Source organism: Grampus griseus (genome assembly GCF_964374135.1).
Source record: "Grampus griseus genome assembly, chromosome: X".
Taxonomy (NCBI): Eukaryota; Metazoa; Chordata; class Mammalia; order Artiodactyla; family Delphinidae; genus Grampus; species Grampus griseus.
The window spans coordinates 89,403,388-89,475,476 of NC_138999.1; the positions used below are offsets into that span (position 1 = coordinate 89,403,388).

At 39.5% G+C, this 72,089-nt stretch overlaps 1 protein-coding gene and 1 pseudogene across 2 annotated transcripts; both read right to left on the bottom strand.

The window, feature by feature from the left end:
* Positions 1-14,053: 14,053 nt before the first annotated feature.
* Positions 14,054-14,659, bottom strand: RAB9B (RAB9B, member RAS oncogene family; the record flags this gene model as incomplete). The annotated part of the gene is made up of 1 exon (XM_082681499.1): positions 14,054-14,659. The coding sequence occupies one exon, from the start codon at positions 14,657-14,659 to the stop codon at positions 14,054-14,056; it is 606 nt and encodes a 201-aa protein (XP_082537625.1).
* Positions 14,660-49,589: 34,930 nt separating this feature from the next.
* On the bottom strand, positions 49,590-50,509 carry LOC309839193 (TATA-box-binding protein-like; annotated as a pseudogene). Its single transcript has one exon. The product of its transcript is annotated as a TATA-box-binding protein-like (transcript).
* Between the last annotated feature and the right edge of the window lie 21,580 nt (positions 50,510-72,089).

The window sequence follows — 72,089 nt, forward strand, 5'->3', positions numbered from 1 at the left end:
TGTGTGCCTTTCTAGAAATGTGTCCATCATATCTAAATTATTGACTTAGAGTTGGTCATAGTTTCCCCTATAATCTTTTAAAACTTTCTATAAGACTATGTTTGGTTCCTGATTTTAATAAATTGAGCCTTTGCTCTTTTATTCTTGGTCAGTGTACCTAAATTTGGTCAGCTTTTTCAATCTTTTCAAAGAACCGACTTTTGATTTCATTGATTTTGTTGTTTTTCTACTCTCAATTTCATTTATTTACACTCTAATCTTTGTTATTTCCTTTCTTTTGGTTGTTTTGTTTTTCATTTACTCTTTCTAGTTTCTTAAGGTGAAAGTTAAGCTACTGATTTGAGAGCTTGCTTCTTTTAATATAGGTGTTTACAGCTATGAATTTCCCTCTAAGCACTGCTTTTACTGCATTCCCTAATTTCAGGCATGCCATACTTTCATTTTCACTCATCTTGAAGTATTTTCTAGTTTTCCTGTGATTTCTCCTTTTATCTATTGGTTATTTAGGTGAGTAGTATTTAATTTCCACATCTCTGTGAATTTCCCAAATTTCCTTCTGTTGTTGATTTCTAATGTCATTCTGCTGTGGTCAGAGAAACATTCTTTGCATAATTCCAATCCTTTTAAATTTATTGAGACTTTTGCGTGATTGCATAACATATGATCTATCCTGAAAAATATTCCTTGTGCACTGGAGAAGAATATGTATTCTGCTGTTTTGGATCAAGTTTTCTTTTCTCTCTCTCTCTTTTTTTTTTTTTTTTTTTTTTGCGGTACGCGGGCCTCTCACTGTTGTGGCCTCTCCCATTGCGGAGCACAGGCTCCAGACGCGCAGACTCAGCGGCCATGGCTCACGGGCCCAGCCGCTCCGCGGCATGTGGGATCTTCCCGGACCGGGGCACGAACCCGTGTCCCCTGCATCGGCAGGCGGACTCTCAATCACTGCGCCACCAGGGAAGCCCTAAAATGACACATTTTAAGAGAGAAATTAACAAATTAGAGTTTTCTCTGAGGTCAGTGTTCAGAATCATCCTAGACTCTGCCTTCGTGAACCACACCTAGTACTGTCCGTTCTACCTTTTTCCTTTTGTTGCAACTGAAACCTGAATAAATGCAGTAGCCTCCTCTCTGTTCTTCCTGCCTCTATTCTAGCCCCCAATCCCATCTGCCCTCCTCACTGGAGTCAGAGGACTCGTTAAACAAGATATTCTGATCTCCAGTAACTTCTCTGTTTAAAACTAATGAAAGCTGACACTGTTAGTGACTTCTGTACAGCCTTCGTTCTCCTCCCTCTCCTCTCCCATGCGGCTGTCACCCCTCCCCCATCCCTCCCAGAATAAGATGCAGTCCGTTTCTGTCTCTCCCACTGTCAAAGGACTGAAAGAATAACATTCCCTGAGTTCCCTTTGCTGAATTATTCATCTTTGCTGCCTGAGCATGACAAAACTTCTCATTAAAAGCCCTGGGTGGGGGTGACCCACCAGGCCCCAGGCCACACAGCTAGCCAGAGAGAAAGCCAAGGGGAGGAAGAGACGCAGTGGCCGGCGTGGAAGGTTCCCCCAAAGGGCCTGTGAGACAGAGTCCTTGAGATCTGGGAACTCGGGAGGGTGATGGGGCACAGGCAGGCTCTTCACTGTAGGGTGACCAGCGTGGTGGTCTGGGGTGTCAACCTTCTCAAAAGCTTTGGACAAACACAGAAGGCCTGACCCACCATGCTTCTCAGCCCTAGAACGTCCGAGTGCTGAGCAGTCAAGGAAATACTGTCACGGAATTGAAGAGAACTCGGTCTCTGCCGTTAGCACTCTGCTTGGCTGGGTAAAGTAGGACAAGTTGTCCATCCCTATTGTACCTAGAGGGACAGAGCCATGTGGGGTAGAGAGCCGGAGTGGGGAGAGGAGACCTAATTTCTGGTTCCAGCTCTGCCATTAGCCAGCTGTGTGACCCTGGGCACACCGCTTGGCTTCTCTGTGCCTGAGTTTTCACTTGTACAAGGGAGGCAATACAGATGGTGTGGCGATTCAGGGCGTGGGCTCTGGAGCCAGGCTGCCCGGGGTTCACATCTCAGCTCTGTCTCTTCCGAGGTACGTGACAGTAACAAACCTGCTTAGTCCGACAAAGCCTCAGTCTTCTCATCTGTAAAACAGGGACAACAATAGTGCCCACCTCAAAAGATTGCTGCAAACTGTACAGCAGTCAGCACACAGCCTTGAGAGACTCTCAGTAGACGGTAGCTATGTGCATCTCATCAGATCCTCGTTCTCCAGAGTTTGATCTATTCAAGTCACTGGGACCTGGCTTTTCATTCCAGAAGGAGCACGACATTCTGATGATGAGAACATGTGGTTTGCAAGTTGCCTGGGCCAGCCCTTCAGGATATGTCCCTATGGGTGCACACCCCATGTGATGTCCTGCAAACGCTCGTGTGGGCCTCCTCATTTTCGAGGCATCCTGGGGAACACTGCCATGGAGACCAGTGCTCGTGGGCTTACAGGACGTTTGCCCACAACTCTGAATAGGACAGAGCAAGGGCTGTGGGGGAGGAAACATAATTTCCCTCTAACCTTCTGGGTTCTTGGCTGAGACCACCCCCACCCTGTAATAAAAGACAGATTAACAGGAGAAAAAGGGGCTGCTTCCCTTGGCCTCTTACCCCAGACCTGGCTGCCTTGGCTTCTGTTTGCTTTCCATTTGGGGAGTGACGGAGGATTCTGCCAAGAGCCAGGAACCTTCAGAGAAGGGCCCTGGGCCCTGTCACCTTCAAGCCCATTGATGGTGTTGTAGGCAACCTCGCCAACAGAGCAGCCAGGACTGACTCCGCAGAAGATTGCCACTCAGCACTGTCGTCCCAGCTGGGGCTGCCAGCAGTGCCTCCCCAACCACCCACCCACCCACCCACCCATCCATCCATCCACTGATGCATGCATTCATCCCCAAATATTTACCTGCCACGTATCCTGTGCCTGGCCCTGCACTAGGTGCTGTGGGAGCTCAGCAATGAGAACAACACAGGCCTGGACCTCAGGGAGCTTACAGTCTAGTTGGTGGGGAACTTATGAGGAGCCACACACATGGACGTGTGATTACAAATCATGAGAAACACAAAGAAATAAATAGAGAGGTGTTGTGAACACGTGTAAGATGGAGTAGGAAGCCAGGAAAGAAGTCCAAGGAGGTGATGCTTAGGCCTGACCCCGAGGGAGAGAAGGCACCAGCCAGGCAATGAGTGAGGGGAGAGGGTGCAGGAGGGCCAGGTGTGTCCCTGCTCCGGGTCAGGGTGTTTCCTAGCATTCTGCCTTTGTGGGTCAGACTCTGGGGTCTGGATGCCTGCTGGCTTTCACTTGACAAACAAACTGTGACTGCTGCCACCGAGGCTTTTCAACACCTAGCCCTCAGACCGTGGGCATGAGAGTCTGAGAGAAAACTTGATAACAGGTAGATCTCTGGGCTGCACAGCCCCCCAGAGACTTGGATTTAGCAGGTCAGGGCGGGCTCAGGAATTTTTATTTTTAACAAGGCCTTCAGGTGGTTCTCTTGTAGGTGGTCTGCTGCTCTGTGGGATATTCTTGGAGTAACTGGCATGTCTATTGTTATGGTCACTGGTCACCTGTGTCTGTGCTGCTCACCCCCACTCTCATCACATCACTGGAGGAATCATTCTATAACACAAACCTGAGTTTCCTACCTCTTTTCTTAAAACATCTTCTTTTATTGCCTATTACTTTCAAAATACATCCATATTCTTTAGTAGGGATTAAATGGTTCTTTGTGTTTTTGTGTCTGCCTCAACTTCTGCTCCTGCTTATTCCCATTTACCCTCTTCGTCTCCAATAGTTCCTGGTGCAGGGTAGACACTGGACAAAAATTTATTTATTACTATGAAAATGAGGCATTTAAAACATATCATATTTTACTTAGGGACCTGGGGATATTTCAAGTCATAAAAATAGAGCTGTTTTCAAATATTTGGAGGTCTGTGTCATGTAAAACACTTGTTTTGAATAGCCCTAGGACCAGTCAGTGGAAGTCATAAGAGGTCTCCATATAAGGAAGTGTGTGCCATTTTTGCAAAGATGTAATCACCTGCATTTGTGAAATGGTTACGTTTCTTGTCTCCTGTAGTAACTCAGCATTGATTCTATGACCACTTGGCAGGCATGTGGTGAAACTGGGAAGAAATAACCTACCATTCTTGAGCTAGGATTCTGTGGAATAAAGGTGAAAGGGAGAAGGAAAGAAAATGAACTCTCCATTTCAGGTAAGTAGAGTATTATGGTTTATGTTACCATACACACCATACCCATATACATCATATATGGAATACCTGTTTTCCATACTACAGAATAGACCAAACCATAATATTCCTTATTGTTTATTTGATGATCCAATAAGTAATTTAGCCTCTTACACTGTCTATGGGTCATCATTACAAACATTAATTCTCATTATAATATTGAAGTATGGAAATACCAGGTAACAAAAATCTCTGCCAGAATGTCAGATAAATCAGCTTTTATTACTGTAACTAAAGAAGTATTCTAGAAAAAAAACAAGTGCATCATGCAGAGATAATTCTTCAGCTCAATTTATTATGTTACGAGTTTTTTTAATTAAAACAAAGAGCCATGACAAACTACAGAATAACACTACAGGGGCTTCCCTAGTGGTGCAGTGGTTAAGGATCCACCTGCCAATGCAGGAGTCAGGGGTTCGAGCCCTGGTCCGGGAAGATCCCACATGCTGCAGAGCAACTAAGCCCACGAGCCACAACTACTGAGCCTGCACTCTAGAGCCCATGAGCCACAATTACTGAAGCCCGCGTGCCTAGAGTCTGTGCTCCGCAACAAGAGAAGCCCTAGCACTACAACGAAGAGTAGCACTTGCTCACCACAACTAAAGAAAGCCTGCACACGGCAACGAAGACCCAACTCAACCAAAAATAAAATAAGTAAATTTATATATAAAAAAAGAATAATACTACAGATCAGAAAACTCATTTGGCTGAGATATAGCTAATAACAAAAGCTAACACCTGGTAGGTACATAATTAACAGCAATTTTCAGAATTGATTGCCGGTACCTTTTTTTCTTATTGTACCTACATAAAATAAAGGAGGGAAAATGTGGGACTGAAGAACAGGACTTTTTTGAACCTCTCTGTCAGGTATCTCTTTCCTTGCTCTGTATATTAGGGACACTTAGATTTTAGTCATTTGGGTAATTTTTTTTTCATTTGGGTAATTTTTAGTCAGAGTTTTAAAGACTTGGGATGCTAACAAAACCCGACAGCTCTGATTTCAACACCAATTTTCAGTAGCTTTTGTTTGTTCAATAAGGCAAATGCTGTGGGGAGGCACACCTTCTTGGTAGTTCCTAGGGTTATTTACTTGGGAGGCATAGTAAGGACATGACTGACTCTGAAGGAAATTTCTCCCAGACCAGAGCTGCTTGCTACTGTTGGCTTCTTACACTATGTGAAGACTAAATCCTGCTCTGCTTAGAAACTTGCCCACCTTTCCCTTCTTTGCCCCTCTAATTTCATTCCCTCCTTATCCCTATCTCTTCTGCATCTTTCAAACTACATCAGATGACTAAATTAGGGATCTATTGTACAACATGGTGACTAGACTTAACAATACTATGTCGTATACTTGAAAGTTGCTAAGAGGTTAGAGTTTCATGTTCTCGACATAACAACAACAACAACAACAAAATGGTAATTATATGATGTGAAGAATGTGTTCACTAACTTTATTGTTAGCAAAACTTTCACAATATATATGTGTATCATCATCATGTATACCTTAAACTTACACAATGTTATATGTCAGTTATGTCTCAATAATGCTGGGGAAAAAATGAAAAACTATCCTGGCCCCAGACAGTGAGCTGTACAGAAAATAGCACTGGAGTGAGAAGTAGGAGATAAGAGTTCTAAGGCTTGATCTGTCACTGGCTAGTGGTGTGGCCTTCAGGAATTTGCTTAATTTCTCTATTCCTCAGTTTTATTGTCTATAAAAAGGGGACTGGATCGTATTACCTTAGAGTCAGTTCCAAAATTTGACCTAAAGTAGCACACACATTACCATGCTTTCCACACCTCACCAGACTCTTTTTCCATCTTTCAAACTTCCTCTAAGAAACTTTTTTGTCTTAAAGAGGGTCTTTGCATCTATTAAATACTGCAATTCTTTGCCAATCATGTCACAAGTACCTATGTTGTAAAGTTTTTTAAAAATCATTTTTAACCTCTGAACACATTTAAAATTCAGTATAAATAATGCAGTAATAGTGATGAGAAGAGAAAAAAATCTACTCTAGAATCTGTTTTTATTCTTAATGTGAAATAAATATATTAATACTAGATGGGAAGTAGCTGATTAATATCTTGAAGGAAAGAAAGAATTTATTTGTCATCTACTCTGTGCCAAGAACATTGCTATGCCCTTGTGAATATTATTTCTGGTAATCCTCACAACAACCTGTTACAGAAGACATTTTCTCACTACACAAGCTGAAGAAACTGAAGATCAGCAAGGTTACCCAATTAACCTAAGGTAACACATCTATTTAGTGGCAGGACTGGGATTTGAACCCAGAAGATTAAAATGTATGTGATTACAACAGTGGGAATATACTAAATGATACTGAATTGTACACTTTAAAATGGTTAATGTTATGTAATTCTTACTTCAAAAGGCAAAATAAATATTAAAAATCAGAAAAAAATGTATGTGTTTATAGTGTGTGTCAATTTAACTAAATCACAGTATGGTCAACTGGAAAATGCTTAGGACTCAGCTCTTTGACGGGCCAGCTCTGCGACCATGAGCAAGTCATTTCACCCCTCCAGATTCCAGTTTTCCCGTCTATAAAATAAGGGAGAGGTAGACTAGCTGGATGATTTCTAGGCTCTTCTTCAGCTCTTAACAGTCTGCAGTCATGTGTTTAGTCTACCACCGAACACTAACTGGTCTTCATTGCCCCCTTGTGGGTGAAAGCTGAACTGTTACTATCTCTGTATTCGTGTAAGATTTCAGAATAATCTTCATTAAAATAACACCAATAAACCCAAATCAAACCAGCCATTTGACGTCATGCAGATAAAGAAGAGTGAATGAATATTTTGCTTTCTATCATTTTTTTTATCATGGTGGCACAAGCTTAGACTCATAACCTTTCTAAACAAAAATAACTACAGTCTCAAATGTGGTCAGGAAAAAAGGACAGATCAAGTAGGCATTTCTCTCTCCCCCACCATCCTGGTTTTCTATTTTATTAGAACACAACCCTTTCAATAGTCTGTCAGTGGTTTTAAAAATATCATAAAATTAAATGGGAAGAGATATGGGAGAGGACTGCAGAAAACCAGCAATACAGATAAGATGAAAGGTTAATGCCCAGAATATTTATATAAAAAAAGAGTTTCTAGAAATCAATAAGAAACAAAAATGAATGTTCCTCACCCCAAATGGGCTCAGGACTAGAATGGGCTATTTACTCAAGAAAAAATAAAAATAGTCAATAAATAAATACATGAACAACTATTTACTATCAAAGAACGAAAGAAATGCAAATCAAAACATGAGATTATTTTTCATTCATCAAGTTAGGCAAATGTGGTTTGTGATGATAATATTCCATGAGAGATTGAGTGTTTAGAGAAATAGGCCTTCTCTTATTCGGCTCTCATTGATGTAACTTGGGACAACTTTCTTCTAGAGGGCAATCTGCTAATATATATTAAAAGCCATAAAAATATTCATACTCTTTGGCCCAGAAATTTTACTTATAGGAAATAAACAGAGATGTGAATTAAGATAAATATTAGGGACGTGCAGTGCTGCTTTATTTTATAAAAAGGAGACTGTTGTTGGAAAACTACCTAAATGTCTAGCAATAAGTGTTTGATTACATATATATATTTTTTTAATTAATTAATTAATTTATTTTCGGCTGTGTTGGGTCATCATTGCTGTGCGCGGGCTTTCTCCAGTTGCGGTGAGTGGGGGCTACTCTTCATTTTGGTGTGGGGGCTTCTCATGGCTGTGGCTTCTCTTGTTACAGAGCACAGGCTCTAGGTGTGTGGGCTCAGTAGTTGTGGCTTGCAGGCTCTAGAGCACAGGCCCAGTAGTTGTGGCTCACTAGCTTAGCTGCAGCATGTGGGATCTTCCCGGACTAGGGATCGAACCTGTGTCCCCTGCATTGGCAGGCAAATTCTTAACCACTGTACCACCAGGGAAGTCCCTGATTACATATATTATGGTAAATCCTTCAATAGACTATTTTGCAAGCATTAAATATAATCCGTAGAAGAATATATAATGACTTAGAGAAAAGTGTCATGTATGTTAAGTGAAAAAGATTACAGTAAGTATGTGCAATATGACATCAATTTTCTTTATTACATAAATATATTAAAACACACACATAACCACACTAAAAAGTAATATTTAAAAAATCTGGTTACCTCAGGATAATAGGATTACAGAAAACTTTTATTTTCTTTGTCTTGTTTTTCTGTTTCTTTTGTTCTTTCTGTTTTTTTTTACCATAGGTGTGAATAACTTTTGTAATCAGAAAAAAATAAAGACAAAGTTTTAAAGTGTTTACTGGTGACACTGTTTTCCTGTTGGGAAGAAATGGAAAAAGAGACAATTCAAAGGTTATACCAACACTTGTTCATTAGACTCTATATTGAACAATATATTACAGGACACACCCTTGGCTGTTTCTACAGCAGCCAAGAACAATGAAAGAGAAAAGAGAAGAGATGAGCCTGTCTCTTGCTTCCTCACGAATGCACCACAGGAAGGCATGATTTGTATTTTAACTCTAATCAATACAGCTAGCATTTCTTTCATCAAGGCAACGTTTCTGAATTCCTTTTCATCAATCAATTAAGTAGAAGAAGCGCAGCTTGGCATGTCTGGCTAAAATTCAGGAGTGCTATGGTAAGACTCATTACACATTTACCCATAATTCATAAAGCATGAAAGGAATTCACAGATTGCTCAAAAATACACTTACTTGTACTCACAGAACCCACCATTTAAAAATGCACTTAAATATGGCTGAACCAAAATTCTCTGTGTTGCCTTGGAGAAGACAAAGTGATTTATGAAGACACACAGATCACTGCAACAGTTCCTATATGACTAAAGGTGATAATTCCTTTATATCTTGAGCCTCGAAGATGCTTATTCTAGCTGGGAAAGCACTAAATAAACCTTCACCCCCTTTAAAAAAAAAAGCCCACACCAATCCTCACACAAACATCACCACCTCCATCAGCAAAATAAAAGCCAGATCTTTGCTTACCAGTTTTTGCAAACATACCAATAAGGGGACATTTAATAATTTAATAACTTTACTTTCATTCTTTATGCCTAGTTTCTATCATTATCCTTTCCTTCTCCTAAAGAGAAAAGAGTAAAGAATGGGGGCTTTATTGGTGATTTTAACTTGAGGAAATTAAAAAGACAGCAAAAAAAAAGGTAACTCTGAATGGTGATGGATATATTAATTAGCTTGATTGTGGTGATTATTTCACAGTGTACACATGTATCAAATCATCAAGTTGAACACCTTAAATAAATACAATTTTTATTTGTCAATTATACTTCAATAAAGCTGGGGGGAAAAAGAGACCAGTTTGGAAAAAAACATACACATATATGAATATTTTATCAAAAAATGTATCAGTTTATCTGCCCTAAAATCAAGTGTAAGAAAAGCACTCTGCGGTAATGAATCCTACATCTCCATAGCAAGGGGGTAAAAAAGTGAAATGATTATCTGGATCACTGAGGTAAAAAAATATATATATTGCACTTAGAACTACTACAGGTAATTCAAATGAAAGTAGAGATGCCACTCCCAGACTGAAATTACTCAGATTGGTGCTTCACTCTTCCAGTGTGTTTCAAAAATTTAATTATAGAATTGAGGAGAAACCATCTATTCCACACCTTCCACTTCCGGGAAGAACCATAGCCAAACTATTTCCAAAATATGAGAATCTATACTATTTCTTTTCCTTCCTTCCTTTCTTTCTCTCTTTCTTTCCTTCTTTCTTTCTTTCTCTTTCTTTCTTCTTCTTTCTTTTCTCTCTCTCTCATTCTTAGGATTTGCTCTCTTTACAGCTTTCATATATAACATACATCAGAGTTAATTATATTTATCATGCTATACATTACATCCCTATGACTTATTTATCTTATAACTGGAAGTTTGAACTTTTTGACTGTCTTCATTCAATCCCGCCCCCGCCTCCCACTATACTATTTCTTGAGACATAAAGAGAAAGAGATTTCCTACTGGGCTATGAATCAGGTAGAAAACCTGCAAAGACAGAAAGTTAGTTTTCTGCTTTTAAAGTATCAGTTTTGGCTGAGCAAATCCTTTTTAAGAGCTTATAAACCTATGACCTTTTTGCTTAAAAGTTACATCATTATAGCCTAATCAAAAGGATTTCAGGTGCTGTAGTTGAGGTTGATCTGATAACTTGTTAAATGATTATCCTTAGCAATGGAAACAGTACATGTGGTAAAAAAAATCTGTTTTTTACCCGCTGTGATTTCGACTGCCCGAAGTTCCAATAGGCAAAAATAGAGGGAGGGGAGAAGAGGGCTAAATCTGTGACAGATGGAATCACTGTAATGTAATCATGTGCTGTGGAGAGACTTGTGTCTGTAATTTAAAAGTCACCACTATGTACTGTATATTCAAGCCGTTCGATGCTAATCCAAGTCTCTTTAAAGTCCAATATGTGAAAAGCAACAGAAAAGAATATTTAACAAAATTATCCTTTGCTTTCTGATTTGTTTTGCTCATGTTTTCCTAAGATCTGGACAGTATTCCAGTCAAGAAAATAAAGGGAATATGTATATTCTGTTTATATTTTGTGATGGTCTAATTTTAAATTACAATGAAGAAATAAAGTGGAGAGTCAAGATCCAAGTTCTAGTCCCAATACTCTTCATGTATTTAAAAAATGGCATAAAATAAAGGGAACTTCCCCACCTTAATCTTTTGAGTTTGTTTCCCAATCAGTAGAACGGTATCTGTCTGATCAGTAGGTAGTGGCTGCTTGGAGTACCATGTGAAAAAATGATCCAGAACCACATGTAGGGCAGCCTGAAAGAGTGACTTGATTGATAAATACTCTCTGTCACACCCACCAGTTGCTCAAAAAGGGAAAGGGAGAAAAGAAGCACAAACATTGTATACTGGTTATTCAAAATGCACTTTTTATTCACTTTAACACAGATGATATTTTTACAGTTGAAACAAAATATCTGATACACAATTTTGAGTTTTTAGCAGCACCTGCAACAAGAGGATTGTGGAATACCTCAGGGTAAAGTAGAGATGGCTGAGGCAGGCACAAATTAACCTGAAATTCATCAATCCACTGAAGACATATGGAATCTGAGGCCCCCTGAATGTTAGCCCAACACATGTAAATAAATTAAATAGATATTCTGTATGATGTTTTAATGGACCATTGAAAAACAATATAGTTCCAATTAGAAATATCTTGTTCCAAAAAAATCTAGTGTTCATTAAAAAAAAAACACCTACTGAAAATATTGCACTGCACATTCTAGAGTACACAATTTCTAAGCCTATATGCACAGTTTCTTGTACTCACAGATTTCAGCCTTTGGTGGTTTTTTTTTATCTTACCCAAACTATATGTCCACAACCCACTGAGTATTACTCACCAAAATGCCACTATTTTTTGTCACTTAAGTGCTTTCATTAAGATATTGTGTAGTGATATGGCAGGAAAAAAAATTGGTATGGCTAAGAGGAAAGGGGCTTCAAATGACCTAACACTTGTCTTGTATGGACAGGAGGCCTATGAATGGGATACCTAAGTAATTTCTTTACTTAAATGATCACATGCCATTCTAATAGTGACAAGTACTTTTGTGAGTGGATGGAGGTCTTTATGAAGGCCTGAGATCTACAAATAGAAACTATTATAAGCAGAGTGCAAGTAGAAAGAGAAGGCCCCAGGTCTCATGCACTTAAAAACAATTAGCATTTAATAGTTCCGACATACATATTTTCACCCTAACATGATTGTAGCAAAATGATCATAGAACTTGGAAACCAGTGTGGCTGGCTATAGGCATAGGCAGGATAGAGACCAATACTTAAGAGCTATGGGGTCCCAGTTCTGGCTTTGACTTCTGGCATCAAAATTAGTTGGACAATGGGGTCTGGACTATATTTAAATTGGAAATATTGAGCATTACTGGGTTAAAATATCATCTTCCACTTATCAATGTGGCCAAAAAGTCCCAGAGCTCTTAAAGCACATAAGGTCCCACATGTAAGGCTGATTCCATATGTGGCTACAATGGAGAGTTCTAGGCTATATTCCTGTGAAAGCTCCTGTCCCCTTCCCAACCTAGGTCTCTTTTGGGGTCATTTCTAACTGTCTCTCACTACCTTGGGTCACTGTTTTTATCATAGATGTTGTAAAAGTATAGATTAAAATCTATGCAGGACAAATATATCAACTGACAAGAACTAGCTGCATATTAATAATATAGTATATAGCTGGCAGTCATGGTAATCAAAATTTGACAAACTGTTTTTGTATTTTAATATGGTATCTTCAGGATGTTTATACTGGGCACATAATGATTACTCAGAGCTCAAGAACTTTTCCTGCCATAGTGCAAAAGCAAAAGAAAGAGCTATGTAGTTGCTGTTAAATGCTGATCCCAGAGTAGTTTGAGAAATTTTAAAGTCCCTTTCCATAGTCTTAGCTGTTGCCTTAAGATATATCTAACTAAAGCATGGCACTGAAACGTAGTTTGTAGCTCGCAGATTCCTAGAACTCAGAGCTGGAAGGGACCTTAAACCAAACATCTAGCCAGTACAGAAATTATTTTTATGATATTTTAACAGATGGTCATCCAGCATCTTGAATATTTTCCCTAGAAGGGGGTTCACTATTAAGGCAGTCCATTCTATTGTTGGACAACTCTCTTAAATTCATTCTAATGCTGGGTTAGAGTATGTTCTCTTGTTACTTTCAACGTCCTAGTTTGGCCAGCTCAACATACAGTGCATACAAGAAATCAGTTCCTTCTTCTACAATAAATATTCGAGTTATGGAACCTTAGGAGAAAAGCCCAGTATCCTCCAACCTGTTCTGAAGGCTTCTCTGAGAGCACAGTATGGTGGACCAAAGGACCATCAAAATTATGAGCAGAGTGCACTGCATCCAAAGCCATATACTAAGCAGCATTGCTAAATTGATAAGAGGTTGTCAGAGAAGCAACATCCCTGTGCAGCAAAAGTAGACTTATGAAGTGAAAGCAGACCAACCTTTTATTTGCAAGGGTGGTTGGCATATTTAAACATAATCCATTCACTAGGACCCTGTTACTTCAAACACAAGGAGTATAATAAATCTCCATTGTCATTAGTGTATCTCTTATTGAGATGGTATTTTTTGAAAAGCTCAGATGGGAGCAAACCATACATAAGGATTTAAACAAGGCAGTGTACGTCATTATACTTTTGCATTCCTAATCATTACAACCTCTTTATAATTCAAGATAAGGACATCCTAGTTTGCATAATAATCATTAATGTAATACGACTCAGAGTCTTATTTTTTTCCCCTTTGGCAGACATGTCAGAAACTGCTTGGCAAGAGTTGATGGTGACATTTGTTAGTTGATTAATGGAATGCTTTAAGGGATAGCTGTAGCTCTTTAACTCCTTCATGCGGCTGGGTTCTAAGTTTAAACTGTGATTTGAAAAACATCTAAATCTTTCAGAACTAAAGCTTTCTGAAATGTCCTGAAACACACAAGAAGGAAATAGCAGAAATCACGCAAAATACACTTGGCTTGATAAAGCTTTTTTTTTTAATTGCTCTACAACTTCAATTTGAAAGGCTCTGATTGACAATCATAACCTTATCTCTTACCCTTTTGTATGTGTGTGCAGTCTTAGAGGGGCACAGTTACTCTTACACTACTGACTGACCAGTTGGGGCACACTTTTAAAAGGCTTCCCACTTTTAACAGCATGAAGATCCTGCTTTGGAACCACTGTTCAAGTCAATAGTGTGACCTAACATGCAATGCTCCAGCTGTTCCTCTACAGCTAACACCTGCCTGACAGCTTCTTCAAAGGCTACTGTCACATTAGTATCATCTTTGGCACTTGTTTCTAGATAAGGGTAATCTCCATTCTCCATGCACCAGGCCTGTGCCTCCTCAGTAGTCACTTGTCTATCCTCTTTGTCTACTTTGTTACCCAGAACTACAAAGGGGAAGTGCTCAGGGTCTTTCACATCTGCGTAGTAGATGAATTCTTTCTGCCAATTACCAAGGTTCTCAAAGCTCTGCCGGTCATCCACGCTGAAAGTCAAGAGGCAGCAGTCTGCTCCCCTGTAGAAGGGTGTCCTAAGGCTCTTGAAGCGTTCCTGCCCTGCAGTGTCCCAGATCTGGAGAGTTACAAAACGTCCATCTACCTCCAGATCTCGATTTAAGAACTCTACCCCTATGGTGTGAAAAGCCTGGGAGTCAAATTTATTGGTTACATAACGGTTCATGAGCGAGCTTTTCCCAACTCCACCATCACCCAAGAGAATGACCTTTAAGAGCAGGGATTTCCCACTCATTGTTGTAGCACCAGATGGAGAAGAGTTTATAACCAAGAGAACCTGAAAATAAAAGAAAAAGTAGAAGGGAAAACAGTTAAACCTGAAACTGAAATCAACTTCATAGTAAATTTCTCTGAATTACAAGGCCTTATTACTTAACTTCTCTTAATTCATGCTCATTAAATGATATAGTACAGCAGAAGGAATAAAACTCTTTTTCCATAAGGGAGAAAATATGTCTTGTTTTTCTGAAGTATCTTGCCTGTGCCAGGAAAATGGCTGAATGCCATGCATAAATGGACTAGCAGATGGTGCTGTAATCTGGTTCAGTTCTGACCCTATTCTAGGGGAGAAAGCCTAGAACAGGAATGCTACTCAAATGTGTAACGTATTAGCTTCTGGTTTGGACAGTTCCAAACAAGAGGCAAAGAGTATGAAATTGATTAGAGGGGTTTGAAGTCTGTTCCTGATGGAGCCAAGAACCGTTGAGGAGAGAAAGCTGTGTAAGCTGGAATCTTGATTCTGTTAGTAGAAGTTTGGTTAGGGTTACATTGGACCCCAGAACTTGGAAAAGAGAAAAAGATCAGGTTTCTTCAGGCATTTGCCCCATTATACTTGAATTGATATGGATACCCTCACAAGTAAAAGATCTTCCATAATCTTTCCTTCATGGACAATGGCACTCAAGTTGATGACTGTTGATTGGTATCATTATAACAGCTATCATTGAAGAAGAAAATCTTGAATAGCTTATTAATTTCTGGATTTAGGTTCTAATTCCATAATAACACCAATGAAAACATACTGTAAACTCTAAAGAGCTAATAATTATACAGTATCCTTCTTGTTACCTCCACATTCTATACATGAAATACCTAGAATACATCTTAAAATAAAAAGATCAAATGTTTACTGAACAACTACCTTGTACTAGATTTTGTTAGGTTCTTTCAAACGAGGTCCATTGTGGGAAATCAACAATGATCAAATAAAAACATATAACATATATACCTACCTAGTTGAGAATAAAATGTAAACCTACCCAGTTGGGTCTTTGTCACAATCTTAGTCTTTTTCTTGTTGTTGCTATATTCTTTCTTTTTAGGGTTCTAAAAAACAGATTGGGAAATATTATTTATAAAAATTTATTTAAAATAAAGTTAAGGCTATCTATATATAAATATACTCAAGTCAGGAAAAAAAAACCAGACCAACCTCAACTTACCTACAGAGGATGCTTTTCACAAATATACTTGCGAGTTCAAATACTACAAATACCTAACATGGACAAAATAATTTTATTGCATGGACTTTAACTTGTCCTAACTTGAGTGTACTTTATATGATTTTTTAAAGTTTTATAGTCTCTCTATTGAGCTTTCCATTCAAAGTAAAAGTAAATCAAAGAAAGTAGATGATATTCACAATAGATGATATTCAGGAAAGAGAAAGCACAGAGGAGTCAAAGATATGTTGAAATTCTAAGTCAGAGATGAAACTCCTTACCTTTCTACCTACCAATGTTCCCATCTCTAAGAAAGTTATTAATGCACTCAGCCTTGAGGGTGTCTCTGCAACTGATTCCACAAGATCAGAGAAGAAAAAATATGTTTGGGGACTCCTTGTTTACAATATATAATCTTGGCTAATTATTTTACTCATTAATTTCAGTCATCTGTCTAGAACACAGGTTTTAGCATTTAACTGGATTTATTAAATTCAAACACGACTTCATTTATAATTATAGTTAATTATGGCAAGTGTCTTATTTCAGCAGCATCAAGAGTACTGGTCTAAAAAGAAAAAAACAGTTCCTAGATTTGCTGAGTGTTCTTTCTTACTGAGGAATAAAGAAGCTTTTAAGAAATCTCTGCTGCTTAACAATCTCATGTTATTTTTTTCAAATGTAGAAAAAGCATATAATAAGGGATTCATTAGAGATCTAAATCAGTAATTATGAATTTAAATAATGTCTTCTAAACTGATAGGTTTTATCCTCCTTCTTGGTCTATATCTATTCTAAAAAAATTCTCAAGTTTCCTACAATTCCTGATTTTTGTCCTGTTTTTTCTTCTGCTCTCAAATTGCTGTCTTTGGAACTAGCTCAAGTACCAAACATTTCTTTAAATGGAGATGAACCAAGTGTTAGCACACTTCTTTTTTATATTGGTCTGTAGGATAATTTTACAGAGCAGAACTCTTGAACTCTCACTTGAAGGAAGTACAAACTTGGGCACAATATTGACAGTATTACGTGCCCATGCCAAGTGAACTTCCTTAAGTTCCTAGCAAACAGGTGTCCATATTATTAAATGGCTAACTCTACTTTCCCAGCTGCTGCGGATAAATGCAAATGAAGGGTCAAGAACTGAGTAAATATGGAAACCAAATACTCGGCTCCAGGAATAATGAAGTATTAATAACTATCTGAGATATTGCTGCTGTTGCTCGTGCATCCCCTATTTGGTCATGTGCACACATAACTTCTGGGTGCATAGGGTCTATACCAGGGAAGAACAATGCAGTTCAGTGTCAAGTGCACTGGGCTGGCAGCAATCAGGACAGTCTTCATCACTGCTTTCCCATTCATTGATTTTATGAACTTGGACAGGTCCCTTAATCTTGCTGTGTTTATTCCTATATAAAAATAGAGCTGGTAATGCCTGCCCTACTTAACTCATAGGATTTGGGAGGAAACAACTTATGAAGTTTGCAAAGATTTGTAAGCACTTATTGAAATTTTTAGTTTGGGATTTTTGTTCCTCTCGCTCTCCATCTCCTTTCATTCACTGGTGGGGGCCTTGTGACTCAATATTAACCTTTCTCAGAAAGCACCTGCCAGTGGGAGGATAACAATTCTTCCTTTTCTCTTTCTTCCATATCTGAGAATGCCTTGTTCCCCAACAGTTTTGAGCATTTGCATATACTACAGAATCTCAGCATTGGAGGGACCTTAAGGGTCTTCTTGTCCAATCCTGCAATTGATGCTTGAGAAAACAGTTGAGTGCCTATTGTGTGCTGTGTCCTTACTAAGGTGACCCTACACTTTCCTCTGCTGTCTCCAACTCCCATTTATTTGCTGGAGGTAAAAATGAATACAGTTAGGCTTGTCTCCTTGCTTTCAGTCACTAAATCCTGATGATTTTTCTTTGCAATATCCTTTTCCAGTCTTCTGCTACCATCCTCATTTTGGTCCACATCTCCTTGTATCTAATCTACTGTGAAAGCTTCCTGGCTCTTCTCTCCCTGCCTCTAGTTTCTCCCTACCTAATCTACTTTGCAAAGCTTCATCGCTTGAGCACCCACTGAATGTAGACCTTGTTGGAAATCATACATGTTTAAGGCAAGGTCTTACCCTCAAGGAGTTTATAAATTCACATATAAGCTTCAGATCTCATAGTTTACAGTTGAAATAGTATCATTATACTGTCTTATTTTGTTAACAAAATATTTTTTTCCTGCACAACCAAATTCTAAATTCCTGGATCATAAGGCGCTTGTTTGTATGTGTCTTTGAAGCCCCTTCATGCAGCACCAGAGTCCTCCATATGGATAATCAATAAATATTTGTTTATTAATTAGGTAAGTACCCAGAACTAATGCCTCTGAATTGATGCACAGGTACAACAGATCCACAGTTCTGTAAGATATCCAAATATTATTATTTACAAGGTGACTAAAGAGCAGAAGTTATGGACTTATTTGGATCACTTTCTAGATGGGACTTAACAGGAATTCCACCTGTTGAAAGCCAGTGGAAATGCTCCAGTTTCCCTTCATCTCCTTTCACATTTAAAAAATAAATATATAAACTTTTCCACTCCCACCAAAAACAAGAGCAGAATAATTATCTCCACATTATGTTTACAGTGGCTGCTGGCATCCCCATCAGCATCATCATCATCATCCTCATTTGAGTGTGATATCCTTTAGTACATACTTAAATTAAAAAGAACTAGCACAGTACAAAAGCAAACCAGACAATTTTTTTGTCCCCCAAAATATGCCAAATTTAAATCAAAACCTAAAAGAAGATAGCATTAAGTAGGCAAAGGAATTCTTTGATAAACCTAAGTACATTTAATAGGAAAGTCAACTCCCTTATGCATCCTTTAAGGATCCCATATCAGGTTATGATTTGGACTAAAATGTTTATTCTAATTTTGATCCTATTCAGAGAAAGATCTGGCTTTAAATGATTCAAATATCCCAGAGATGCCATTCCCCTTTCCTACCCCACTCCCCAAAACAGAGTAACAATCATTCTCTAAGGATAGTTTATTCACTTTTTTCCCCAATTAGGGTCTACGTCTTGGACAGTAAGATGAATTAGAAACTGATATAACTGATACTCCCTAGCTTTCTTTGTTCTTCAACACACTTGAAACTTTCTGAATTTGCTGTGTCTGCACCCACACAGGCTTATTAAAATTACTGTATTTAGTTGGGGATGCTTGGGGGTGGGGATGGAGGTGAGGGAGGAGGCAGTACAATGATAAGAAGGAGGTTGAACCTTCGAAAATAGTACACTTTAGTGTGATAATGAAGAGAAAGAAAAGCAAACTGGCAACACCAGTTCGGATGCCATGGGTAGAATGATGCTCAAATCCATAGTGCAGATTGTTTGGGAGCAAGTTTTGAGAGGGATGTGTACTGCAGGGCTAAGGGTGGGGGAAGAGAAACAGGGGAGGGCTAGGCAGTGGGTGAGAGTGGCCCTGGTGGCAATCTGCACAGGCGAGGAGCCATAGTTAGAGCTGTGGGGAAAGCCCATCTTATGGTAACACATCGGTTGAGGCTCTTCAACTCGCTGTTGATTCCTGGAACAATATTTGGAAATACTGCACTGGAGAACTGAGTGGGGCTTTCTTTAATCTACGTAAAAACAATACAAATAAGAAACGATTGGATTTTGAGACCCTCTACCTTAAATGGTGTAGATTGTTTCCAATACAACCTGATGCGTGGGGCTGGGGATGGGGGACGGTTCCATAGCAGGGAAGCCCTCTGACGCACTGGATTCATTTTGTAGAGCTAACAAGTTATCAGCTACATCCATACTCTGAGTGCAAATGCCACAGCTGTCATGCCACAGCTGTCATGCATATTCCTACATTTATGCCCATATTTATATCCTACATGCAACTAGAAGGGTCCAATGTGGAATTTCACCTCCAACCTTTCACTCCTCACAACGACAGCTCTGGGGCTATGAGCCCGAAGGCACACTAGATAGCAATTTGGCACTGTCCACAGGCCACTCCCTGAGTAGACCTCCTGGAGACGAATAGGTAAGGTTTGAGTGACATTAAGTGAGCAGGGTACAGGGAAAAGAAGCTTCCTTAGGAGGCTGGGAATGCTGGCATCTCCATGATAGGGGTACTGTTAGCATCGGGGACCCAGAAAGTGATATGTCACGCATAGTTCCAACTACCTCGGACCCAGGTTGTCTCACCTCGCCCCCAGCTCTGAGAACCAGCGGTTGTGGCGCATGCGCACTGAGCCACACCCGCTCCCCACAGAGCCCTGCGCCTCTCTGCCGGGCTTTGGCAGCTGCTCTTGATTACTCAGCAACGCCCCCCTCCACCGTCACCTACCCACCCCCCAACTCCGACCCCGCGGCGCCTAGGCCCCTTTCCCAAGGTGCAACTGCCCCCGGGGGCTCACCCAGACCTCCTTCTCTTCCTCTGCCCCCGGGCCTCCCACCTTCTGACCTCCCGCGTCCTCCGGCCGCTAAGCCACTCTCGCTGCCCCCGCACCGGCACCTTACCCAACACAATGGGAGAGAGGCGGGAGAGGGCCGCGGGGGCCAGGCCGCTCAGCTCTGCGTGCCGGCAGTCCGGCTCTTCGGCGACACCGTCACTGCTCCTGCCGCCTCCTCGTCCTCAACGAGGCGGCAAGTGCAGCTTGGACCTAGGTGGCCTAACAGCTGCCGCTCGCGCCCGCTGCTGCCGCCGCACAGCGTCTCGCGCCCGCGCCCGCGCCCGCCCGGGGAGGGGGCGGGGCCCGCACCGCCTCCTCGCGCCCCTTTTTCAGCGCCAGGGACCCGGGGTAGACGCCTCCCGCCCTCGCGCTTCGAGAGCGCTCCCTGGCTCACTCACACTTCTTTCATGATCAGTGTCCAACCCTGGTCTCCTTTGTCCTCCTCCTCTCCCCTCGCAGATCAGTAGGCACAGCGACAATGGACCGTCAAATATTGCTCTCCCACTTAGCTCCTCTGTAGCCACAGCCCCATTTCTGGCAATTACTCTTCGACCTACCTCATTTATCCTACCTCCAAACCCTCTGCTTTTGCCAAGAGGATAGCACATACACACTCTTGTTTAAAATAACTCAGGGAAACACATGATCACGACACATTACTAGGCCCTCTAGCTGGCTATTGCTCATGAAATTCTCGCAGCAATCCAAAAGGAAAGGTTCACATCTGTAGCTCAGGCATAGAAGACACACTGACGTTTACCCTTACAGGTTACCGTTCTAGAGGGCCATCCTAAGAGCATTATCTGAGGTTCCCAGAAATGTTGCTGGGGTAGAATGCAATGTTCCAATTGTGCCTAGCCACCCAACCAGTCATTTCTTTTTGTCTCCTGTGCCCCTCTGGTTCCTCCAACTAATTCCTGATTTTTTCCCCTGAAATCAAAGGAGGGTGGAGCTCCTGGGGTCATCTAGCCTGCACTCCATCTCTGTCAGGCAGATTCATCTTTGAAGCTTCCCTGCTGTCTGATAACCCGTCCCTAAAGTGGCACTACGCCTCACTCTCCACGTGCCCCCTCATGGCCCTCACGCACCCTCCCTCTACCTAGGCCACGCTCTTTCTGCCTCTTCCCAAGTCAACCACTCAGTCAATTCCATAAACCCTAGCTTAAATGTCACTTTCTCAGGGTAACCTCAACCCCAGAATAGAGTAAGTGCCCCAATTTATTCTCTTGCAGCCTCCTATATAGCCTGCTGTATTTTTCTTTGTAATACTTAGCAGTTTATGATGAGATATTTATTTTAACAATTTTTAATTAAAAAAATTTAATTGAAGTATAGTTGATATACAATATTGTATAAGTTACAGGTGTACAACATAGTGATTCACAATTTTAAAGGTTATACTCCATTTATAGTTATTATAAAATATTGGTTAAATTTCCTGTGTTGTAAAATATATCCTTGTAGCTTATTTTATACATAATAGTTTGTACCTCTTAATCCCTTACCCCCATCTTGCTGCTTCCTTCTTCCCTCTCCCCACTGGTAACCACTAGTTTGTTCTCTTTGTGAGCCTGCTTTTTTTTTTTTTATTATATTCACTGGTTGGTTTTATTTTTTAGATTCCACATATAAGTGATATCATACGGTATTTGTCTTTTTCTGTCTGACTTATTTCACTTAGCATAATACCCTCCAAGTCCATCTATGTTGTTCCGAATGGCAAAATTTCACTCTTTTTTATGGCTGAGTAGTATTCATATATATATATATATATATATATATATATATATATATATATATATATATATATACACACACCACATCTTGTTTGTGCATTCATCTGTTGATGGACACTTACACTTAGGTTGCTTCCATATCTTGGCAATTGTAAATAATGTTGCTATGAACATTGGGGTGTGTGCATCTTTTTGAATTAGTGTTTTCCGTTCTTTTTGGATATGTGCCCAGGAGTGGAATTGCTGGGTCATATGATAGTCCTATTTTTAGTTTTTTGAGAAACCTCCATACTGTTTTTCACAGTGGTTGCACCAATTTACATTCTCACCAACAATGGACGAGGGTTCCCTTTTCTCCACATCCTCTCCAATATTCGTCATTTGTGTTCATTTTGATGATAGCCATTCTGACAGGTGTGAGGTGATATTTTGTTGTGATTTTAATTTGCATTTCTCTGATGATTAGTGATGTTGAGCATCATTTCATGTGCCTGTTGGCTACCTGATTGTGTTTGGAAAAATATCTATTCAGGTCTTCTGCCCATTTTTGGATTGGGTTGTTTGATTTTTTGATGTTGAATTGTATGAGCTGTTTATATATTTTGGATATTAACCCCTTATTGGTCATATCATTTGCAAATATTTTCTCCCATTCTGTAGCTTGTCTTTATGATGAGATATTTAAATGTATGATTATTTGCTTGATAACTGCCTTCCTCCACTATACTATAATGCACTATAAAGTCAAGGACTGTGACTGTTTAGATTCACCACCATATCTGCAGAGCCTAGGACAATGCTTGTTACATAGGACATGCTCAGAAAATATTTGTTGGATATAAATGTGCTCCTACTTAAACCAGTCCTGCCCGCTACACAAACACACTAAAACACTCTTCTGTTGGAGAAGAAATGCACATAATCCATTAAAGAAATTTTTTACTCACACATTCTTATCTGTGATAAAAGAAAACTTTTGAGCATGGACCCCATATATGTATTTATAGATTTTATACATGTCCTACTGTGCATATCTATTTTATATATACATTATAATACATATACATTGAAAATACTCCAACATAGAAATTTTAAAAGAATGACAAAAAACCAAACATGTTGATGTTCCAATGTTTTCTTTCTGCACTGTATTGAACTGTTTTGTGAACTGCTCAAAATAACAGTCCTTCAAATTAGAGTCTCATCTTTATGTGAATTTAGATTTTTTTGTCCTTTTCTCATAGATGCTATTTTCCAACAGTTTAGTCATCTCTGAGAATCTCCCCAAACCTATTTGCAAGTTTTAAGGGCCTTTTAATTTCTAGGCTTAGATACCCAGTTCTGTAGTCAGAAGCTCATAACTGCTGAAGGTATTATATATTTGCAGAATGTTGGAATCCTTAGGGATTAATTAATTAATCCTTAGGATTAAGCAAAATCCTATGTTAGCCCAAAGACTCCTAAACAAATCCTATATTAAAAGAGTCTCTAGAGGCTACTTGAAAAGCAACTACCATCCGCATAGAATAGAAGCAACATGACTACCACTAGTTAGGAGGGAACAGCACAAGGTGGATAGCTCAAAGTTTCAAAATACCAGCTGTAGGTTTTGTGGCTCTTGGACTGGACTATTCTAAATGATCCATCATTGAGATCTGTCAAACCATGCCCTCCATCAATAATGCTTCCATGCATAATGAAATAATATAATCCTATCCTTGTAACACAGTTACACACACACACACACACACACACACACACACACACCCCTCCACACACACCCACACACCACTTTTCTACCAAAGCTAGAATCATACTGTAGTCAGTAGGTTGGAGACTAAACCAAAATTGTCTCTAGGTACTGGAGAAAAGGTTACCTTTGGAGAGTGACACACACATGCAAAAATAAGCATTCAGTGTATGAAATCTATTATGTCCAAAAGCCCCCAATCCTAATTCGGTTTTAAATACATTGATCTGGGCTTAAAGAAGACATAATTTGAATGTGATTAATATAAAAGAAAAGCCTGATTTCATGTTCATAAGATGCTTATGAAAAAAAGAGTTCCATGAAGGGTTCAAATAAATTCATAAACACTGTATACTATTTCCTTTCCTGGAGAATCACAATGCATATTAGAACATTAAAGACTCTTGGAATCTTGCAGTGAAGAAAGCACTTTTTAAAAAACAAACTTCTGTGACCACAAATTCCTTTTGTTTATTGAAAATCTGTCAACAGGACTAGTATACCTCAGAACCCAATTTGGCAACTGCTGTCTTAACTGTACAAAGTTGTAATGTGATAAAAGAACATTGGCTTGCCTTAAACGTGGATGGTAGTATATGTCATCTTGCTTGGCCACTCAGATTAATTTATAGTGGTTTCCTGGAGACTTGTGCTGTGAAAATTCTAAGGCACATCTAGCTCAGTAGAAAAGAGTGATTAGTTAGTGGTGGCTACCATGGATGAGGCAATGTGTTTGGCATCCTTGGCCTAGAGTATTTACATGGCAACTATACATGCCATATATCCAGATAATTCTGATTTTGAGTATTTTCTTCTGTTGTCCCCACATTTACAATAATACTTATGGGACCATCTGATATTTTATTCAGAAAATATAGTAGCACAGATTTGTAAAAAGGAAATCGGGCAGTAAGAATTTGTCAATATTTACCTATCATTGTCCAAAAGCCAGTCATTTGTTCTGGTGGCACAATAATTTTTTATCACTTGATATGTGAATAATCTTGTGGAATAGGGATGCTTTGCAAGATTTTCCATAGCCTGAAGGAAAGATCTCTGAAGATAATCCAATTATTGAAAATATCAGTATGAACTCAGTTTTATTATTTTAAAAATGCATGTATTTTCAAGCTCTGTTCACTGAAAACAGTTCAAAACAGTGAAAATCCAAGTACCAAAGAGCACCTCTAGTACCCAGACTGAGATTCTAAATATCATTTCCCAGTAAAAGGAATCAAAGTTTCTTAGAGAAATGGCTGATTCTAGGTCTGTGGCAAGATATGTCCAAGATGAATCTGGAATATCTTGTCACACCAGATAGCAAAGAAACTATGGAGCCCCAAGATAATAGAAAATATATGTATTGGTCTCTACCCCCAGTTTCTGGCACAGAGCCCCTGAAATGCTTGTAAATTCCGGAGTGATAAGAATGCTATATTTTGTTCTAATATTTGGTCTTTGACCCCAGTTCATGACAAGGCTCCTAAATCCCTAAGAATTTCCTGAGTGATTGGAGTATCTTTTGTTCTAAGGAGGCAACTCTGGGTGGGTTCTTGCATGGCTCCTGGATGGGGGTTGATCTCCAGAAAGACCAAGCCTTAACTAGAAACTTGGAATTTCATCCCCATCCTCCACTTCTCTAGAGAGAGGAGAGGGGCTGGAAATAGAGTTAATAACTGATCATGCCTATGTGAGGAAGCCTCCATAAAAATACCCCAAATTATGGGGTTTGGAGATCTTCCAGGTTGGTGAACACATCCACATACTGGGAGAGTGATGCACCCCAGCTCCACAGGCACAGAAGCTCCTCCACCGGGAGCCTCCCAGACCTCGCCCTATGTAGCTCTTCATCTGACTGTTTACTGTATCCTTTATCATATCCTCAAATAAACTGGTAAACTTAAATGTCTCCCTGAGATCTGTGAGCCACTCTAGCAAATAATAAAATTCAATGGGGAGGAGGTCATGGGAACCTCTGTTTTATAGCTGATTTGTCAGAAACACAGATAACAGCTTGGACTTATGATTGGCTTTTTCCCTATACAGATACACTACTAGGGCTGTGTCAAAAGGACTTAGGAGCCAAACTGAAGAGAGTCTCACTAGCCAAACATGAAGCAATCTGAACATCAGAAAACACAATAACTACAATGGATTGAAATATATCAAATATGTTTCAATACATGAATTCATGATGACACTTAAAAATGTAATTTGTCAACTTGGAGAAAGTTATGAAACTAGCTCATTATTTTAAAACTGGTAAATAAAATAATGAACTGAACATTTAACCTGCCTTTCTTATATACATTCTTTCTCTGTGTAACCAAATAATTCATGAGGAGAATGTTTCGGTAGAAGATTTCCACCTAATAAATTCAGAAGGAATGATAGAATTTTACAACGGCTAATGAATTAATGGATATAGGCAATGATCATCAAAGTCTGCTAACATTACAAGAGTAATAACCAAATATCATCTGACTCTTAATGGAAAAACAAAGCAGTGCCTATGAAGTATTTTGCTAAAAAAGTAAAATTTGAATCCGATCAAACCTCTAGATATAACTATGAATTTTTAGGAAAAAGGACAAAGATGTTAAATAACATCACAATAATGTAAGCAAGAACATGTAAGACTTGAGTTTAGAGTTGGGAGGTTGGGAAGGGGAACTCCACAGAAAACAGCATGGTTTTTTCAATAAATAAATTGGAAGGAGAATCTGAAAATTTTATTTATAATGATATCAAAACCAAAATATTTAGTAGTAATTATAAAAAGAAGTGCAAAACCTATACTCTTAAAACAACAAAATGTTGAAAGAAATTAAAAAGATCTAAATAAATGGAAAGACATTCCATGTTTGTGGATCAGAAGACTTAATATTATTAAGATGGCAATACTCTCCAAATTGATCTACAGATTCAGTGCAGTCCCTACCAGAATTCCAGCTAGTGTCTTTGTAGATATTTATAAGCTGTTCCTAAAATCCATATGGAAATTTTGTAAGTTTACAATTTATCCATTGTAAGTGGATAAATTGGCACATGGCCACCATGAGTTTGAATAGCATGTATCAGTCTCCTTTCAAGTTTCTGGAACCTGAAAAATTAAAGATAGTATCCTACATCTTGTCCATTGACTGAAGCCTTTCTACTCTTTGAAGTTCCCCTTTAATAGAAAACCCACTTCCCCCTGGTACCTTCAGAATTCAATATATAGACTCTTGGTTTTGGCAGGGCTTTTAGAGTGACTGATTGAATCCACTGATTTCCAAACTTAGCTGCACATTAAAATCACATAGAGGATTTATCAAAACTATAGATTTCAAGTCCCTGACTTTGAAATCTCTGTGGTGGGGCCCACAAATGTATGTTTATAACAAGTTCCCTAGGGGATTGTGATAAGCTGGCCCATGTACAAGTATTTAGGAACCCTGAACTTTTTCTAGCCTCTCACCTACTACAGGAATTCCTTTGACAACTCTCTGACTTGTGGTCATTCAGCCTCTGAATACTGACTTCACAAGCAGCCCATTCCATTATTTAGACAGTTTACTTTGCTAGAAAGTTCTTTCTTGTGAAATGATGAAATCTGCAACCTCTAACTCTCCTTATTTTGGTGCTAGTTCTGACCTCAGAGATGGCAGATAGGTTTTGTAGAAGTCTCTCTTAATTGAAAGAAAAATAAAATCAGAAATACAAGTTCCTCCTTTGATGATGGTAGTAGCTTCTAAAAATAGATTACTTGTCAGCAAAAGAAAAAAATCAAAGTGAATACAATGTTCAGTATCTCTGGGCTGTATCATTACAGATCTGTATCATTACAGATCTGTTGTCTTATAGTTATTGCAAATGCTGCAAAACATTGTTCAGATGAATGTGTAAGTCATAACATGATGGTTTGTGTAAAAGTTAATGTTTTGAAAATTGTGTTGGCTAATGTAAAACATCCAAAGTAAGGTTACCCACTTTTCTTTCTTTTAAAATATTTATTTATTTATTTTACTTTTGGTTGTGTTGGGTCTTAGTTGCGGCATGCAGGATCTTCGTTGCAGCAGGCGGGATCCTCATTGTGGTGCGCTGGCTCCAGAGCGCGTGGGCTCTGTAGTTGCTGCACACAGGCTCTCTAGTTGTGGTCCACATGCTCAGTAGTTGCAGTGCCTGGGCTTGGTTGCTCTGCGGCATGTGGGATCTTAGTTCCCCGACTAGGGACTGAACCCACGTCCCCTGCATTAGAAGGCAGATTCTTAACCACTGGACCACCAGGGAAGTCACTCACTTTTCTTAAAGAAAGTAGTGTGATAGTGGCCCCACCCCTTGCATGCCACTCAACAATGACGCCTTTCTTCTATGGGGTCTCGCACTTTTTCCACAAACTTTCCTGGTTGTGGAGCTCCTTACTCCCGTCCCTTCACGCTGTCTTTTCACAGCCAACAGGTGTTCCCTCCCTCTGTCCACGTTCCAAACCCCACTTTCCAGCACCCAAACCCCCTCCGCAGCGGGCGACTCATGACTCAGGCTGGAATGCACAGAGTTGCAGTGTAGACCATGTGTGCAGTTCTTACTTTGTCCTGCCGTCCACAGACCTTCTGCTGCATTCTCCTTTGATTCCCCCAAAGGTTCTTTTCTGTCTCAGCTGTTTTCCCAACCATGAAGGAGTTTTTCTGAGTCCAGAGACCTCCCCTCAATTTCAGCTTCCCGCCAGGGTTGCTGGTCCCTTTTTTTATTCCTCTTTCCTTTTTTCCTTCTTTCTTTCATCCTACCCAGTTGTGAGGGGATTTTTCTTGTCCTTTTAGGTGTCTGAAGTCTTCCACTAATGCTCAACAGGTGCTCTATGAGAATTGTTCCTAAATGTCCATCAACAGAGGAATGGATAGAGAAGATGTGGTACATATATACAATGGAATTTTACTCAGCCATAAAAAGAAACGAAATTGGGTCATTTGTAGAGACGTGGATAGACCTAGAGAGTGTCATACAGAGTGAAGTAAGTCAGAAAGAGAAAAACAAATATCGTATATTAACGCATATATGTGGAATCTAGAAAAATGGTACAGATGATCTTATTTGCAAAACAGAAATAGAGACAGATGTAGAGAACAAATGTATAGATACCTAGGGGGAAAGGGGGGGTGGGAGGAACTGGGAGATTGGGATTGACATATATGCACTACTATGTATAAAATAGGTAACTAATGAGAACATACTGTATAGCACAGGGAACTCTACTTAATGCACTGTGGTGACTTAAATGGGAAGGAAATCCCAAAAAGAGGGGATATATGTGTATGTATAGCTGATTCATCTTGCTGTACAGTAGAAACTAACACAACATTGTAAAGCAACTATACTCCAATAAAAAATTAATTTAAAAAAAGAAAGAAAGCATTGTGTTTTAAGCCTTTGAAAGATCAGTTTATATTGATTGTAATGGTAAAGTTAAGGTAAAGTTTAATCTTCCTATTGCCTTAGAAATAAAAATAGTTTTCTTAAATTTTATATATAGCATAAAATCTGTTTGCTTAGTTAATATCTGACAGTTTCACCTCATTTGCCAATTTAGATAAATTGAAACTTACTGCTTATGTCACAATGTGAAAATGTGTTGTGATATCTGCTGTGGGGACAGGACTGGGATGGTGGCAATCTGCACACCACGTGCTAGCCAGTGCAATCCCTATTCAATGTAACAAACCTCTAAATATCTGGATTACTTTCATACACCCTTTAAGTCTCCTCTTTCCCAGGTTAATTATGTGCAAGTCGTTTAATCAGTCTTCATGTGGACCTGACTTACATCCTTCATTCTTCTCTTCTTCACTAAATACCCACAACTTTGTCACTGTTCCTCTAGAAATATGGTGGCTAGACATGAAGTCAGTACAAATATGCATTGACCACATTTATAATATTAAAAATCATTTCAGAAAATGATTACCTCTTTTACCCTATCAATGTTTATTATGTTTCATTTCTGGACATTTCACCCATTTGTCAGGGTCACAGAAAATTCTTACTATGTATTTTAAGATGCTAGACTCATCTAATTTGGTTTTATTTGCAAATTTTGTGAGCATGTTCTTGATTCCATAATTCAGGTAATTAATTCATCCATCTATTCAGCAAATATACTTGCTGACTTTGTGTCTGGCCTTGCTTTAGAATGTAGGAGTTTGGTGGTGAGAAACAACAGTCACAGCACCTGGTCTTGTGAATTACAATCTAGTAGCTGAAAATCTAAATGTTAAGTCATGCTGAAGGACAATTTGGCAGTTTCTTACAAAACTAAACATACACTTACCATATGATCCAGCAGTTAACAGCCCTTGGTATTTACCCAAAGGAGTGGAAAACATGTCCACACAAAAACCTGCACACAGATTTTTTTTTAACATCTTTATTGGAGTATAATTGCTTTACAATGGTGTGTTAGTTTCTGCTGTATAAAAAAGTGAATCAGCTATACATATACATCTATCTCCATATCCCCTCCCTCTTGCGTCTCCCTCCCACACTCAGTATCCCACCCCTCTAGGTGTTCACAAAGCACCGAGCTGATCTCCCTGTGCAGTGCAGTTGCTTCCCACTAGCTATCTATTTTAAATTTGGTAGTGTATATATGTCCATGTTACTCTCTCACTTCATCTCAGCTTACCCTTCACCCTCCCTACGTCCTCAAGACCATTCTCCACGTCTGTGTCTTAATTCCTGTCCTGCCCCTAGGTTCTTCAGAACCATTTTTTTAATATTCCATATATATGTGTTAGCATACGGTATTTGTTTTTCTCTTTCTGACTTACTTCACTCTGTATGACAGACTCTAGGTTCATCCACCTCACTACAAATAACTCAATTTCATTTCTTTTTATGGTCGAGTAATATTTCATTGTAAATATGTGCTACATCTTCTTTATCCATTCATCCGTCGATGGACACTTAGCTTGCTTCCATGTCCTGGCTATTGTAAATAGTGCTTCAATGAACATTGTGGTACATGACTCTTTTTGAATTACGGTTTTCTCAGGGTATATGTCCAGTAGTGGGATTGCTGGGTTATACGGTAGTTATATTTTTAATTTTTTAAGGAACCTCTGTAGTGTTCTCCATAGTGGCTGTATCAATTTACATTCCCACCAATAGGGCAAGAGGGTTCCCTTTTCTCCACACCCTCTCCAGCACTTATTATTTGTAGATTTTTTGATGATGGCCATTCTGACTGGTGTGCAGTGATACCTCATTTTAGTTTTGATTTGCATTTCTCTAATGATCAGTGATGTTGGGCATCCTTTCACCTGTTTGTTGGCAATCTGTATATCATCTTTGGAGAAATGTCTATTTAGGTCTTCTGCCCATTTTTGGATTGGGTTGTTTGTTTTTTTGATATTGAGCTGCATGAGCTGTTTGTATATATTTTGGAGATTAATCTTTTGTCAGTTGTTTCATTTGCAAATATTTCCTTCCATTCTGAGGGTTGTCTTTTCATCTTGTTTATGGTTTCCTTTGCTGTGCAAAATCTTTTAAGTTTCAGTAGGTCCCATTTGTTTATTTTTGTTTTTATTTCCATTTCTCTAGGAGGTGGGTCAAAAAGGATAGCGCTGTGATTTATGTCATGGAGTGTTCTGCATATGTTTTCCTCTAAGAGTTTTATAGCCTCTGGCCTTATATTTAGGTCTTTAACTCATTTTGAGTTTAGTTTTGTACATGGTGTTAGGGAGTGTTCTAATTTCATTCTTTAATTTGTAGCTGTCCAGTTTTCCAAGCACCACTTATTGAAGAGGCTGTCTTTTCTCCACTGTATATTCTTGTCTCCTTTATCAAAGATAAGGTGACCATAAGTGCGTGGGTTTACCTCTGGGCTTTCTATCCTCTTCCATTGATCTATATTTCTATTTTAGTGCCAGTACCATACTGTCTTGATTACTGTAGCTTTGTAGTATAGGCTGAACTCAGGGATCCTGATTCCTCTAGCTCCATTTTTCTTTCTCAGGTTTGCTTTGGCTATTCGGAGTTTTTTATGTTTCCATACAAATTGTGAAAATTTTTGCTCTAGTTTGGTGAAAAATGCCAGTGATAGTTTGATACAGATTGCACTTAATCTGTAGATTGATTTGGGTAGTATAGTCATTTTCACAATGGTGATTCTTCTAATGCAAGAACATAGTATATCTCTCCAACTGTTTGTAACATCTTTAATTTCTTTCATCAGTGTCTTATATGTTTCTGCATAAAGGTCTTTTGTCTCCTTAGGTAGGTTTATTCCTAAGTATTTCATTCTCTTTGTTGCAATGGTAAATGGGAGTGTTTCCTTAATTTCTCTTTCAGATTTTTCATCATTAGTGTATAGGAATGCAAGAGATTTCTGTGCATTAATTTTGTATCCTGCTACTTTACTAAATACATTGATTAGCTTTAGTAGTTTTCTGGTAGCATCAGAAACTACTGTTTGCAGACAGGGACAGCTTTACTTCTTCTTTTCTGATTTGGATCTCTTTTATTTCTTTTTCTCCTCTGACTGCTGTGGCTAAAGCTTCCAAACCATGTTGAATAATCATGATGAGAGTGGGCAACCTTGTCTTGTTCCTGATCTTACTGGAATTGGTTTCAATTTTTCACCATTGAGAACAACGTTGGCTGTGGGTTTGTCACATATGGCCTTTATTATGTTGAGGTAAGTTCCCTCTATGCCTACCTTCTGGAGGGTTTTTATCATAAATAGGTGTTGAATGTTTTTGAAAGCTTTTTCTGCATCTTTTGAGATGATCATATGTTTTTTCTCCTTCATTTCGTCTATATGGCTTATCACATTGATTGATTTGTGTATATTGATGAATTCTTGCATTCCTGGGATAAACCCCACTTGATCACAGTGTATGATCCTTTCAGTGTGCTGTTGAATTCTGTTTGCTAGTATTTTGTTGAGGATTTTTGCATGTATGTTCATCAGTGATATTGGCCTGTAGTTTTCTTATTTGTGACATCTTTGTCTGGTTTTGGTATCAGGGTGATGGTGGCCTCGTAGAATGAGTTTGGGAGTGTTCCTCCTTCTGTATATTTTGGAAGAGTTTGAGAAGGAGAGGTGTTAGCTCTTCTCTAAATGTTTGATAGAATTCGCCTATGAAGCCATCTGGTCCTGGGCTTTTTTTTTTGTTGGAAGATTTTTAATCACAGTTTCCATTTCAGTGCTTGTGATTAGTCTGTTCATATTTTCTATTTCTTCCTGGTTCAGTCTCAGAAGGTTGTGTATTTCTAAGAATTTGTCCATTTCTTCTAGGTTGTCCATTTTACTGGCATATAGTTGCTTGTAGTAATCTCTCATGATCCTTTGTATTTCGGCAGTGTCAGTTGTTACTTCTCCTTTTTCATTTCTAATTCTATTGATTTGAGTCCTCTCCCTTTTTTTCTTGATGAGTTTTGCTAATGGTTTATCAGTTTTGTTTATCTTTTGAAAGAACCAGCTTTTAGTTTTATTGATCTTTGCAATCATTTACTTCATTTCTTTTTCATTTATTTCTGATCTGCTCTTTATGATCTCTTTCCTTCTGCTAACTTTGGGGTTTTTTTGTTCTTCTTTCTCTAATTGCTTTAGGTGCAAGGTTAGGTTGTTTATTCGAGATGTTTCCTCTTTTTTTAAGGTAGGATTGTATTGCTATATGCTTCCCTCTTAGACCTGCTTTTGCTGCATCCCATAGGTTTTGGGTCATCGTGTCTCCATTGTCATTTGTTTCTTTGTATTTTTTGATTTCCTCTTTGATTTCTTCAGTGATCACTTCATTATTAAGTAGTGTATTGTTTTGCCTCCATGTGTATGTTTTTTTTTTTAACATCTTTATTGGAGTATAATTGCTTTACAATGGTGTGTTAGTTTCTGCTTTATAACAAAGTAAATCAGTCATACATAAACATATGTTCCCATATGTCTTCCCTCTTGCGTCTCCCTCCCTCCCACCTTCCCTATCCCACCCCTCCAGGCTGTCACAAAGCACCGAGCCAATATCCCTGTGCCATGCGGCTGCTTCCCACTAGCTATCTACCTTACTACGTTTGTTAGTGTGTATATGCCCATGACTCTCTCTCGTCCTGTCACAGCTCACCCTTCCCCCTCCCCATAACCTCAAGTCCGTTCTCTAGGAGGTCTGCGTCTTTATTCCTGCTTTACCCCTAGGTTCTTCATGACATTTTTTTTCTTAAATTCCATATATATGTGTTAGCATACGGTATTTGTCTTTTTCTTTCTGACTTACTTCACTCTGTATGACAGACTCTAGGTCTATCCACCTCATTACAAATAGCTCAATTTCGTTTCTTTTTATGGCTGAGTAATATTCCATTGTATATATGTGCCACATCTTCTTTATCCATTCATCCAATGATGGGCACTTAGGTTGTTTCCATCTCCGGGCTATTGTAAATAGAGCTGCAATGAACATTTTGGTACATGACTCTTTTTGAATTTTGGTTTTCTCAGGGTATATGCCCAGTAGTGGGATGGCTGGGTCATATGGTAGTTCTATTTGTAGTTTTTTAAGGAACCTCCACACTGTTCTCCATAGTGGCTGAACCAATTCACATTCCCACCAGCAGTGCAAGAGTGTTCCCTTTTCTCCACACCCTCTCCAGCATTTATTGTTTCTAGATTTTTTGATGATGGCCATTCTGACTGGTGTGAGATGATATCTCATTGTAGTTTTGATTTGCATTTCTCTAATGATTAATGATGTTGAGCATTCTTTCATGTGTTTGTTGGCAGTCTGTATATCTTCTTTGGAGAAATGTCTATTTAGGTCTTCTGCCCATTTTTGGATTGGGTTGTTTGTTTTCTTGTTATTGAGCTGCATGAGCTGCTTGTAAATTTTGGAGATTAATCCTTTGTCGGTTGCTTCATTTGCAAATATTTTCTCCCATTCTGAGGGTTGTCTTTTCGTCTTGTTTATGGTTTCCTTTGCTGTGCAAAAGCTTTGAAGTTTCATTAGGTCCCATTTGTTTATTTTTGTTTTTATTTCCATTACTCTAGGAGGTGGGTCAGAAAGGATCTTGCTGTGATTTATGTCATAGAGTGTTCTGCCTATGTTTTCCTCTAAGAGTTTGATAGTTTCTGGTTTACATTTAGGTCTTTAATCCATTTTGAGCTTATTTTTGTGTATGGTGTTAGAGAGTGATCTAATCTCATACTTTTACATGTACCTGTCCAGTTTTCCCAGCACCACTTATTGAAGAGGCTGTCCTTTTTCCACTGTACATTACTGACACCTTTATCAAAGATAAGGTGTCCATATGTGCGTGGGTTTATCTCTGGGCTTTCTATCCTGTTCCGTTGATCTATCTTTCTGTTTTTGTGCCAGTACCATACCATCTTGATAACCGTAGCTTTGTAGTATAGTCTGAAGTCAGGGAGCCTGATTCCTCCAGTTCCTTCTTTCGTTCTCAAGATTGCTTTGGCTATTCGGGGTCTTTTGTGTTTCCATACAAATTGCAAAATTTTTTGTTCTAGTTCTGTGAAAAATGCCAGTGGTAGTTTGATAGGGATTGCATTGAATCTGTAGATTGCTTTGGGTAGTAGAGTCATTTTCACAATGTTGATTCTTCCAATCCAAGAACATGGTATATCTCTCCATCTATTTGTATCATCTTTAATTTCTTTCATCAGTGTCTTATAATTTTCTGCATACAGGTCTTTTGTCTCCTTAGGTAGGTTTATTCCTAGATATTTTATTCTTTTTGTTGCAATGGTAAATGGGAGTGTTTTCTTGATTTCACTTTCAGATTTTTCATCATAAGTATATAGGAATGCCAGAGATTTCTGTGCATTAATTTTGTATCCTGCCACTTTACCAAATTCATTGATTAGCTCTAGTAGTTTTCTGGTAGCATCTTTAGGGTTCTCTATGTATAGGATCATGTCATCTGCAAACAGTGACAGCTTTGCTTCTTCTTTTCCGATTTGGATTCCTTTTATTTCCTTTTCTTCTCTGATTGCTGTGGCTAAAACTTCCAAAACTATGTTGAATAAGAGTGGTGAGAGTGGGCAACCTTGTCTTGTTCCTGATCTTAGTGGAAATGCTTTCAGTTTTTCACCATTGGGGATGATGTTTGCTGTGGGCTTGTCATATATGGCCTTTATTATGTTGAGGAAAGTTCCCTCTATGCCTACTTTCTGCAGGGTTTTTATCATAAATGGGTGTTGAATTTTGTCAAAAGCTTTCTCTGCATCTATTGAGATGATCATATGGTTTTTCTCCTTCAATTTGTTAATATGGTTTATCACATTGATAGATTTGCGTATATTGAAGAATCCTTGCATTCCTGGAATAAACCCCACTTGATCATGGTGTATGATCCTTTTAATGTGCTGTTGGATTCTGTTTGCTAGTATTTTGTTGAGGATTTTTGCATCTATGTTCATCAGTGATATTGGCCTGTAGTTTTCTTTCTTTGTGACATCCTTGTCTGGTTTTGGTATCAAGGTGATGGTGGCCTCGTAGAAGGAGTTTGGGAGTGTTCCTCCCTCTGCTATATTTTGGAAGAGTTTGAGAAGGATAGGTGTTAGCTCTTCTCTAAATGTTTGATAGAATTCGCCTGTGAAGCCATCTGGTCCTGGGCTTTTCTTTGTTGGAAGATTTTTAATCACAGTTTCAATTTCAGTGCTTGTGATTGGTCTGTTCATATTTTCTATTTCTTCCTGATTCAGTCTTGGCAGGTTGTGCATTTCTAAGAATTTGTCCATTTCTTCCAGATTGTCCATTTTATTGGCATAGAGTTGCTTGTAGTAATCTCTCATGATCTTTTGTATTTCTGCAGTGTCAGTTGTTACCTCTCCTTTTTCATTTCTAATTCTATTGATTTGAGTCTTCTCCCTTTTTTTCTTGATGAGTCTGGCTAGTGGTTTATCTATTTTGTTTATCTTCTCAAAGAACCAGCTTTTAGTTTTATTGATCTTTGCTATTGTTTCCTTCATTTCTTTTTCATTTATTTCTGATCTGATTTTTATGATTTCTTTCCTTCTGCTAGCTTTGGGGTTTTTTTGTTCTTCTTTCTCTAATTGCTTGAGGTGCAAGGTTAGGTTGTTTATTCAAGATGTTTCCTGCTTCTTAAGGTGGGCTTGTATTGCTATAAACTTCCCCCTTAGAACTGCTTTTGCTGCATCCCACAGGTTTTGGGTCGTTGTGTCTCCATTGTCATTTGTTTCTAGGTATTTTTTGATTTCCTCTTTGATTTCTTCAGTGATCACTTCATTATTAAGTAGTGTATTGTTTAGCCTCCATGTGTTTGTATTTTTTACAGATCTTTTCCTGTAATTGATATCTAGTCTCATGGCGTTGTGGTCAGAAAAGATACTTGATACAATTTCAATTTTCTTAAATTTACCAAGGCTTGATTTGTGACCTAAGATATGATCTATCCTGGAGAATGTTCCATGAGCACTTGAGAAAAATGTGTATTCTGTTGTTTTTGGATGGAGTGTCCTATAAATATCAATTAAGTCCATCTTGCTTAATGTATCATTTAAAGCTTGTATTTCCTTATTTATTTTCATTTTGGATGATCTGTCCATGGGTGAAAGTGGGGTGTTTAAGTCCCCTACTATGAATGTGTTACTGTCGATTTCCCCTTTTATGGCTGTTAGTATTTGCCTTATGTATTGAGGTGCTCCTATGTTGGGTGCATAAATATTTACAATTGTTATATCTTCTTCTTGGATTGATCCCTTGATCATTATGTAGTGTCCTTCTTTGTCTCTTTTAATAGTCCTTATTTTAAAGTCTATTTTGTCTGATATGAGAATTGCTACTCCAGCTTTCTTTTGGTTTCCATTTGCATGGAATATCTTTTTCCATTCCCCTTACTTTCAGTCTGTATGTGTCCCTAGGTCTGAAGTGGGTCTCTTGTAGACAGCATATATAAGGGTCTTGTTTTTGTATCCATTCAGCTAATCTGTGTCTTTTGGTGGGAGCATTTAGTCCATTTACATTTAAGGTAATTATCGATATGTATGTTCCTATTCCCATTTTCTAAATTGTTTTGGGTTCGTTATTATAGGTCTTTTCCTTCTCTTGTGTTTCTTGCCTAGAGAAGATCCTTTAGCATTTGTTGTAAAGCTGGTTTGGTGGTGCTGAACTCTCTCAGCTTTTGCTTGTCTGTAAAGGTTTTAATTTCTCCATCAAATCTGAATGAGATCCTTGCTGGGTAGAGTAGTCTTGGCTGCAGGTTTTTCTCCTTCATCACTTTCAGTATGTCCTGCCACTTCCTTCTAGCTTGTAGGGTTTCTGCTGAGAGATCAGCTGTTAACCTTATGGGGATTTCCTTATGTGTTATTTGTTGTTTTTCCCTTGCTGCTTTTAATATGCTTTCTTTGTATTTAATTTTTGACAGTTTGATTAATATGTGTCTTGGTGTATTTCTCCTTGGATTTATCCTGTATGGGACTCTCTGTGCTTCCTGGACTTGATTAACTATTTCCTTTCCCATATTAGGGAAGTTTGCAACTATAATCTCTTCAAATATTTTCTCAGTCCCTTTCTTTTTCTCTTCTTCTTCTGGAATCCCTATAATTCGAATGTTGGTGCGTTTAATGTTGTCCCAGAGGTCTCTGAGACTGTCCTCAGTTCTTTTCATTCTTTTTTCTTTATTCTGCTCTGCAATAGTTATTTCCACTATTTTATCTTCCAGGTCACTTATCCGTTCTTCTGCCTCAGTTATTCTGCTATTGATCCCATCTAGAGTACTTTTAATTTCATTTATTGTGTTGTTCATCATTGCTTGTTTCATCTTTAGTTCTTCTAGGTCCTTGTTAACTGATTCTTGCATGTTGTCCAATCTATTGTCCATTCTATCTCCAAGATTTCAGATCAACCTTACTATCATTATTCTGAATTCTTTTTCAGGTAGACTGCCTATTTCCTCTTCATTTGTTAGGTCTGTGCATTTTTATCTTGCTCCTTTATCTGCTGTGTGTTTTTCTGTCTTCTCATTTTGCTTATCTTACTGTGTTTGGCGTCTCCTTTTTGCAGGCTGCAGGTTCGTAGTTCCTCCTGTTTTTGATGTCTGTCTCCAGTGGCTAAGGTTGGTTCAGTGGGTTGTGTAGGCTTCCTGGTGGAGGGGACTAGTGCCTGTGTTGTGGTGGATGTGGCTGGATCTTGTCTCTCTAGTGGGCAGGTTCACGTCTGGTGGTGTGTTTTGGGGTGTCTGTGGCCTTATTATGATTTTAGGCAGCCTCTCTGCTAATGGGTGGGGTTGTGTTCCTGTTTTGCTAGTTGTTTGGCATAGGTTTTCCAGCACTGTGGCTTGCTGGTCGTTGAGTGAAGCTGGGTGCTGGTGTTAAGATGGAGGTCTCTGGGAGATTTTCGCCGTTTGATATTATGTGGAGCTGGGAGGTCTCTTGTTGACCAGTGTCCTGAAGTTGGCTCTCCTACCTCAGAGGCAGAGCCCTGCCTCCTGGCTGGAGCACCAAAAGCTTTTCATCCACACGGCTCAGGATAAAAGGGAGAAAAAGTAGAGGGAATTAGTAGAAGTATGAGGAAAGAAAGAAGGAAAGGAGGGTAGGAAGGAAGGAAGAAAGAAAGAAGAAGCAAAGAAGGAAAGAAGGCAAGAAGGAAAGAAAGGAGGGAGGGAGGGAGGGAGGAAGGAAGGAAGGAGGGAAAGAAGGATAAAAGACAAAGAAAGAAGATACAGTAAAAATAAAATAAAGTATAATAAAGTTATTGAATTAAAAAATTCTTATTTAGAAAAAAAAAAAGGAACGGATAGAACCTTAGGACAAATGTTGGAAGCAAAGCTATACAGACAAAATCTTACACAGAAGCATACACATACACCCTCACTAAAAGAGGTAAATGGGGAAAAATCATAAATCTTGCTGTCAGAGACCACCTCCTCAATTTGGGATGATTCGTTGTCTAAAGGAGGGAAGGAAGGAAGGAAAGAAAGAAAGAAAGAAAGAAAGAACGAAGGTAAAGTATTATAACGTTATTAAAATTAATTATTAAGAAAAAAAATTTTAGAAAAAAACCATGGACGGATAGAACCCTAGGACAAATGGTGGAAGCAAGACTATACAGACAAGATCTCACACAGAAGCATACACATACACATTCCCAAAAAGAGGAAAAGGGAAAAAATCATAGATCTTGCTCCTAAAGTCCACTTCCTTAATTTGGGATGATTGGTTGTCTATTCAGGTATTCCACAGATGCAGGGTATATCAAGTTGATTGTGGAGCTTTAATCCGCTGCTTCTGAGGCTGCTGGGAGAGATTTCCCTTTCTCTTCTTTGTTCTCACAGCTCCCAGGGCTCTGCTTTGGATTTGGCCCTGCCACTGCGTGTAGGTCGCTGGAGGGCGTCTGTTTTTTGCTCAGACAGGATGGGGTTAAAAGAGCCGCTGCTTCGGGGTCTCTGGCGCACTCAGGCCGGCGGGGAGGGAGGGGCATGGAGTGCGGGGCGGGCCTGCGGTGGCAAAGGCCGGCGTGACTTTGCACCAGCCTGAGGCGCGCTGTGCGTTCTCCCGGGGAAGTTGTCCCTGGATCCCGGGAACCTGGCAGTGGTGGGCTGCACAGGCTCCGCGGAAGAGGGGTGTGGAGAGTGACCTGTGCTCGCACACAGGCCCCTTGGTGGCGGCAGCAGCAGCCTTAACGTCTCCCGCCCGCCTCTGGGGTCCGCGCTTTTAGCCGCGGCTCGCGCCCGTCTCTGGATTCCGCGCTTTCAGCCGCGGCTCGCGCCCGTCTCTGGGGTCCGCGCTTTCAGCCGCGGCTCGCGCCCGTCTCTGGGGTTCGCGCTTTTAGCCTCGGCTCGCGCCCGTCTCTGGAGTTCCTTTAAGCAGCGTTCTTAAACCCCTCTCCTCACGCCCCAGGAAACAAAGAGGGAAGGAAAAGTCTCCTGCCTCTTCAGCAGGTGCAGACTTTTCCCCGGACTCCCTCCCGGCTAGCTGTGGTGCACTAACCCCTTCAGGCTATGTTCAAGCCGCCAACCCCAGTCCTCTCCCTGCGCTCCATCCGAAACCGAAACCCGAGCCTCAGAGCCTCAGCTCGCAGCCCCGCCCGCCCCGGCGGGTGAGCAGACAAGCCTCTCGGGCTGGTGAGTGCCGGTAGGCACCGATCCTCTGTGCGGGAATCTCCCTGCTTTGCCCTCCGCACCCGTTGCTGTGCACTCCTCCGCGGCTTCGAAGCTCCCGCCTCCGCTTCCCGCAGTCTCCGCCCGCGAAGGGGCTTCCTAGTGTGTGGAAACTTTTCCTCCTTCACAGCTCCCTCCCACTGGTGCAGGTGCCGTCCCTATTCTTTTGTCTCTGTTTTTTCTTTTTTTCTTTTGCCCTACCCAGGTACGTGGGGAGTTTCTTGCCTTTTGGGAGGTCTGAGGTCTTCTGCCAGCCTTCAGTAGGTGTTCTGTAGGAGTTGTTCCACGTGTAGATGTATTTCTGGTGTATCTGTGGGGAGGAAGGTGATCTCCGCGTCTTACTCTTCCGCCATCTTCCGCCTTCCTCGTGTATGTATTTTTTACAGATCTTTTCCTGTAATTGATATCTAGTCTCATAGCGTTGTGGTCAGAAAAGATACTTGATACAACTTCAGTTTTCTTAAATTTACCAAGGCTTGATTTGTGAACCAAGATATGATCTATTCTGGAGAATTTTCCATGAGCATTTGAGAAAAATGTGTATTCTGTTATTTTTGGATGGAATGTCCTATAAATATCAATTAAGTCCATCTTGTTTAATGTATCATTTAAAGCTTGTGTTTCCTTATTTATTTTCATTTTGGATGATGATCTGTCCATTGGTGAAAGTGGGGTGTTAATATCCCCTACTATAAATGTGTTACTGTTGATTTCCCCTTTCATGGCTGTTAATATTTGCCTTATGTACTGAGGTGCTCCTATGTTGGGTGCATAAATATTTACAATTGTTATATCTTCTCCTTGGATTGATCCCTTGATCATTATGTAGTGTCCTTCTCTGTCTCTTCTAATAGTCTTTATTTTAAAGTCTATTTTGTCTGATATGACAAATGCTACTCCAGCTTTCTTTTGGTTTCCATTTGCATGGAATATCTTTTTCCACCCGCTTACTTTCAGTCTGTATGTGTCTCTAGGTCTGAAGTGGGTCTCTTGTAGACAGCATATATATGGGTCTTGTTTTTGTATCCATTCAGCCAGTGTGTGTCTTTTGGTGGGAGCACTTAATCCATTTACATTTAAGGAAATTATCGATATGTATGTTCCTATTCCCATTTTCTTAATTGTTTTGGGTTTGTTATTGTAGGTTTTTTCCTTCTCTTTTGTTTCTTACCTAGAGAAGTTCCTTTAGAATTTGTTGTAAAGCTGGTTTTGTGGTGCTGAACTCTCTCAGCTTTTGCTTGTCTGTAAAGGTTTTAATTTCTCCATCAAATCTGAATGAGATCCTTGCTGGGTAGATTAATCTTTGTTGTAGGTTTTTCTCCTTCATCACTTTAAATATGTCATGCCAGTCCCTTCTGGCTTGCAGAGTTTCTGCTGAAAGATCAGTTGTTAACCTTATGGGTATTCCCTTGTGTGTTATTTGTTGTTTTTCCCTTGCTGCTTTTAATATGTTTTCTTTGTATTTAATTTTTGACAGTTTGATTAATATGTGTCTTGGTGTATTTCTCCTTGGATTTATCCTGTTTGGGACTCTCCGTGCTTCCTGGACTTGATTAAATATTTCCTTTCCCATATTAGGGAAGTTTTCAACTATAATCTCTTCAAATATTTTCTCAGTCCCTTTCTTTTTCTCTTCTTCTTCTGGAACCCCTATAATTCGAATGTTGCTGCGTTTAATGCTGTCCCAGAGGTCTCTGAGACTGTCCTCAGTTCTTTTCATTCTTTTTTCTTTATTCTGCTCTGCAATAGTTATTTCCACTATTTTATCTTCCAGGTCACTTATCCGTTCTTCTTCCTCAGTTATTCTGCTATTGATCCCTTCCAGAGTATTTTTAATTTCATTTATTGTGTTGTTCATTGTTGCTTGTTTCATCTTTAGTTCTTCTGGGTCCTTGTTAAATGTTTCTTGCATTTTCTCTATTCTATTTCCAAGATTTTTGATCATCTTTACTATCATTATACTGAATTCTTTTTCAGGTAGACTGCCTATTTCCTGTTCATTTGTTAGGTCTGGTGGGTTTTTATCTTGCTCCTTCATCTGCTGTGTGTTTTTCTGTCTTCTCATTTTGCTTATCTTACTGTGTTTGGGGTCTCCTTTTTGCAGGGTGCAGGTTCGTAGTTCCTGTTGTTTTTGGTGTCTGTCCCCAGTGGCTAAGGTTGGTTCAGTGGGTTTTGTAGGCTTCCTGTTGGAGGGGACTGGTGTCTGTGTTCTGGTGGATGAGGCTGGATCTTGTCTTTCTCGTGGGCAGGTCCACATCTGGTGGTGTGCTTTGCTGTGTCTGTGGCCTTATTATGATTTTAGGCAGCCTCTCTGCTAATAGGTGGGGTTGTGTTCCTGTCTTGCTAGTTGTTTGGCATAGGGTGTCCAGCACTGTAGCTTGCTGGTCATTGACTGGAGGAGGTTCTTGGCACTGAGATGGAGATCTCTGGGAGATTTCCACCGTTTGATATTTCGCCGTGGAGCTGGGAGGTCTCTGGTGGACCAGTGTACTGAACTTGGCTCTCCCACCTCAGAAGCACTTCCCTGACACCTGGCCAGAGTACCAAAAGCCTGTCATCCACATGGCTCAGAATAAAAGGGAGAAAGAAAGAAAGAAAGAAAGAAAGAAAAGAAAGAAGGAAAAGAGAGTTATTTAAAATAAAAAATAATTATTAAAAACATTTTAAGTAATAAAAAAAGAAAGAAAGAAAGAAGAGAGCAACCAAACCAAAAACCAAACCCACCAATGATAACAAGCACTAAAAACTATACTAGAAAAAAGAAAAAACAAAACAAAAAACCTGGACAGACAGAACCTTAGGACAAATGGTAAAAGCAAAGCTATACAGACAAAATCACACACAGAAGCATACCCATACACTTTCACAAAAAGAGAAAAAGGGGAAAAAATATAGATCTTTGCTCCCAAAGTCCACCTCCTCAGATTGGGATGATTTGTTGCCTATTCAGTTATTCCACAAATGCAGGTTGATTGTGGAGATGTAATCCACTGCTCCTGAGGCTCCTGGGAGAGATTTCCCTTTCTCTTCTTTGTTCGCACAGCTCCTGGGGTTTAGCTTTGAATTTGGCCCCGCTTCTGCTTGTAGGTCTCCTGAGGGCGTCTGTTCTTTGCTCACACAGGACGGGATTAAAGGAGCCACTGATTCGGGGACTCTGGCTCACTCAGGCCGGGGGGAGGGAGGGGCACAGAGTGCGGGGCGAGCCTGCGGCGGCAGAGGCCGGCATGACGTTGCACCAGCCTGAGGCGTGCCTTGCGTTCTCCCGGGGAAGTTGTCCCTGGATCACGGTACCCTGGCAGTGGCGGGCTGCACAGGCTCCAGGGAGGGCAGGTGTGGATAGTGACCTGTGCTCGCACACAGGCTTCTTGGTGGCAGCAGCAGCAGCCTTAGCATCTCATGCCCGTCTCTGGGGTCTGCGCTGATAGCCGTGGCTCGTGCCTGTCTCTGGAGCTCCTTTAAGTGGCTCTGTTAATCTCCTCTCCTTGTGCACCAAGAAACAAATAGGCAAGAAAATGTCTCTTGCCCCTTTGGCAGCTCCAGACTTTTCCCCGGACTCCCTCCCGGCTAGCCGTGGTGCACTAACCCCCTGCAGGCTGTGTTCACGCCACCAACCCCAGTCCTCTCCCTGCGATCCAACCAAAGCAGACCTCAGCTCGCAGCACCGCACGTCCCCACGGGGGAGCAGACAAGCCTCTCGGGCTGGTGAGTGCCGGTCGGCACTGATCCTCTGTGCGGGAATCTCTCCTCTTTGCCCCCCGCCCCCCTGTGGCTGTGCTCTCCTACGCGGCTCTGAAGCTTTCCCCCTCTGCCACCTGCAATCTCCTCCCTGAAGGGGCTTCCTAGTGTTTGGAAACTTTTCCTCCTTCACAGCTCCCTGCCACTGGTGCAGGTCCCATCCCTATTCTTTTGTCTCTGTTTTTTTCTTTTTTCTTTTGCCCTACCCAGGTACGTAGGGAGTTTCTTGCCTTTTGGGAAGTCTGAGGTCTTCTGGCAGTTTTCAGTAGGTGTTCTGTAGGAGTTGTTCCACATGTAGATGTATTTCTGGTGTATTTGTGGGGAGGAAGGTGATCTCCACGTCTTACCCTTTTGCCATTTTGAAGCTCCTCCCAATAGTTTAGATTTTGAAGGGCATACAGTGTTTGTCTGAATTATTCAACTCTACTGTTGTAGCATGAAAATAGCCATAGGTAATATATGAAAGAATAAGCCTGACTTTGTTCTAGTAACGTTTTATTTACAAAAACTGCCAGTGGGTTGGGCTGGAGTTGGCCTACAGGCCATAATTTCCCGACCTCTGGTCTAAGTGCCCCAGTTAAAAGGCAGATTGTCAGATTTCATTGATAAAAAACACTTAAGAGGGCTTCCCTGGTGGCGCAGTGGTTGAGAGTCCGCCTGCCGATGCCGGGGACACGGGTTCATGCCCCGGTCTGGGAAGATCCCGCATGCCGCGGAGCGGCTATTCCCGTGAGCCGTGGCCGCTGAACCTGCGTGTCTGGAGCCTGTGCTCCACAACGGGAGAGGCTGCAACAGTGAGAGGCCTGCGTACAGGAAAAAAAAAAAAAACACTTAAGAAACTAGGAGTAGGAGGGAAATTCCTCAACTTGATAAAGGACATCTGTGAAAGCCCCACAGCCAGCATCATACTTAATGGTAAAAGACTGGAAGCGTTCCATCTAAGATCAGGAACAAGACAAGGGTGTCCATTCTCCTCACTTCTACTTAACATTGTCTTTGAGGCTCTAACCAGGACAAATAGGCCGGAAAATGAAATAAAATGTGTCCAGATTGGAAAGGAAGAAGTAAAATTATCGCTATTCACAGCTGACATGATCTTGAATATAGAAAATCCTAAGGAATCCATTAAAACACTACTAGAACTAATAAACAAGTTCAGCAAGATTGAAGAATATAAAATCAATATATAAAAATCAGTTGTATTTCTATACATTAGCAACAAATAATCCAAACAGGAAATTACAACAGCATCAAAAAGAATAAATACTTGGAAATAAATTTAACAAAAGTTCAAGACATATACATAGAAAACAACAAAACATCATTAAAATAAAGATCTAAATAAATGGAATGACACCCCATGTTCATGGATTAGGAGATAATGTTAAGATGGCAATACCCCCCAAATTGATCTACAGAACAAACACAATCCCTATCAAAATCATAGCTGCCTATTTTTAAAAACAGAAATTGACAAGCTGACACTAAAATTGATATGGGAATGCAAGGGACCCAGAATAGTTAAAACACTCCTGAAAAAGGAAAACAGAGTTGGAGACTCCCACTTTCTAATTTCAAAACTCACTATAAAACCACAGTAATCAAGACACTGTGGCATTGACATAATAACAGTGGCATCAACAGGCAGTTCGGTGTGAGTTTGAAGTCCGAGGTCATGGATTTAAAATTGAACTAGTTGACTCAGTTGTGAGATTTTTTCTCCAGCAAACTTTTCTTGCTTGAAGGCAGGCACAGAGAAGGTGAATGACAGGTTTCAGCTAGCATTTTGATGATGGGAGAGAGGGACAAGTGCAATAAATGCATATGCAAGAGAGGTTGTAATTTTTGACCATGAAATCTAAAGGAAACAAGTGAAACCGGGTGATACATAGGTAGGAAAGATTTATTTTTTCTTCTAATTTTCAGGTAGAAGGGTGTTTTTTCCATAAAATTAAAATAAAATATAACATATAAACAAAAAAGTGCAAAAAGTATTTTGTGTACAGGCTGATGAATTTTCACAAAGTAAACATACTCTGTAACCAGCCCCCAGATCAAAAACCAGAATGTGGCCTGGCCTAACTCTGCCTGATAATGCCACTATGTTTCTCTGGGAGGCTGCACTTTGTGTCTTCACATGGACACTATTTCAAACCTTTTTCTCTCTCATCAAGCCTCCCATATCTCCTCCTTTACTTTCACTCCCATCTGTTGGCCTTGATTTTTATTTTATTGAGAAAATAGAAACCATTACAGAAAACTCTCACTTCTTTCCACCAACAAGTCTACAATCCTATCTGTACTTTCACCCATGTTTTCCTCTTACTTTCTCTTACAACTGAGTAAGCATTCATCCTCTTACCAAAGGCCAATATCTCACATACGCTTTGAAGGTTATCCCTCTTACCTCCTAAGAAACTTGCTCTTTGACTTAGTTATTCCCTCTCTCTTTTGTATCAATTTCTCTGTTTCCATGCAATCATTTCTATCAGCATAAACCTCTTATACTAGTCCCATTCTTTTAAAGAAAAAAAGTTTTGAATCTAGGTCATCCTTCAGCCACTGTTCTGCTTCTCTGATTCCCTTTACAACAAAACTTCCCAACCCAGTTGTCTGTAGTTGATGTCTCCACGTCCTCACCTCTTCATCTCTCCTCAGCCCACAATTTTCCAGCTTCCATCTCCATCATAGTTCTTGAGATACTGTTCTTCCCAAGGTCAATAATTACCTCAGTATTGCCAAGTTCAGCAGTCACTGCTTTGTTTTCATTTTACTTGACTCCTCAACAGCACTCCTTTCTTCTTGAAATATTCTCCTCATTGTTTCTGTATTAGTCAGCTCAAGCTGCCATAACAAATACCATACACTGGGTGGCTTAAACAACAGAAATTTATTTCTCACAGTTCTGGAGGCTAGGATGTTCAAGATCAAGGTCCAACATGGTTTGAGTTTTGGTGAGGACTCTCTTCCTGGCTTGCTGATGGCCACCTTCTCACTGTATCTTCATGTGGAGATATATATGTACATATGCAGAGAGAGAGAGAGAGAGAGAGAGAGAGAGAGAACGATCTCTGGTATCTCTCCCTCTTCTTATAAGGACACCAATCCTATTAGATTAGGGCCCTACCCTTTTGACCTCATTTAACCTTAACTTACTTACTCAAGACCCTGTCTCCAAATACAATCACGTAAGGGGTTAGGGTTTCAACATATGAATTTTGGAGGAACACAATTCAGTCCATAGTAGCTTCTGTAACACTAGTCTTTCCTGTTTTTTGTTCCTGCCTCGGCTTACTGCTCTACCTCTGGTTCCTTTGTTGGCTTCTCATCCTATAACTGACTCTAAATGTTGGCATTCTTCCATTCTCTTTATGGACCCTCTTCTCTTGCTACATTCTCTCCCTAGCAATGTTCATCAATTCTCATGGATTCAATTACCATCCGATGTTGATGATTTTCAAATTTGTATTTCCAGGTTTTCATATCAGCTGTCCATTTGAAATTTCCACTTTGATATCTCGTAGTAATATCAAACAACATGTTGAAAAGTGAAACTATTGTTTTTTTCCTACCAAACTTGCTTCCCATCCACAATCTTCCCCATTCCAGTTAATAGCATCAGCATCCATCCACAATTTTTCTAGCCAGAAACTTATGAATTCCTTGATTCCTTGCTCTGAAACCTTGATTCACTTTCCTCTTGCCTTATTCTTCCCTGAAACAGATACACCAGTCAATCATGCCAATTGTAGTGCCAACATATATCTGGAATCCACCTCTGACTTCTACTGACACTATCTTAGTCAAGCCACACATGAGTCACTACAACAGAATCCCAACTGGTCTCTCTGGTTCCTTTCTTGCCTCATCTAATTCATTCTCCACTTAGCAAAGTGATTTTTAAAACTGTTAAATAAATCATGTTACTTATTACATAGATCTATTCGATAACTTTCTATTACACTTTGGATAAAATTCAGAGTCAGGTATCATGACCTGTTAAGGCCCTGCATGATTGCACCTCTTTATAATTCGACACCCTCATCTTCTGCCATTCTCCACGTCATGTACTCTTCTTCATGCACACTGGTCTTTTTTTCACTTTCTTAAACAAGGCAGTCCCTTTCCTATTTCAAGGTCATTATGTATGCTGTTCTTTCCATTTATAGTGCTCCCCACTGACTTTTCTCAAGGCAAACTCCCTAGATCTCAGCATGAGGATCTCTTCCTCAGGAGATTTTTTCTCACCTTGTTTTTTTTTTTTTAATTTTATAAACAGCATTTAGTGTACAGAGTACTCTGAAGGAAGAAAAATATGTACAGCCATTTGTTTTCATTAATACATTTCTATTCTGTCCTGCAATACTGAAAAGGTGGAATGTGGCACAAAAATAACCCCTAGGAGTTACAAATTAGAAAACAACACTTTTAAAAAAGATTTTTACTTTTCTGTAGAAATATAAAAACTGTGGTTTATAGGGAAGAAATTAAACAAAATAAAGTCCAATCAATTGTTGAGGTGGCTTTAACACTTAAAGTTTTGTCCCTTAAACCCACTTGTCAACAGCAGTAAGTGTTTAAAATCTAAATATAAATAAATGGGCAGCTCTGACCGAATAGCAGCCCAGTTCGAGCAACTTACAGTAACACTTCAGTGTTCTCTGTGCAGAAATAATACCCCTTCCTGGCATTCTTATGGGGTACACATGCAGGAGAGCTTCACTTCATGCTGCAACCTACAACTGAACATCCATCCTCTCATCACATGGGGCCATCCACAACACCACTAAATGTACCAAAACTGATTTGTTAAAAAAAAAAAGCAGAAACTAACACATTATTGTAAAGCAATTATACTCCAATAAATATGTTTTAAAAAATTAAAAAACAAGTGGATGGGGGAGACAGGAATAGATGACAGCCATTACGTTGTCTTCCTGAAACCCTTTAGAATAGGGTAGATGTTCTCAAAGGCTTCATAAATTTCTGCTCTGACTTTAGCACCTGTTAATATAACTTGTCCAGAAACAAAAATAAGGAGAACAATTCTCGGTTTGATCATTCTGTAGATTAAACCAGGAAATAACTCTGGCTCATAACTACTGAACTGTTGGTGGGTAAGCACAAAATCTTCTAACCTTATAGGGAATTTCACATCACTGCTCCCCACCATGTCCTGAATCTTGAAGTCCAAGAACTTAGCTAGAACACCCAACTTCTGTACAACCCCGGCATGTTTTCTTGCTGCTAGTCTGGACTGTTCTTCACTCTTGGCTCCTGTGCACGCCATCTTCCCAGAACTGAATATCAGTGCAGTGGCCTGGGGCTCTCTTATTCTCATAATTACAGCAGCAAACCGTTTGGGATTATATTCAGCATTCCCTGCATGAAGTACAGTGGTCTTTAGGTCAAGTTTACAACCAAGATTCACTGTGGATACAATATTTTGCAGCTGCGGCACAATCCCAGAGCTCTCTGAGGCTGACGTGGCAGGGGTAGGTAATGGGGGTCATGGGGGAGGGATACAGGGGAGTGGTGCCCGGCAAGGGTGCGGTCGTTAAGAGTTTGTGAGTGGAAAAGCTGTGGTGTCTGGCCCGAGGCTCCCTGGGTTGCCTGCTGGGACGTCGACTGCTGAATGGCTGCCACTGCCGCCTGCTGCTGCTGCTGCTGCTGTCTTCGCTGCTCTTCCAATAAAGACAGACTATTGGTGTTCTGAATAGGCTGTGGAGTCAGTCCTGTGCCATAAGGCATCATTAGACTAAAGATAGGGATTCTAGGAGTCATGGTACCCTGAGGGAAGGCCAGGCCCTGGGCATAAGGTGGGAGGTTGTTGTTCTGATCCATGAGGTTCATTTACTTCTTGGCAAATCAAAACCCTTTGGACTGTAAATCGCCTCAGCATTTAGTCTTTTCCTAGAGCATCCCCAGCACACTCTTCTTAGCGACTTCCTTAACTCTCTGGGTTATCTTCATGCACACCAAGAAACAGTGTTGCTTATTCTCAGAAAAGAGAGTTGTTTGTAGAATCTCCTCATTTTTTGGTCAAATCTGATATTTTTTTGATATAATCACTGGAGTCACTGCAGAGATAACTCTCACCTTCTTATCAGGAATAATTTCCTCCATCCTTGCCTCCTATAACTCTATCTCAACTCCTTGATTGTTTCTTTTGTTAACATTTACAATTTACAATACTTCTATTCATGTATTTTGCTTTGTTTAATGTCAGTATCCTCCACTAGACTGCAAGCTCCATTTTTGTTTGTCTTGTTCACTGCTGATTTCTCAGGTCCTAGCCTGGAATAAAATGAACTCTACATAGATAATACTTGTTGAACCAAAAAATTTAAAGTAACAGGCATGAGGGCTTCCTTTCATAGATTTTGGCAGTCTAGCCTAATGGACACAGGAACCTCTGATATCAAATTCAGCCTTCCAAGCAATGAGTAGTCCTTCCCAGACCCACTTCACCTCTAAGGAGATTCAACATGGCTCTGTTTAGCCAAGGTCCTTTAAGGTCTGTGGAAGAAGGTTCTGAGCCTGGAGTCTATGAATAGGATTGGTGGTTTATGAAACCTCAGAAATTGTATATAGTAATTTGTGAATATGTTAATCTGTGTATTTTTCTAGGGAAAAATTCTACAACTTTGATCAGATTCTTAAAGGAGTTCATGACCCAGAGAAGGTTAAGAATCACTCACCGAAGGGTCTTTTCCTGGGATAACTGCCAGCCAGAAGTCCTGAACTGCTCTAATTAAAATGTAATTGGAGAATGTAGCTGAAACCACTATTTCCTTTGAGCTTTTCCTGGAGCTATGATCAGATCTGCTTGAGCCTTCCCTGGATTTGGGGTACATTTTTGGCATTATATAATGTGCCTTAAATCTTATCTAGTCATGCTCTGCCCCCTGTGACCCACATTGACCTGGTTGCTGTTTCCTGCCTAATCTTAGATTCTGACCAGACCTGCGCCAGTGTCACAACCATGCTGATATAACCAGCACATCCTTTTGTCTGACTCAGCTCTGTCAGGGATCTTCACTGGTCCCAGACTGATGGATCAGAATTATTATGTCATTGACCAAGACAATAAAGTAGGAGTGGAGGGAAAACTGATTCAAGAACTCAAGATCAGAAAGCAAATCTGATCATATGAGTCACATTGGGGCTTGTCTGATCATATGAGTCACTTTGGGGCCTTGTGAAATGCAGATAAAACAGATTCTATCCACCCTGACCTACTAAATCACAATCTTGAGGGGAGTGGTGGCCTGGAAATCTGTATCTTAACAAACTCCCACTGTGAGGTGAGTGTTATGATCAGGTAATTTTGGGAAACTTTATGTCTAAATTGCAATTCATCGGTTCATCTTGACACTTGACTTTCACAATCACAATTTATGACATTTTAATGATTGGAAATGTTCATATTTCACGAAATTAATTAGGTAGAGAATTTTGAACAGTGTATGAAGGCAAAGTTGTGGATTTAGTCTTAATCATTCAATTTACTCTAATTTATGTTCAAGCTGAAATATTACATCTTCTCAGTCTGTGTCAAATTGTTCTGTAGCTGATTTTCATCAGGGTTCTTTTTAGTATGACATTGGTTTCCCCCAAATCTGAGGACCTTTAGGTTGTGGTTTACCCAGTTTATGCTCAGGAACTTCTTCATGAAGAATTTAAACATTCCTTTATTTAGCTTGTCTTTCACCACTATTAAGTCATCTTTGTATAAAGATCACTTTTATAAAAATTGAGCCTCATAACTCGTACTTTCCAAATGAGGAAATGGACACTCAGAGAAGCTATTTGATTCACCCAAGATCACAGAGCTGTTTAGTAGCAGGGTCAAAGCGTAAAGCTGTTCAACTGTTCTGTGTTGATTGAGCACTTACTTTATCCAGGTCAATGAACTCACTGATGGGGATACAAAGATACAAAAGACTTGGTCCCTGCCCTCAAGGAAGCCCAGGTCTTCAGATTCCAAAATGAGTCAGGTATCCTGAAGATGCTGGTACACTGCTAATATCATTTGAACTTCATTAGAGAAAATTGTTTTTAATCTTGACTCATATTTATAAAAACAATTTTTGGGACTGTGGCAGGAGAAAGAGAGGTTATGCACTATTATCCTAAACACATGTTGTGTTTTTGGTCTGTACAGCACTTACATTTTCTTAAATTATCAGTTAAAATTGGGAGAGTTCACATTTAATATCTAGATTTCTGGATTCTCTTTAAAAAAACCCCCAAAATCTGGCCTTACTGGACCAATGTTCCCTTGTGGCAGTAATTCTCTGGAGGTGAGGGACTGCTGCCAAATTTTTATGGGCTGGTGCTAGCAGTTCATATAGTTCCTAACCAGTACGTTGCACACACTCCTATTGCCTACCCAACCCCTAGAGCATTTAAGTTTGCTAACCCTGTCCACTAACTTCTGTGGCTACCAGTTGTTGTCTGAACTGTTCCTGACAGCAGATGGCAGAAACAAGCTGTGTAATTTCCATTTCCCCTACAAGTAGGAAAGATGTACTGTAGCAACAATCGACTTCTGAAGCTTTTCTTTTTTCCTCTAAAAACAAAACAAAACAAAACAAACAAACAAAAAACAACCTACGGTCACTAGATTTTAGCTGAGTCATATTTTGACAAAGTAAGTGGTGAGAAAGGGATTTGGTGCCAATTGTAGCAACAATTGACTTCAGAGGCTTTTCGTTTTTCTTCTTAAAAAAACCCCTAAGGTCATAAATGTAAGACCAGATACTATAAAACTCTTAGAGGAAAACATAGACAGAACACTCCTTGACATAAAATGCAGCAATATTTTTTTGATCTGTCTCCTAGAGTAATGGAAATAAAAACAAAAATAAACAAATGGGACCTAATGAAACTCAAAAGCTTTTGCACAGCAAAGGAAACCATAAACAAAATGAAAAGACAACCCACAGAATAGGAGAAAACATTTGCAAATGATGCTACCGACAAGGGAATAATCTCCAAGATTTACAGACAGCTCATGCAGCTCAGTATCAAAAAAACAAACAACCCAATCAAAAAATGGGCAGAAGACCTAAATAGACATTTCTCTAAAGAAGAGATACAGACGGCCAACAGGCACATGAAAAGATGCTCAACGTCATTAATTATTAGATAAATGCAAATCAAAACTACAATGAGATACCAACTCACACCTATCAGAATGGCTATTATCAAAAAGACAACAAATAACACATCTTGGCCAGGATGTGGAGAAAATGGAACCCTCCTGTACTGTTGGTGGGAATGTAAATTGATACAGCCACTCCAGAAAACAGTATGGAGGTTCCTCAAAAAATTAAAAATAGAACTACCATATGATCCAGCAATTCCACTCCTGGGCATAAATCCTGAGGAAAACATGGTTCAAAAGGATACATGCATCCCAGTGTTCATTGCAGTGCTGTTTACAATAACCAAGATATGGAAGCAACCTAAATGTCCATCAACAGATGAATGGATAAAGATGATGTGGTATATATATATATATATATATATATATATATATATATATATATATATACACACATACATACATACACACACACAATGGAATATTATTCAGCCATAAAAATAATGAAATAGTGCCATTTCCAGCAACACGGATGGACCTGGAGATTATCATACTAAGTGAAGTAAGTTAGACAGAGAAAGACAAGTATATGATAGCGCTTATATGCAGAATCTAAAAAAAATGATACAGATGAACTTATTTACAAAACAGAAACAGACTCACAGACTTAGAGAATGAACTTATGGTTACCGGGGTGGCAGAGGGTGGGGGGAGGGATAGAATGGGAGTTTGGGGTTGACATGTACACACTGCTATATTTAAAATAGATAACCAACAAGGGCCAGCTGTGTAGTACAGGGAACTCTGCTCAATACTATGTAACAACCTAAATTGGAAAAGAATTTGAAAAAGAATAAATACATGTATACGTATAACTGAATCACTTTGCTGTACAGCTAAAACTAACACATTATTAATCAATTATACTCCAATATGAAATTAATATTTTTAAAAATGAAATTAAAATTAAAGAAAAAGGGGAAAAAACCCTACGGTCATTATATTTTAGTTGAGCCATATTTTGACAAAGTAAGTGGTGAGAGAGGGATTTAGTATCAGTAGTGAGAAGTAGCCCATTGTGTGCAGCAAGAATTTAGAAGGCATGAATGGAATAGCTAGCCAGCAAAATAACCCTGAAACTGAGAGGTAGGGCAAGCTGGCTTGCAGCCACTTGTTGGGAACCTTTTCCCACACTATATACAAAAATGAGCTCAAAATAAGTCATAGACCTAAATGTAAGAGCTAAAACTTTAAAACTATTAAAAGAAAATACAAGAGTAAATCTTTTCTGACTTTGGATTAGGCAATGGTTTCTTAGACATGACACCCAAAGTGCAAGCAGCAAAAGAAAAAGTAGTTAAATGGGACTTCATCAAACATCAAAATTTAAAACTTTTGTGCTTCCAATTATATCATCAAGAAAATGGAAAGACAACATGCAAAATGGGAGAAAATTTTTGCAAATCATATGTCTCATAAGGAACTTGTATATAAAGGACTCTTACAACAGAACAATGAAAAACAAATGACCTAATTTAAAAAAAAGGTCAGAGGATATGAATAGACGTTTCTCTAAGGAAGATATACAAATAGAAAATAAGCATATAAAAAGACATTCAACCTTATTAGTCATCAGGGAAATGCAAATCAAAACCACAATGAGATACCATCTTACTCTGCACAGGATGGCTAAAAAAAACAGACAATAACAAGTGCTGACAGGGATGTGTAGAAATTAGAACCCTCAAGCATTGCTGATGGGAGTGTAAATGGTTCAGCTACTTTGGAAAACAGTTTGGGTATTCCTCAAAATGTGACCTAGCAATGCCATTCCTAGATATATAGCCAAGAGAAAAGAAAACATATGTCCACACAAAAACTTGAACACAAATATTCATAGCATTGTTATTAACAATAGTAAAAGGTGGGACAACCCAAATGCCCATTAATTGGTGAGTAGATAAACAAAATGTAGAATATCCATACATGGAATAATATTCAGTTACAAAAAGGAATGAAGTACCAAACATGTTACTATATGGATAAACCTTGAAAAATTATGCTAAATAAAAGAAGACAGACACAAAATGATTCTATTTATTTGAAATGTCAAGAATAGGTAAATATGTAGAAACAGAAAGTAAGTTAATGGTTGCCAGGGCCTACAAGGAAGGGAGATCAGGAGTGACTGCTAAAGTGTACAGGGTTTCTTTTGGGGTGATGAAAATATTTTGAACTTAGTAGTGGTGGTTTAACAACTCAAGGGATATACTGTAAACAACAGAATTATATACTTTCAAAGGTTGAATTTTATAGTATGTGAATTATGTCTCAATAAATTGTTATTGTTGAAAAGGGCACATTAGCTATTAGCCTCCTGCAGTGCTTTAGGATCAACTGTAAGAAAATCACTTTTTTAATATTTAAGGAATATGGTTTAGTGTGAGCAATTTATGGGTGATGGAATGTGGGTTAAAGCAGCTATGGCTGTGGCCCAGACCCCCTTCTCTGTCTCCTGTAGGGCAGTAAGCTTGGGGAGAGGACAACTGGCAGCAAGGAAAAATGGGAAAGTTGGAGAGAAAGAGTCCAAAGTGAGAAGCCTACCCTGGGGTTGAAACTACCTTACTCTCAATGGATGAAAAAGATGAGGTCATAGAGCTTCCATCTCTCTTGTGAGACATCAGAGATCATCCTGATAATAATGTCCTTCCAACAAAAATAGAGCATGAACAAAGTACATTTCTCAGCAAGGCCAAAGATAGGCAGGTCTTGTTGTTAGGGATTGCCTGACCAGAATTTTCTCATTTCATCCTAAATCTACTGAGTTCCACTGAGTTCACACAAACACACACACACACACACACACACACACACAGAGCGAGAGCGAGAGCGAGAGCGAGAGCCAGAGAGAGAGAGAGAGAGAGAGAGAGAGAGAGAGAGACAGAACCCAACATTTTATGATGACCAAATTAATTATTTTGCTGGAGAAAATGATGGCATGGCTCTCAGCAGGCTCCAGCAAAGCTAAGCCTAAAACATCAAGATTCTTAGTCACCCAGACTGCAAACCCTGTTGTTTAGCTGGCCCTCTTCCCTCTCTTGGGCTCTCATCCATGTCTACTTAGTCATCACGGTCTATTGATTTATGTTTCTCATCTAATGTACCTCACATCTGTCCCTCTGTTTTCAATCCTCTTACCACTCTATCAGACCAGATGCTCATTAACTCATGCTGGAAAAACAACTGAACTAACTAATGGGGAGAAAATAAAAGTGTCTGTTTAAGAGCTAACTAACTACAAATTTCCTCTTAGGGGGAAGAGATCTGTGTTTGTTTTAGCAAATGCTTTGATGGATCTTTTTTTTTTTTTTTGATGGATCATTTTGATTGCTCAAAGATTACCCTTGGGGCATGGTTGGAATAAACATGGAGCTAAACATCTCTGCTTGAGAAAGTAGCAGTAAGGCCAGAGTTTGGGTATTTGTGATCTGAGGAAAACTAGGGAAAAGATTGAAAGATGAAGAAGGAGAATTGAGCAACATTGAGAAATCTCAAGCCATATTAGAATGGCTAAGGAACTTTCAATGTGAGAGATATTTAATTTTAAGTTGTTTGCTGTTGTACTGTAAATACTTGGTCCTTCAGTAAAATCTGTGAGCTCACAGCTATTGGTAGTATATGGGAAAGTGAAGAAATCAAGGAGTGAGCAAGGAGGCAACACAGTACAGAAAAGGAACCATATATCCAGGAGGCATGGGAAGAGAATGAGAACATAGTAGAAGTAGAAACTCACAGACATTGGTGACCAGAATTAACATAAGCATCAAACCTTCCCCAGAATCTCCTAAATCGTAAAGGGCACAATTGCCCCAGCAAGCCAGGAGGCTTACGGCCTTGCAGGGCCTGAATCTTTATCACACTACCCCTGATTGTTGGTTACTTACTGCTCTTCCAGTTTCCCTCTTCATCCCTCCTCACTTTCTCCATGCTTTGTGTCCAAGGAGGAAATCGACCTATATTGACATCATTAATGGTCTTCCTTATATAATGGCTTTCTGTTGGGTTCCACCATTGAGAAGCCCTGGTAGGAGATCTGAGGAGAGTGAGGTCAGGGTATTTATTCACTCAACTCATTCCCTGTAGGGTCACAGTGAGATGGCTAAGCACAGTACCTGACAGATGACCCTCTCAACATCTCTCTCTCTCATCAACTAACTTCTCACACTTCTCCCTCTCTTTCCTCCTCTACTCCTCCAGTACTAGGAGGGGTAATAACCCTACTGTTATTTGTCCCTGGGTACTTTACCATTCCTTATGATTTCCTTACACCCTACTCACAACTTTGTTAAGAGTCCCTCCCTTTTTTTTGCTGGCACCCTGACTAATACAGTCATTAGGCCTTTACATCCATTACCTTAGTTAATTCTCACCACAACTCTATGAGGTAGATATTACTATTAACCTTATTTTACAGGTGTGAAAATATGAGGCAAGGAGAGGTTAAGTAACTTCTCTGAGGACCTTCTGACTCTGGGGATTAGGCTTCTATACATGTTATTTTTTTTCCCACTCCAGTAATATCCCTGCATCCAGGCTCTAAGCCATCTGATACACTATGGCCAGATTATTCCTCCTAAAGCATTCATGTAAGGCCCTCTAAGATCTGGCTCCTATCTACCTTTTATCTCCCCTATACTTTCCCTCTGTACAAGCCTTCCAATCAAGTTAAACTGGACTCTTCAGTTTTCCCCAAACATATGATATTAGTCCTACTATATCATTCTACTCATAAGGTACCCCAAGCCTACTCTCCTCACCCCCATTCTATCTCCTTCTATGGTAGTTTCCCTCTTCCCTTTCCTTTAGGCCCAGCTGAAATTCTCCATTCTCCATAGAGTCTGGCTAATCCCAGTCTTGCCACTTTCTATTTAGGTGACCTTCAGTGAGTCATGCTAACTTCTTTGAGTCAGTGTCCTTAACTGTGAAATTCATATCAGTTGCTGGTCTACTGATCTCAAAATACTTACTAATACTAACTGATCTAAAAGTGGCTCAGCAATGAGGCCACCCAACCTAGGAACCCTTTTCTTCCGTAGCTTAATCAAGATTTTCACAAGTGATGTCTTACGCTGAATATTTGCCAATCATTTTATGGTTGCATAGCATCTGAACCCCCTTCATGTATGGGGGAGTTGTCTATTGTGTGTATCTTGGTGGAAGAAAGTGCCCTGTCTCTCACTACAGAGCTCAAGAGGGGCCAAACATTCTTACTTCCTGCTCTCAACAGCTAGGATACAGATATATGACCTAGGCTCAGCCACATGACCTAGGTGTTTAGCTCCTTCCCAAGACTTTTTTTTTTTAACTTTCTATTTTATATTGGAGAATAGTTGATTAACAATGTTGTGCTAGTTTCAGTTGTACAACAAAGTGATTCAGTTATATATATACATGTATTTATTCTTTTTTAAATTCTTTCCCCAATTAGGTTGTTACATAATATTGAGCAGAGTTCCCTGTGCTATACAGTAGGTCCTTGTTGGTTATCCATTTTAAATACAGTAGTGACTTTTAATATGGAGGAAGTGGATACAGAGGCACTTGGAAATTTTTCACTAGCCATAGTTTCACCATTCTTCCTAGGCTACAGCATGGTTTAGTGGTTCTCCAACTTTAGTGTACATCAGAAACTCAGTGTGATGTATGTGTGCGTGTAGGGGGGCAGTGTTCTTGTTAAAGTGCATTCTCTCCTGGCTCCTATATAGCTCTGCTACATCAGTATCCTTCAGAGGGGGGTCCAGGATTCTTCATTTTCATAAACTCCTTAGAGCTTGGTGATTCTAATACACACTAAAGTTTGAAAATCACAGCTCTATAAGGTCTGTAGGTAATACATTATCCTTGCCTTACACATTCTTCCCTTCTTCATCTGTAGATTTCCGAGATCCCTCAATTTGCTTCTACAGAAGAGAAGATCTATTTTCTCTTTAGACTTTGACTTTACTTTTTCCCTGAAAATAATCTTTTTATTGACCACCCACACACACATACATTAAATACCCCCCCCCCACACACACACACTCACTGTTTGGACACCTTGAAAGATGAACAGGATTTATATGTCATCAGTTATTCCTTTTTACAATATTTCTAATTCCTCTAAGAGTAGGAATTCACTTAACCTCTATACATCTTTTCCAACTTTGTAATCTTTTCAGGAATTAATTTAGGTTCTTTCCACAGCATGATAAGAAGTGATGACATCTTTCACTTCATTTTGCATGACTTCTATTTTTTCTTTCACTTAAGTCCTATCAATTTTATGGCATCTTTCATTTTCTTTTGGTTAAGTGTAAACTGGACAGATGGTATGAATTTATCTCAATCAGTTCTTCTAATCTTTTATCTTACTAATGTTAACTATTTGGCTTCATAACTCATTTTGATTACTTCTCTTTCTCCACCCCATTTGAAAATTCCTCTCTAACTCTTGGCATTTTTTATATATTGGAGGAATATATTACTTTCCCTGTCATAGATCTTTTCAAGGGCATATATATTCATAAATTGGATCTCTTATCTTTTCAAATACATACATAGCTATGTTATATCTTATGTCTTTTTTGACATTACTGTCTTGGGTAAGTTAAGAATTAACTTACTCAAGATTTGTCTTTCTGTACACTGAAATTTTTTCTAAGAGGGTAGATCTTACATTGTGTTTTTACCACACACACATGCCCACACAGATAATAATAAAGGAGTGAGAGGAATCTTTGGGTGGTGATGGATATGTCTATGGCTTTGATAGTGTTGATGGTTTCATGGGTGAATAGTTATCTCCAAACTCACAGAGTTGTATACATTAAGTATGTACAGTGTTAAGATGTCAATTATACACAAGTAAAGGGTTAAAAAAGAGAATATCCTTAGAAGGTTGTTTTTAAAATGCTGATTCTCAGCACTCCTCTGCCTCCAGAGATCTTTGTTCAGTAGGTTTGAGATCAGGACTAGAAATTTATGTTTTAAACAAGCACCCCAAGTGATTCTCATGATCAGGCAAGTTTAGGAGACTCTGCTAAAAGGATGGAAGATGCTGAAGGGTTTGGTTTAGAGTAAGCTTTTTTAATTTTAATTGAAGTATAACACACAGAAAAGTGCACAAATTGATCCATGCATTTTTCACAAAGTGAACACATTGGTGCCAGTAACACCAAAATCAAGAAACAGAACATTAGCAGGACCATAGAAGCTCTCCAATGTGCCCTCTCCCAATTATTACTTCATCTAACGGGAACCATAAACCTCATTTCTAACAGCATTGATTATTTTAGTCCATTTTTGAACTTTATGTAAATGGAATGAAACCCTGTGTACTCCTTTTTACCTGGATTCTTTCACTCAACATTATTTTTGTGAGATTCATTTGTGTTGCTGTCTGAATGAAAATTGGTCTTTTTTATTGCCACTCTATTAGGAGAACATACCACAATTTTTTATCCATCTTACTGTTGCATTGCTTTCAATTTGGGGCTATCATGAGCAGTGTGGCTATAAACTTTCTTGTGCATGTCTTTTTGTGCACATATACACTCATTTCTTAGTTAGGTATATACTCAGGAGTAGAATTTCTGGATCACTGGACACATATATTCTTAGCTTTAGTAGATACTGCTAAACAGTTTTCCAAAGTGATTGTTCCAATTTGCACTCCCACCTGCAGTGTTTGAGAGTTCCAGTTTTTCCACATCCTTGCCAACACATGGTGTTCTCGGTCTTTTTGATTTTAGGCATTTTGTTGGGTGTGTAATGATATTTAATTGTATTTAATTTTTATTTCCCTCATGACTAACGAAGTAGATGCTGTAGGATTTTGAGGCTTGAAGAAACTAACTAGGATGATGGCTTGATAAGCATGCCACTAATTAAACTTTGTTTACTTGACAGTTGCTGGCAGAGTATATGCCATATATGAGGTGTTAAATGAATATTTGTTATTGAATGAACCTCTGTTTGTAATTCTTCAGTTGTCTTCAGCAAGCCTTCAGAGGTTTTTGTAGGAAACAGTTGTGGAAAACCATTCTTTTTTCTTAAAAATAAATTATTTATTTATTTATTTATTTATTTATTTATGTCTGTGTTGGGTCTTCACTGCTGCACGCAGGCTTTCTCTAGTTGCAGGGAGTGGGGCTACTCTTCGTTGTGGTGCACAGGCTTCTCATTGCGGTGGCTTCTCTTGTTGCGGAGCATGGGCTCTAGGCACGCAGGCTTCAGTAGTTGTGGTGCACAGGCTCCAGAGAGCAGGCTCAGTAGTTGTGGCACACGGGATTAGTTGCTCTGTGGTGTGTGGGACCTTCCCGGACCAGGCCTCGAACCCGAGTCCCCTTCATTGGCAGGCAGATTCTTAACCACTGCGCCACCAGGGAAGCCTGGAAAACCATTCTTTAATGATGTAAGGGATCACAGTTCTTCAGCAATTGAGAATCATTGACATGGAGGAGCCCGGTAGATGTCAAGGTGAATTACCAAATAATTAAAAGACCAGATTAGGTAGTGACGGATCAGTTGAGGATTGCAGTTGAGGATTAATAAGTACAAAAAATTTTAATCTTTTTGTTTATACTTCTTTAAATTGTTCTATGTAGTGTGCATATGTAATATGTATAATTAGAGGATAGTGAACATCTACTAGATGGCAGGCATTGTGCTAAATCATGGTATAGTAAAAAGAGTATGGGCTTTGTACATTAATATACCTGTCTTTCAATCCCTGATCTTCTGCAAGTTATTTAGCCTCTCTAAGTCTCAATTTCCTCATTTGTAAAATGTAATTATAATGCTTATCTTTCAGGTTGTATGAGGATTAAATAAAGGAATGCCTTTAAAGTTCCTGGTACATAGAAGGCAGGCAATAGCTTAATTCGCCACAGAACTTATCATAGTGTGATTTATATTATAATTGTATACATTCTACCTTCCCCTTTAGATTGTGAGTTCCTTAAGTAACTCACAGGGAGAATCCCGTTCATCCTTGTACCTTTCAAACCCTAACAGAGTGTCTGGCATGCATTGGGCATTAAATCAGTGTTTGCTGAATTAAAGATATACTCTCTTCCCTCCAGAAATTTATAAGCCAAAGGCGAGCTAAGAGATTCACATAACTAACTGTACTAGAAGGCAGTATATAATGAATAGCATAAGAAAGGTCCAAAGTGCTTTGGGGATTCAGAAGAAAGAAACTATCACTTCTGGTTCTGTAGATCATAGAAGCCTTCATGGAAGTGGAACCATAAGGGCTGGACTTTGAAAGATAGGTAGGATTTTTAATAGGCAAATATAACAAGAAAGATATTTCAGACAGTGGGGTCATTGTTAGCAAAGAGTGTGTTAGGATGAAATATAGGTTAACTTAAAAAAATAAACTTTCTATTTTAAAAGTTTTAGATTTACATAAAAATTACAAAGATAGTACAGAGTTCCTATATACCCTGCACCCAGTTTTTCCTATTATTAATATCTTACATCAGTATGGTACATTTGTCAGAAGTAATGGACAAATACTGATGCATTATTATTAAATAAAGTCCATACTTTATTCATATTTCTATGGTTTTGCCTAATGTTCATTTTCTGTTTCAGTATACCATCCAGGATAGCACAGTACATTTAGCTGTTATGTCTTCTTAGTCTCCTCTTGGCTGTGACATTTTTCTCAGATTTTAATTGTTATTGATGACCTTGACAGTTTTGAGGAGTACTGGACAGGTATTTTGTAGAATATCTCTCAACTTAGATTTGTCTAATGTGTTTCTCATGATTAGATTGGGGTTATGTGTTTTGGGGAAGAAGACCACAGAGGTAAAGTGCCATTTTCATCACAACATATTAAAGGTGTATAGTATCACGACTTACTCCTGTTGATGTTAACCTTGATCGCCTGGCTGAGTTATTATGTGTCAGGTTTCTTCACTGTAAAGTTATACTTTTTATCCTCTTTCTATACTGTACAATTTGGAAGGAAGTCACTATGCACATCCCATACTTAAGTCATAGGGAGATATGCTTCACTTCTTTGAGGGAAGAGTATCTAAACTATCTGGATTCCTCAACATGGGAGATTTATCTCTTCTTCCCAATTATTTATTTTCATCATTTATTTATAGTAGTATGGACTCCTGGATAGTTATTTTATACTTTGAGTTATAATCCAATACTGTGTTCTTTATTTTCTTGCTCAAATTACTCTAGCTCTGGCCATTGGGAACTCTTTCAGTTGACTCCATATCCCTTTGACATACTCTAAATTTTGTGGGATTTTTTGAGCACCTTATTACTTACTGGCACTACAAGATACTCCAGGATCATCTTGTATATTTTCTGCTCCAATTCTAGAATCAACCCTTTGTCTAAGGAGTCCTGGGTCCTTTTATTGGAAAATGGTTTTAGAAATCAAGATCTGGGCACTAGGTGTGCTCATTGTTATGGAGATATTAGGTTAAGTTGTACATAATTTCCTAGAAGCCGAATAGCTTTCTACTTTCTCTTCTTGTCGGGTGAGAGTTTCTTGATGTCATATTTTCTTTTTTCCTAATCCACGATCTTTGATGCCACTCTTCCTTTATCTAGGTAATAAGCCTCATGGCCTAGGCCTAGTGATTTCAGGGTAGCAGAAGAAGGATTGATATTAACAACCCCTACTTACCCTCATGCATACATATGTGTCTCATCCTTGTTTGCCATTTTCCAATCATGTAAGAGGGATTTTTCTGAATGCCAGCAACTATGTTATTTAACCTCCCTTCCCAACAGATAGGCACCAAAAAGCTATTTTATTATTTGCAATTTTGTAACCTATACCGTAATACAGATCTCTTAGAAACCAATTTTGAAAATACCATACTAACTTGTTCAACTTGCCTATTTTCCTTTTAGAAGCACATTTTAACTCAGCAGTTGCCAACCTTTCTGGCAGCAGGGACCAGTTTTGTGGAAGACAATTTTTTCCATGAACCGGCTGGGGGGATGGTTTTGGGATGATACAAGTGCATTACATTTATTGTGCACTTTATTTCTATTATTATTACATTGTAATATATAATTAAATAATTATACAACTCACCATAATGCAGAATCAGTGGGAGCCCTGAACTTGTTTTCACTTGCCACTCACTGTTAGGGTTTTGATATAAATCTGCAAGCAATTGATTTATTATGGTCTCTGTGCAGTCAAACCTCTCTGCTAATGATAATCTGAATTTGCAGCCACTCCCCAGCACTAGTATCACCATCTCAGCTCCACATCAGATCATCAAGCATTAGATTCTCATAAGGAGCACGCAACCTAGATCACTCCCATGTGCAGTTCACAGTAGGTTCACACTCCTATGAGAATCTAATGCCGCCACTGATCTGACAGGAGGCAGAGCTCAGGCCTTAATGCAAGTGATGGGGAGTGGATGTAAATACAGATGAAGCTTCGCTCTCTCGCCGAACACTCACCGCCAGTTCTGAGGCCCAGTTCTAAACAGGCCATGGGCCAGTGCTGGTCTGTGGCCTGGGGATTGAGGACCATGTTTTAACTGACCATCAGACATAGTGGATTTCCTATAGATTCAAAATAACTCCTCTCTGCACTGTTGGTGAGAATGTAAATTGGTGCAGCCATTATGGAAAATAGTACGGAAGATCCTTAAAAAACTAAAAATAAAACTGAATTATGAGCCAGCAATTTCACTCCTGGGTATACATCTGGAAAAAATAAAAGCATTAAGCAAAAAGATACATGCACCACAATTATCATAGCAGCATTATTTACAATAGCCAATACATGGAAGCACCCAAATGTCCATCAACAGATGAATGGATAGAGAAGTTGTGGTATATATGTATATATATGTATATACACAGAAGGTGATTAAGGAGAAAGGGCACCTAGTGTGCAATCATGATCTAACAGTGTGCTTTATTGAAATGATAAATTAAGGGAAAGAACTTTACTGCATAAATAAAAAATGATAAGCATCAACTCTGAGTTATAAGGACAAACATACCCCATTCAAACGTTTTCAACATGACTAGTGTCAGGGAAATCATTTAAAAGCAGAATCGAGGACCCAAAAACAGCACAGGAATAATTAAAACAAAATGTCCAGGAAAAAATACCTATCTAAGGTGGAAGAAACTGAAGTTACTAATCGGACTGGTTCAGATAAATTGTAGGTGGTTTCTAACCCCAAGAGTGCATTCCCCTGTTTTTGAAAACAGAAACTTTCTTGACATGCCCTTTGGCATCTTGGGGGGGATGCTGGAAGCACTGAATCAGAGCAGCCTAAGCACCACTCTGGATCGGCTCAGCCAGTGAAAAGCCTGCAACTCCTGAGGCATGGCCATCAACTCAAAGTGTGAAGAGTTGTCCTGGGCTTGAAGCAAAAAGAGTCTTCACGGCACGTTCAGATTTTGACATTGAGGGGGGAAAGGGATGTGATTTCTTGCCAATGGGCAAAAATACTACACTGTGACACAGGGTAAACCAATAAGGGCCTTCTTGGGAGATGTGGGCTTTAGAGATGATGGAGTATACTGGAACGTTTCATTCACCCCGGTTTACTTTGCTGGCTGGTTGTTAATCACGGTGATTTAATGATATGAATTCAGAGACTGTACCGGATATGTTTTTGGCTCTTCCATCAAAATACGGCAAGATTCATTACGAGCATTTCAAGTAAGATTTTTATATCCTCATTTGTAAAAGGAACTCTTCAGATATTTGAAATAGTAAGCGATTTTCACTGGTTGTATCATTCCATTCCATTTTCTAGTAATAAAAATTGTCTTTTTCCCCTTCATGATTGACACCATTTTCTTAGCAGTAGGAATAGCTGTCCCTTAAAAGTCCAAGAGGAAACGTTATTGGAAGCCTGGTTATTGGGGATGAAACCACAATGATGACCCACATTTCCTCAATTCTTCTGAAGTCGCTTTTTGATTCAATTACTGTAACTTATTTCTCCATGAATAGCTTTTTTTTTTTTTTTTTTTTTTTTGCGTTACGCAGGCCTCTCACTGTTGTGGCCTCTTCCGTTGCGGAGCACAGGCTCCGGACGCGCAGGCTCAGCGGCCATGGCTCACGGGCCCAGTCGCTCTGCGGCATGTGGGATCTTCCCGGACCGGGGCATGAACCCGTGTCCCCTGCATCGGCAGGCGGAATCTCAACCACTGCACCACCAGGGAAGTCCTCCATGAATACCTTTAAGTATGCCTTTGATTGAATTATCTTAGGCTCTTGAAAGTAGTTTGATTTTAATTTTTAAGTATTTCCAATTTTTTTAATCCTATTCTCTCCTCTGGAGGTTTCTGAAAGAATAGGGAAATTGTTGAGTGCTTTTTTCACTTTTTTTCCCCAACCAACCTCTCTTACATATATCATCCATGCGAGGTATTTTAGGAAACCAAATAATGTTTAAAAAAAGAATTTTAAATTTGTGAAAGATTAATTATTTTTAATCATTTTATGAGTAACCATTTTTCATTTGTGTTCTCGGTGTGAGGACTCTGATATTGCCATTTCTTCCACCTGTATATAGCAGTATCATCCAGAGATTCTTATGTGGGATATAGTAGCCGATAAAATGCAGAAACAGATATAAAAACCGAACTTACCCGTTTATTCTCCTTCGACATATCTCAAATCCTAATTCAGTTAAATACATAAAATAGGACTCCAAAGCAGTGTAAACTGAGAGAAAACTAATTTTCTACAGTCAAGCTTGTGACAATAATTTGTGAAATTTCTTTGTACCTAATTCAGATTTCTCTGAATCCTTTTTTTATTTTTAATTTTTACAGTCTTTACCTTTTCGGTTTTCATCCAAAAATCATGACTGAACTGCAGTTGTGCATGGATGAAGGGATCATCCACTGGCAGCAGCTGTAACCAGCATGTCCAGAACAGCAACCCACGAGGGACTGGCAGACCGTGAGCCAAAGCAATTGGCCCAGAGTGTGGTGGGATGTCCAGAGCTGATCTAATAACAGCGTTCCTGTAATATTCAACAAGGAGATCAAGTTGGAAACATGTGTGATACTTCATTTGTTGTTTTTCCCACCAAGTAGCTGCTTTTAAACATGGTGATGTAAGTACAGTCATCCAGATCTGGTAGTGGGACATGTCTCTATCTCCTTGCATGAAAATAAGAGGAGGGTGTTCAGCAATTAAGATAACTAAGATGACTCCTTCCTCTACCTCAAGTAATTTCAATGTTAATGCTTCTAATAATATTTATTGACGTTAATATACACTGTGTTTTCTTCTTGGTGATTGAATTTTCTTGTTCTATAAATATGTTGCTGATTTTCAAAGGATTTGTTGATTTTTCTATTCTTTTTTTCAAAAACTGTATTTCTGGCTTCCCACATCGCTGGAGAGAGAGAAGGCACTCCATGATTGCAGACCTTTGTAATTTACTATGGTTTTTAATTAGAGATTAATATTTCATATTTTACAACTATTCATTTGGCATTTGAAAAGAAGCCACAAGGATATGCTGTACAGCAGAGGGAAATATAGCAGTTCTTTAATAATCGCTTCAAAAAGAGTATAATATGTAAAACTTTTGAATCATGTGTTATGAACCTGAACTGATAGAATAGTGTAACTCGCCTATACTTTGAGAAAACATGGAAAAATTAAAAGGAAATTCTCAGTACCCCTGGAGTAGGATGTACCAACCTGTGAAGGATGTCACTCTCAGCCACTCAAAGAGAGAAAAGCTAGGTAAGCTACAATATTCCAACCTTTTCTTGAACCCAGTTTTAGTGCTTTCTCTATGTCGGGCTTCATAGAGTTCTATGAGACCTAATTCATTTTCCTATGAATTTCATTTCCCAGTTAATTCTCATCCTCCCGTGAGCGTATTATGGAATTTTTCAGAATTATTTTATGTGTGACATGCAATAGAAAATGTGGAGGAGCAGTTATATACATCAACTACCCCTATTATAGAGTTTCAACATATCCCAGTTTAATTACACATCTAAATATATAAGTGGAGACTGATAATAGCTTACAGAAGTGGCAAAACAAAATGTTCACAAACATTTCACTTTTCTGATTACCTGGTTTTTGAAACTATTTAACGAATTCCCACAGATGCATCTAATAAGCTCTTCCCTAGCAGAGACTCTTTCCATCTTTAAAAGGAAAACTTTCATGACCTGCAATTTTTCATCCTTTGGAGAATGTCCAGTGAGAGCAGCTCATGCTCCGGTCTCCAATGGGGGTCTGGCAGCCTGTGAGCTACAGCCATTGGCTCGAAATGGTGTCCAGTGACCAGGGCTGAACAGATGATAGCTTTTGTATGATAGTCAACCTGGAGATTAAGGGGAAAGGAACTGTGGTAATTTACCTTATTTTATTTTTATTTTTTATTTTTTTGGTTCCTTACTTATGTTTAATCAGGGGGATCTAAGGAGTTAAATCCAGAGGAAGTCATTTCTTGCATCAGTCAGCCCCTTGCGTCCATTTAGAGGAGGTTTATCAGCAATAGAAGACCTATTATGTCTGCTTTTACCTCAAGTGGTTTGAATGTTAAGGTTCATATCTGTTCTTTTCCATTGTTTTATCTTCGTGGCCCAGGAAGCTTTCTATTTGTGTCATTTTTCTCTAAGTGTATTGCCAAATTACAAAGAAGTTGCCGATTTACTATGTTTTCGAAAGAGATTTCTAGCTTCCTACGACTGCTGCGAGAACGAACTGTGGGATTTCAGTCTTGTGCAGTATATTCCGATTTGCTTTAAAGCCCAATACTGCATCATGATTGTGCAGTGTTTCATTTGAACATGTAAAATAAGTTGTAAATAACCCTTTTGACTAGGATGTAGAAGCTGGTAAAGGATGTCTCTCTCAGGCAAACCATGGGACAAAAGACATATCAACTACAAAGTTCAAAAATATTTTGGGGTCATTCTGTGGAGAGACCAGAAACCAAATATTCCAGCTTGGACAGAGCACCGCTTGCTGAAGAGTCAAATGTGGGGGCAGGACAGGACACTAGAGAGAGTTCACGCACAATTGCAAGTAAGAAGGGGGCCAATCTTGCCTCCAGCGATCTCTTTGAGATCTCTACAAACAGGATTTAGGCAAATAAGCCCCCTCATGAAGTTCATTTCTTATTATTATTCGGGAAAGGTGAAACTGAAAAGGGTTTCGAAAAAGGAGCGCTTGCTGCACAACTTGGCATTAAAATCTACCGTGAAATCAAGTGCATACCTTCCTCTGTGTAGGAACTACAAATTGTTGTACACACTGGGAACACAAAATTTCAGAACTCCAAACTCTTGGTAGAGCCAGGTGCCTTTTCTGAGAAGCAAGCGTGGACCACTTTGGAAAGAGCTGACTACAGAAAATCACGTAATGTCTGTCATGGTAATGGTTGCTGCATCAAAATGCCAGTTTCTCTCCATATGAAACAGAGATGCATTACCTAGGTTATTTTAGCATGCTGGTCTCAAGGCTGTGGTCTCTGTAAAAGCATTCTAAGTGATCTAATACACCAGGACACTGCTACTGTGCTTTGCATGTTTTGCATTTGTGGATTCAGTAATGAAATAGGGTCATTTTTGTAACATATTACAAATTCAGCATAATAGAGCTGGAGAGTGAAGACTGGGCATGCAAGGGTGAACAACACGTGGGAAATCGAGAAAGGAACCAAGATGGTGGAAATGTAGTTATTTATGCCGTTGAATTTGGGAAGCGGGAGTGAGCGATTGTGATTATCCACTTCAGTGGGTGCTTGAGAAAGAAGGACACCTAGTGAGCCATCGCGATCTAACGGTGTGGTTTACTGTCAAGACAAACTGAGGGAGAGCCTTCACTGCCTAATCAACTAATTAGAACCATCAACGTGTGGATCATAGTATTGCTAGGACAAAAATACCGCATTCAGACTCTTTTCTCCACTACCCATGATATGGAATTCATTTAAATTGTGGATCCAAACATGGTAAACGAATAACCAAGTGAGAAAATTCCAGGAAAAAAATCGATCACAGATTCTAATCTACCCAGAAAAAATTTAATCTTGGAACGGAAAGGTCTGCTAGAACTTGTCCTTGTAATCTGTTTCTATACTTTTCAGTCTTTACTGCTTTTAAAAAGCACCTTGTTGGGCTTCTCTGGTGGCGTAATGGTTGAGAGTCCGCCTGTTGATGCAGGGGACACGGGTTCGTGCCCCAGTCAGAGAAGTTCCCACATGCCGCAGAGCGGCTGGGCCCGTGAGCCATGGACACTGAGTCTGTGTGTCCGGAGCCTGTGCTCTGCAAGGGGAGAGGCCACGACAGTGAGAGGCCCACGTACAGCAAAAAAAAAAAACCCACCTTGTTGATACACACCTCGGAGGATGGGAGTTCCAATCAGAGAAGCTGAAGCACCACTCGTCTCTGAGTCAGCCAGTGAGAGGCCAGCAACGGTGAGCCACAACCCTGGGTCCTAAGTTCAAGCTGATTTCTGCGCTGAAGGGGTAAGTGCCTTCGTGGATGTTCAGCCTTGGTAGCAAAGAGGGTATCAGGTGTGATTATTGGCTTGCTCTTTGCTTGCTTCGTTGTATGTTTCTAATCGTGCTGGTTCCCTGGGGCTGACGTACAAAATGCCAGAGATTGGTTTCCCTGAAGGACACACGTACATAATATCTCACATTTCTGGAGGTCGGAAGTCAAAATCACGAGGTCAGCAGGTTTGGTTCTTTCAGACTGGTGTGAAGGAAGCCTGTGTTCCAGGCCTCTCTCCTTGGCTGGTGGAGATGGCAGAGACACCCCTCCATCTGTTCCCAGTTTTCTCCCTCTATGAGGGTGTCTATGCCCATATTTCCCCTTTTAATGTGGATACAGGTCATTTTGTATTCGGGGTCATCCTAATGAAGGCAGTTGAAGTTGATTTCTTCTGTCGAGATCCTATCTCTGTATAGAATCACTCGTCAGGTGCCAAGATTTAGGACATCGACATAGGAGCTTTAGGCAGAAAGCATTCAACCCGCAAAGACATGAATTTTGAGATATAGGTGGGCATGTCTCCTGATTCTTCCATTCTCTTAAGAGGACACTGGTTCTGTTCACACATAAATGCTGGTTTGATGCTTACGAGGTGGTATAGTAACAGATTTGAGTTCTTCCAACACATGTAAGCATAGAATGTTGATGGAAAGTCTTACTTAAGCAGATCTTTATGGTGAATTAATGCATTCAGATCCCTGAGCTTTGTGGAAAAAAGTGAATCTTTTCATCATAGTGCATCATTTACCAATTTCTGCGTTGTAA